This window comes from Hemitrygon akajei, chromosome 13 (genome assembly GCF_048418815.1).
Source record: "Hemitrygon akajei chromosome 13, sHemAka1.3, whole genome shotgun sequence".
Taxonomy (NCBI): domain Eukaryota; kingdom Metazoa; phylum Chordata; class Chondrichthyes; order Myliobatiformes; family Dasyatidae; genus Hemitrygon; species Hemitrygon akajei.
Window position 1 is genome coordinate 90,711,892 of NC_133136.1, and position 72,089 is coordinate 90,783,980.

At 44.5% G+C, this 72,089-nt stretch overlaps 1 protein-coding gene across 3 annotated transcripts; it reads right to left on the reverse strand.

The window, feature by feature from the left end:
* Positions 1-4,539: 4,539 nt before the first annotated feature.
* LOC140738059 (uncharacterized) lies at positions 4,540-27,655 on the reverse strand. 3 transcript variants are annotated; one of them, XM_073065079.1, is made up of 3 exons: positions 27,603-27,655; positions 20,597-20,765; positions 4,540-8,581 (listed from the first exon to the last, which is right to left on the reverse strand). In XM_073065079.1, the coding sequence occupies exon 3, from the start codon at positions 8,183-8,185 to the stop codon at positions 6,812-6,814; it is 1,374 nt and encodes a 457-aa protein (XP_072921180.1). In that variant the 5' UTR covers positions 8,186-8,581; positions 20,597-20,765; positions 27,603-27,655; the 3' UTR covers positions 4,540-6,811. The 3 variants fall into 3 exon arrangements, with proteins under 3 accessions (XP_072921180.1, XP_072921178.1, XP_072921179.1); XM_073065077.1 differs by lacking the exon at positions 27,603-27,655 and adding an exon at positions 26,029-26,142; XM_073065078.1 differs by lacking the exon at positions 27,603-27,655 and adding an exon at positions 25,445-25,559.
* Between the last annotated feature and the right edge of the window lie 44,434 nt (positions 27,656-72,089).

Consider the following 72,089-nt stretch of genomic DNA (forward strand, 5'->3'; position numbering starts at 1 on the left):
TGACCTAATTAATTAGAACATAGAACATAGAATAGTACAGCACATCAGAGGCCCTTCGGCCCACAATGTTGTGCTAACCATCAAACCCTGACTCCCATATAACACCCCACCTTAAATTCCTCCATATACCTATCCAGTAGTCTCTTAAACTTCACTAATGTATCTGCCTCCACCACTGACTCAGGCAGTGCATTCCACGCACCAACCACTCTCTGAGTGAAAAACCTTCCTCTAATATCCCCTTTGAACTTTCCTCCCCTTACCTTAAAGCCATGTTCTCTTGTACTGAGCAGTAGTGCCCTGGGGAAGAGGCACTGGCTTTCCACTCTGTCTATTCCTCTTAATATCTTGTATACCTCTATCATGTCCCCTCTCATCCTCCTTCTCTCCAAACAGTAAAGCCCTAGCTCCCTTAATCTCTGATCATAATCCATACTCTCTAAATCAGGCAGCATCCTGGTAAATCTCCTCTGTACCCTTTCCAATGCTTCCATGTCCTTCCTATAGTGAGGCGACCAGAACTGGACACAGTATTCCAAGTGTGACCTAACCAGAGATTTATAAAGCTGCATCATTACATCGCGTCTCTTAAACTCTATCCATCGACATATGAAAGCTAACACTCCATAAGCTTTCTTAACTACCCTATCTACCTGTGAGGCAACTTTCAGGGATCTGTGGACATGTACCCCAAGATCCCTCTGCTCCTCCACACTATCAAGTATCCTGCCAAAAACTTTATACTCTGCCTTGGAGTTTGTCCTTCCAAAATGTACCACCTCACGCTTCTCCGGGTTGAACTCCATCTGCCACTTCTCAGCCCACTTCTGCATCCTATCAATGTCTCTCTGCAATCGTCGACAATCCTCTACACTATCTACAACACCACCAACCTTTGTGTCGCCTGCAAACTTGCCAACCCACCCTTCTACCCCCACAAACAGGTCGTTAATAAAAATCACTAAAAGTAGAGGTCCCAGAACGGACATTTGTGGGACACCATAGTCACAACCCTTCAATCTGAATGTACTCTCTCCACCACGACCCTCTGCCTTCTGCAGGCAAGCCAATTCTGAATCCACCTGGCCAAACTTTCCTGGATCACATGCCTTCTGACTTTCTGAATAAGCCTACCATGTGGAACCTTGACAAATTCCTTACTAAAATCCAGGTAGATGACATCCACTGCACTACCCTCATCTATATGCCTGATCACCTCCTCAAGGCAGAGTATAAAGTTTTTGGCAGGATACTTGATAATGTGGAGGAGCAGAGAGATCTGGGGCTACATGTCCACAGATCCCTGAAAGTTGCCTGACAGGTAGATAGGGTAGTTAAGAAAGCTTATGGGGTGTTGCTCTTAAGGCATTCGTTTCGTTTATTATTTTTTCGCTTTAATAATTCGTTTGTAATCGTTTTCTAGTTAAAGTTAAGGTTGTTGAAAGTAAATTCGTTGTCTGTGATATATCGCGGCATGCGATGATGTCACACTCGGTTTCGCTGCATCCTGTGGGAAAATATCGGTTTGGAGAAATGGGAAGGAGGGGGCTTGTGTGTGCAGGATCAGCGCGAGAAAAGTTTTCTTTCTACGCACTAGAAACATCATAGAATTGTTATGAGTGATGGTCAGACCTGATGGAAATGGGGTGCAGAGTTAACCATTCCCAACCCCCCCCCCCCCCCCCGAGAACTACGAACTATTGCTGTTGCTATGCTGCTACTGAGAGAGAGAGATAAAGCCCAGGCAAGAACATCTGCTACAGTTAAGAGGGAGAGAGAGATTGTTGATTTACTGTATTTTGACTCTTTCCTGGATTATTAACCTTTCACTACAAGGACTTTACTTTGCTCGTTAACATTCCTCAAGAGATAACAGGAGTGGCCTGATTTGATGGACACAGTCATTCAGAGTTGATGGATAGCTGAGACCCCGTTCATAGGGATAAGACAGGTCTGGAGAGACACCCTTCAGACACACCAGTGGACACTGACTGAGTGTTGGGAACCCACAGAAAGGTGGGGGCTTCGGAGACCAAACCAGGAGATCAGTCAGTAAAGCTCACAGTGTTACAGCAGGGCCGGTGGGGACTTGTGTGTGTGTCCACTCATGCCAGAGTGACGAGTCCACCACAGAAGAACGGTCTAGCTGTAGAACAGAGGGGTCATAACGATACGACGGAATCAGAAATAGGTTTGCCCGCTGCAACTGTTACATCTCACTCACTCTCTCCAACGATTTCAATACAACAACCATAACGACCTCAGCACGTATGAACTGAACTGAACTGAACTTTATACTTTTCTATGATAATTCATTTACCCCTAGACATTGATAAAGCTTGTTTATTATTGCTTATTATTATTCCTACACTTTTAGGTTTATTACTGCTAACTTGTGTTATATGTATATTTGCATTATTGGTATTGCTTTGCTTGTTTTACTAATAAACACCTTTAGTTTTGGTACCACCAGACTCCAATGGATTCTTCTTTCTCTGCTGATCAGACACCCAGTTACGGGGTACGTAACAGAAGCAATGCCGTAAGTACATAAGATAATCGATATGTTGAAGTAAAAATGTTAACGCTTATTCTGTTAAAAGTAATGACAGTTGATAAAGTTTATGTTCTTTGTTATTTAAAGAGTTGCGGATAGTTTGTATTGAAGTGTATTTAAAGCAGTTGATGGCATAGGTAGATTCTGACTGTATGTTGTACTTTAATGTAATATAGTTTGTTGTCGTTTTATTTTTGCAAGTATTTATGATGTAAATGTGATGCCAAGAAGGAAACAAATACTGTATATATTTTGTATTGTTTTATCAACAGTTTTCACCATACGTTAATGTGGAAGAGTGAACAGCAAACGGTTAATCTTACTGGGATCGCGCCTCATTGACTCCAGTTTATACTTTGTGTTTAGTTCAGAGTTTTTACACCTGTGCGAGAACACTACAAACTCTATCAGGCTTGTTAGACACGATCTGCCCTTCACAAAGCCATGCTGACTGTCCCTGATCAGACCATGATTCTCTAAATGCCCATAGATCCTATCTCTAAAAATCTTTTTCAACAGCTTTCCCACCACAGACGTAAGGCTCACTGGTCTATAATTACCCGGACTATCCCTACTACCTTTCTTGAACAACATTCACCTCTCTCCAATACCATTCCCGTGGACAATGAGGACATAAAGATCCTAGCCAGAGGCTCAGCAATCTCTTCCCTCGCCTCGTGGAGCAGCCTAGAGAATATTCCATCAGGCCCCGGGAACTTATCCATCCTAATGTATTTTAACAACTCCAACACCTCCTCTCCCTTAATATCAACATGCTCCAGAACATCAACCTCACTCATATTGTCCTCACCGTCATCAAGTTCCCTCTCAGTGGTGAATACCAAAGAGAAGTATTCATTGAGGACCTCGCTCACTTCCACAGCCTCCAGGCACATCTTCTCACTTTTATCTCTAATCGGTCCTACCTTCACTCCTGTCATCCTTTTGTTCTTCACATAAATGAAGAATGCCTTGGGGTTTTCCTTTACCCTCCTCACCAAGGCCTTCTCATGCCCCCTTCTTGCTCTTCTCAGCCCCTTATTAAGCTCCTTTCTTGTTACCCTGTATTTTGGTTCTTATAATTCTGGTTCATTACAACACCCAATCCAGAATAGCTGATCCTTAAGTGGGCTCAACTACGAGCTGCTCTAAAAAAGTATCTTGTAGGCATTCCAGGAATTCCTCTTCTTGAGAACACCATCCTAAATTTCCTAATCACCTGCATGGCAATCCCCCAGGGCTATTGTAACATTACCCTTTTGGCACGCATTTTCTATCTCTCATTGTAATTTGCGGATGACATACTTACTACTGTTTGGAGGTCTCTATACAATTCCCATCAAGGATTATTTTTACATTTGTCGTTCTACCCACAGATTCCACACCTTCCAATCCTATGCCACCTCTTTCTAATGATTTTATTTAATATTTTACCACCAGAGCCACACAACCCCACCACCAGCTTGTTCTTGGCTTGTTCTTTCAAGAAACTTGTAAGTATCTGGGAAACAAGAAGACCTGCAGATGCTAGAAATCTAGAGAACTACACACAAAGTGCTGGAGGAGCTCAGCATGTCAGGCAGCATCTATGGATGGAAATCAAAACTTCAGGCAAAGACCCTTCATCGGGACTCTTGATAACCACCTATCTGAAATATCAACAAGCAAAGAAAATAGAAAGTAGTGCGAAATAGGGAAAACCTTTGACAAAATTTAGTTCAAGGCTTAAAAATTCCTGCCAAACAGAGCTCAATAGTTACCAAATACAACAAAGGCAATAAACACTTTCATCAATACTGACAATGGCTTTTTTTTAAATGAGAATGTCTTGGTCCCATTTCAATCAGTAAAATTTACAAAGATAAATAGGAACTGAAATGACTACTTTAGAACAGTCAGACTCACTTAGATTAACACTACCTTGGACAGAAGGGGGAAGAGGAATAACACACGTGAAAAAAAAATCACACAGCAGTCAAGTAAAAGTTCTCAGTATATATTTTCATCAAAGATAAACAGGATTCAATGCTCCATGTGTGTATATGCATCATGAAAAGAAATACAAACCAAAAGACTTAAATGAGAGGCTAACTCAGAAAAATGAGTCATCACTATGGAAGAAAACATTAACCAGTGGAATGAGTATGACCCTCCATGGGAGACTCTCAATGATCTGAGCAGGCTTGATGTTGACAAAGAAACATCGAGCTCCTGACTGAGAGATGGAGACATCTTCCCAGAAACAGAGGGGTTCCTTGCAGAAATACAGGACAAGGTGGTTAACAAAAAGAAAGAAAAAGAAACAAAAATACATACAATACAAACAAACAAGGCAATAAATTCAGAATATGCCAAGAGAAACCAGACACAATTCAACACATTCCAGGATCCTGCAGCAATTTAACTCAATCTGATTACTTATGCAGGTACAATCAAGTGGCAAATATCATTCACCAAAATTTTGCTTTAAAATACAAACTCATGAATAACCACCATAACTTCATTAAGGTGCCAGAAGATAGATAGATAGATAGATAGATAGATACTTTATTCATCCCCATGGAGAAATTCAACTTTTTTTTTTCAAGCCTGATCCAGTTAGGGACAGAAACGCACATTTTATATGACAATCAATACATTATTACAGATAGGATAATCCACAAATAACCATCCAGATATAATACAGGATAAACAAGCTGGAACAACTTCCTCAGTAGATATAACCATTCCCAACACACACATGTTCCTCGACCAGTGGAGCACCTCACCACAGGCATTGTTTGTGTCATCAGTCAGACAAATTATTTTCTCTGTCAGCTTCCAAATGTTACTACTCTGTCATTCATTGCCACACCCCACTGCTGATTCCCTTCTCCTCATCATACGTTCTTACCCTATCGTCCAGAGCCCCAAACTCTTCCCTGTGCAGACCTGCCTTTGGTTTCTGACCCTGCTCCGTTAAACATCCAACTGATGGTTTCCCATTCTGCTTTCAGTCTTTAGAGGACAGTGGTGTTTTCTAACAACCCTTTAGAAGCAGGGAAAAATGACCAGTAATGTGGAAATGAGCCCTGAATAAGGAGGTTAATTCCCAATGTCTTTCTTCCTCAGCCCAGAGATTAGAGGGATGAAGAACATCGCAGACAGAACTGCAGTCAGATGGACTTCTTCAGTCTGCAGAGAATTCAAGGGAATCCTCTTCACCCACAGAGTGGTGACTGTTTGAAACCCATCCCACAGGGAGAGAGAGAGGTGAGCAACAGGTGAGGAGTTAAAAGGACTGTCGTGGAACAGCAGGCCTGCGTTCAATCTCTATTGTACACTCGTTGTGTTATAAATTCACTATAAGTACCAAAGACAGAATTTAAAATAGAACTGATTTATTTGTCACAGATGCAGAATATTAAACTCCAGTCCCATTAAAGGTGAATGTGCAGCAGAAGAAATTCCTCCTTCCATTCCCAGTGACCAGGGTGCAGAACTAGGTGTGGTGAGCAGCAGCAATGATTGCAGAGTTCAGCACCGACAGTCACTCTCAAAATTGCATTCAGCAACAGTGATGGATACATATCCACCATGAAGTTTATTGAAACTTTCTCCCCTGTGTGAACCTGGTAGTGTGTCACAAGTGTAACATATTGTAAGGTTTCATTGCTAATGTCATGACCTCTCTGTAATATTTCACTGTTGAACTAAAGGTTTCTCCGTAGCAGCAATATTTAGGTTATGACTAGAGACGACAGGGTTTTGGAATATGGGGCTATCCAATGAGAGAAATGTTGTTCTTTTTTGTGAGTCTGGAAGAGAGATTTTTGCAGTCTTTTGGCAGGGAGATGAGAAGACACAAATGGAGAGAGAGCGTCCTTTCTCTTTTTTTGTTTTCTTTACTAACCCTATAGTCAAAGTAAGAGTTATAAAGCTCAGTTGATAAATCATGTATTACATACCGCTTGTTATTCCAGGGCACTGATTTATAACAGTAGACGCATCATGCACCATCCACCCAAACAAGATTTCTTAAGTTTGGCTGAGCTGTGGGGGGGGGAGGGGAGGGGGGTGGGTAGGCAGGCGCTGTCATCCACAATATTAAGCTGCCAGATGAAGCGAGAGTTACATAAGGTTAGATGACTGAGTGAACCACTTCCCACATTCACAGCAGGTGAACAACCTCTCCCCAGTGTGAACTCAATGATGCACATTTGGTTGATTTGGCTGAGAGAATCGCTTCCCAAAGTCTGAGCAGGAGATCGGCCTCTATGCAGTGTGAACACACTGGTGTCTCTTTAGTTGAGATGACCGTGTGAATCCCTTTGCACAAACTGAGCAGGTCAGCGGCCTCTCCCCAGTGTGAACTCGCTGGTGTCTCTGTAGTTGAGATGACCAAGTGAATCCCTTCCCACAGTCTGAGCAGGTGAACGGCCTCTCCCCAGTATGAACTCGCTGATGTACTTCCAGTTGAGATGACCGAGTGAATCCCTTCCCACAATCTGAGCAGGTGAACGGCCACTCCCCAGTGTGAACTGACCGGTGTGTCAGTAGGTGGGATGACTGAGTGAATCCCTTCCCACAGACTGAGCAGGTGAATGGCCTCTCCCCAGTGTGAACTCGCTGATGTACCTTCAGTTCAGATGAGCAAGTGAATCCCTTCCCACAGTCTGAGCAGGTGAACGGCCACTCCCCAGTGTGAACTGACTGGTGAACCTTCAGTTGGGATGACCGAGTGAATCCCTTCCCACAGTCGGAGCAGATGAACGGCTTCTCCCCGGTGTGAACTCGTAGGTGACTCTGTAGGTAGGATGACTGAGTGAATGTCTTTCCACAGTCTGAGCAGGTGAACGGCCTCTCCCCAGTGTGAAGTGAGTGGTGTACCTTCAGTTGGGATGACCGAGTGAATCCCTTCCCACAGACTGAGCAGGTGAATGGCCTCTCCCCAGTGTGAACTGACAGGTGTGCCAGTAGGTCGGATGACCGAGTGAAGCCCTTCCCACAGTCTGAGCAGCTGAATGGCCACTCCCCGGTGTGAACTGACTGGTGTGCTTGTAGGCTAGCTAACCGTGTGAATCCCTTCCTGCAGTCTGAACAAGTGAACGGCCACTTCCCAGTGTGAACTGACCGGTGTGCTTGTAGGGTAGCTAAATGTCTGAATCCTTTCCCACAGTCTGAGCAGGTGAACGGCCTCTCTCCAGTGTGGACTCGCTGGTGTACCAGTAGGTTGGATGACCGGGTGAATCCCTTCCCACAATCTGAGCAGGTGAATGGCTGCTCCCCAGTGTGAATTGACTGGTGTACCAGCAGGTGGGATGACAGAGTGAATCCCTTCCCACAGTCAAAGCAGGTGAATGGCCTCTCCCCAGTGTGAACTCGCTGATGTACCTTCAGTTGGGATGAGCAAGTGAATCCCTTCCCACAGTCTGAGCAGGTAAATGGCCTCTCCCCTGTGTGAACACGCTGATGTACCTTTAGTTGGGATGACTGACTGAATCCCTTCCCACAGTCTGAGCAGGTGAACGGCCTCTCCCCAGTGTGAACTGACTTGTGTACCAGTAGGTCAGATGACCGAGTGAATTCCTTCCCACAGTCCGAGCAGGTGAATGGCCTCTCCCCAGTGTGAACTCGCTGGTGAGCCATTAGGTCAGATGGTTGAGTGAATCCTTCCCCACAAATTCAGCAGATGACCAGACTCTGCCCAGTGACTGGTGTGTCCACAGGTGGGTAAACCAACTGGATGCCTCCACACACAGAACAGGTGAATGGTCTTGCCCAGTCTGAACTAGCTGATGTACCTTCAGTTGAAATGACGGAGTGAATCCATTCCCACTCTCTGAGCAGATGAATGCCCTTTCCCCTGTGTAAAATGACGGGCGTGCCACTTGGTCAGATGAACGATTGAATACCTCCCCACAGTCTGAGCAGGAAGGATGATCAAGTGAATCCGTTGCAACTTTTTAAATATCTGGACAGAGACAGCAAAACTGGCGTGTTGTGTTCGAGATTCCCATAGACAAATTCCTTGACATTTTTAACCTGTAAAAAGATATACAAAATACATCAATGGGTGTAGGACAACAATGCAGATGAGATCACTTGAGTTGTGAAGGTGTGATCTAACATCACACTGTTACAGTGAAGTTCAACCCAAGTTGGAGAGAAATTATCCTACAATTGGGCACAGTGCTGGTATCTGGAATGACCATCAAATTTTCTGATAATCTTCCTGTCTCTATAAGAATGGGGCATCTCTGCCATCTCCAATCTGTGACATGGCTGTTTGACTCTCTCCATTGGTATCATTCCCTGTTCCCACTGACCTGCATGGGTTCCTGGCTCCACAGTAACTGCAACACTCTCACACAAATAGCCGGCAGTGCATTCCACGCACCCACCATCTCTGTGTAAAAAACTGAGCCCTGACATCCCCTCGGTATCTATTTCTAAGCACCTTAAAACTATGCCCCTTGTATTGGCCACTTCAGCCTTGGGAAAAAACCTCTGGCTATCCACATGATCAATGCCCCTCATCATTTTATACAACTAAAAATGGCTCCAAACATAAACAAGGAAATTATACATTGCTTTCAGGATTTGTTAGAAGTATACAAAATTATGAGAGTATAGATAGGGTAAATGCAAGCAGTTTTTTCCACTGAGGTTGGGTGGGATGACAACCAGAGGTCATGGGTAAATGGGGAAGATGAAAATTTAACGGGAATGTTTGGAAAAGCTCTTTACTGAAATGGTTATGAGAGTGTGCAATGAAATGCCAGCAGAAGTGGTGAATTTTCACCATTTAAAAGTTTGGATGGGAGCCTGGATGGTAGGGGTATGGGGGGTGATGATCCCGGTGCAGGTAGTTGCCTTAGACAGCTTAAATGTTTTTTCGGTATTGACTCGAAGGGCCAAATAACCTGTTTCCCTATTGAACTTCTCCATGTTTCTATGACAGAGAAGCCTTCCACTTACCAAGTATTCCTTTGCCAGAAAACAGCACTGTCCCAAACCACCAAAATTGAACTTTCTCCAATTTAGAATCTCAACTCGTGGTCCAGACCTCTCTTTTTCCATATTTACTTTGAATCTCATAGCATTATGATCACTAATTTTTGTCACCAGCCCTGCATCATTTCCTTACAGCTTATTGCACATTTCTACGTCAGGATTTCTACATACTGATTAAGGGCACATTTGACAAACTCTACCCATCTAGTCCTTCGGGTGTGAACCAAGTTCCATGAATGTCTACAATACCATAATTCCCTGTCCTGAGCTCATCTGGTTTTCCTATGATGTTTTCTGCATTGTGATATACACAGCTCAGCACATTCATCGCACCATGCTCAACCATTTGATTGCTGACTCTATCTGAGGTCTGAACAATGTCTGACTGGTGTCAAGAAAACCATCTCTCCCTCATTATCACAAAAATAAAGGAGCTGATTGTGGATGACAGGAGGAATGGACCCCTATTGGCATCAACGGATCTGGGGTTGAGAGGGTGAACAGCTTTAACTTCCTTGGCATAAACATCACCGAGGATCTCACATGGTCTCACATATCAGCTGTGATATGAGCAGCAGCATCTCTTTTACTTCAGATGGATGAAGAAATTTGGGATGGGGCCCCAGATCCTCAGAACTTCCTACAGGGATACAACTGAGAGCTTCCTGACTGGCTGCATCACTGCCCAGTATGGGAACTGTACTTCCCTGTTGTTGTGGGGATGGCAACAAGAGTATTCTGCGATGGCTATTTAAACTCATTCCCTATCCTGACTCTCACCCAATTTCCTGTGTCCTGCATCTTGGGTATAACTCACCTCTCTTCATGTCAGATCTATCACCAACTCCTGGATGATCTAGAATTCATCCATGTCAAGTTCCAACTCCTTAAAGTGCGGGGTTACAAGATGCAGCTGGATGCACATCATGTAGGTGAAAGCATTAGGGACACTGGAGGTCTACCCACCTTCCCAATGACCCTTTAATTTGTAATGATCAGTGTGCACATAAATCTTATACTCTGTATTTTTTTAACCCAGTGACAACATATGCACAGTGAATTTTATATAGAGAGGTATTCATTTTAACAGCTAGTAAATCACTGTTGATAAGAACTTTGATCTCCTCTGGGTTTGATCGAGTTCATCTGCACTCTCACACAACCTACGTAGTAGGCCTATAACGGGTAATGAAGGATATTCTCACCAGAGCTTTTGCACGTTGTCCATATGTGGTTTGCTTGTTAAATTAAGTTTTAAAAAGTCAGATTTCCAAATATCACTCTTCTTCCCACTTGTAAATTCTCCAGCAACTTTTGCATCACCACAATACACACAGGTAACATTAGTTTCTATATTGAACATAAACCTTTCCCCTGAACTCTCCTGAGGAATTGAGGATATATAAAAAATATCATTTTGAACCTATGTAACCTCTGACCTGAAAGAATAATTGGGACTGAATAGGAATATTTGAACTGATGTAAACTGTCTTCCGCAGTTAGCTAAGGCAGGCTCACTACCAGTTCTCTGCAGCTTGCAGAGACACACTGAGAGCTGATAACATTATACATTGTACCTTTGTTAGTTGATAACATTGTACCCCCATTAGTAAATGGAGGAGGACTCGCCGATAAGGACAGGAATGAACATCTGTCTGTAATTAAGTCAGGGCCTTGTAAAGGGAATAACTGATAAGGACTTGTCAGTACATGCATCTGCAATTAAAACCTTGATTCAGTGAACTCCCTTATCTAAGTAACTAAGTTTTGTACCAACAGACTTGGTGGGCATACCAGTTCAAGTAACAACTTGCAATAGTAATGTATGGGGCTTACTATGTATAAATATACCGCTGTAACCTAAGTCAGTCCACTTGTCAGCTGGTGGCAGTGCTTACGTGCCTTCCCTTTGACAACTGGGTCTCAAACTTCTGCAGCAGAACTGTGGTGATGATAAGAAGCTGCTCTCCCAAGTTTTATTCAGATTCAACTTTAACATTTGGCATCACAAACAGGATCCCAATATAGGGAGTGCCAAGCAGACTGTAGTGGGATATTACCTCATGAGAACAACCAGTAAATTTGATATGGAAAAGAACTGTGGAAGGGTAGGAACATCAGTCTAAAGTTCAAACTGAAAGGGAAACAAGGGATCCCGAACCCACGTCTGGCATACCAACTCTGTTTGAGGACAGTGATCGTGATGAGGAGTGGGTACCCACCGTACCCCCCTCCACCAGGGGCCAAGTGCACCCAGTGGTTCCGATCCCCAATCCTCGCAGTACTCAGATACAGTGGCCGCTCGGGTAAAACAGTGGCGGCACAGGGAAGGGGAGGTCCCTATACCCTGAGGTCCATAAAGGGAATACCGAGGATTATTCCGAGATTGGGGGGGAACAATCCAATAAAACCCCAGAGATAATGGCTCCACAAAGACAATTGCCCACCCGAATGCTGCCCAATCCATGAGTAGCAGGACGGACAGCCCTCAATGATTCCTGAGTATGCACCCTGGAAGACTCAACAAATGATAATGATCATGAATCAGGCCCCAGATAGAAAAGAAAAACCAGCACAGTTTGCTCAGTATGTCCGCAGTACTATACAAATGTTTAATGCAACCCCGCAAGATTTATTTGGTTTCCACTGCATGATTCTCTCAGCTGATGAGAAATGGAAATTGAAGGTAGAATTGGGATACCAAACCTATCAGGAGTTACAGGCAGGAAACCATAATGAGAACGTACAGACATACCAGATAATTCAAGCTTTGAAGAGGGCTCTCCAGCAACCTGTGAATATCACTAAAGTACTTAAATGAAAATCTAAGCATGGGGAATCGGGATCAGACAATTTGGAGCAATTTGTGGTCTGCTATGGCACTTTCGCAGGAGACCAAGCCTTTCATGCCTTTCTGCTCCAATGCTTACCAACTAAGTTAGCCAACATGATTAAAACAAATAATATGGATTGGCCAGACAATGACCGAAATTGAATGCAACAAGCTTTTACACAATATTCGGACCCGACTTTCAAATCCTGATCAACCCCGAAGGGCACTAATATTAAAGGTGAATATGCCCAGCGGGAAGAAGGATGCCAGTGGGCTATATCTTGGGATCAGAAATGGGAACAAAAATCTACCAACAGACAGGTGGGGACAACAGCAAGTTTAGAAATTGACAAGCAAAGATGCTTCCTACCATGAGTACCACCCCTCAAGAAGAGCCCAATGTAATATTGCAAGTTGCTGCAATTCCAATTCCGTTTATGATTGATATGGGGGCAACCACAACCACTCTTGATCAAGAAATAGTATCAGAAAAGGGATTCCAGCTATCAGACACTACAATCACTGTCTGGGTTAGAAGGCACAGAAGGTACGTATTCACGTACCCAGCCACTGCAGGTGTAATTCCAGGGGAACCAGTGTGAGGTTTCATTTACAGTCACCACCAGTCAGGGGTGTAATCTAGCAGGGAGAGACTTGCTCTGCCTGTTGGAAGTCGAGATTCTACACACAGACAAGGGTATCACCCTGGGACTAATGAAGAATCGACAGCTTCCCAAGTTTCCAGCCCCCACTGGTGGGCACTTAATCTGGATTCCACTGTGTTTCAACCCCTTCTGCCAGCTGCGGACCCTCATGTGACCTACTGCTATGAACCTATGGGGTGCTCAACTGAGGAATGCCAGTATTATGCACCCCTCAAGGGACAAAAGTTCCCAGTCACAGTGATTGGAGAGGTTGCAGAGGAAGAGAGGGCAGTGCATTACTGGCCGAAGTTCTGGATTTCCTTTGGCGACAGACAGGACTGGTGGTTCCTGTTATGACCCCAGCCCCCTCCTTTGTGAGATTCGCAAGAGCCCTAGTCAAGGGGGGGGGGGGTCAAATGACCCAAGAGAGAGAGGGAGACGTGCTGAAGACCACGTTCCCCCGGGAAGCAGAATAAAGCGACTCTTTGACTATTGTCTCATGAAGACCACGTGTAAAGCCCTCGGGCAAAGTGGGCTGGTTGAGAGAGAGATTGACACCGGCGACCCCGTGAGGAAGTATAAAGGAGGGTCTGGGGGGGGAGGACCCCTTCAGACGCACCATAAGACACGCGAGAAATCCTGTGACAGCGTTTTGATAGCGACAGCCGGTGGTGGGGTTCGTGTGCGTCTTTTCCTTGCCTGGGATTGGCAACCCCACAACGGAAGAATGGCTTAGCTACAGGGGAGGCCACAGATGAGCGTTCATTCCCCCAACGAGGCTCCGACAAACCGAACTCTTCCAGGTTGGAAAACCGGTCGGGTAACTGTTTCATCCCCATCTCTCTCTCTCTTTCTAACAAAAGTGCACCAACGCGACACCACAACGACGGCAGCTGGTGGAACTGCAGTGACCGCAAAAGACTTTTAGATATCCAGTAAACAATATATATCTACATTACCCCTAGACAACGATAGAGCTCATTTCTGATTGATTATTACTATATCTGTGCTTTAGATTGAGTTGTGACGACGTATATGATCTGAATGTTTTGTATTAACCATACGTTTGTGCCCCTTTATAAATAAAAACGTTTGAAAATAGTAGCATCAGGCTTCAGCGGACCTATCTATCTTTGCTGATAAGTCACCCGGTTACTGGGGAACGTAACAAGTGGGTTGCTCGTCCCGGATTTGAAACCAAAGGGGAGGGTCAGTGAATCGGGCTGTAAGTCCAAACTTAAATCTGGTTACGCAGGTAGCCAGACAGGAAACCAGCAAAGATGGATGTGGGTGAATTTATGAGAAACCCGACTGTAGAGGCGCTAGGCAAGGCTACCAAATCAGACTTGGTAAATCTGGCAAAGGGGTTGGACCTCGCAGAGGTGAGGTCATCAATGAAAAAGCAGGAAGTGCGAAGGGTCATAAATCAGTATTACATTGAAAAGGAGGTGTTTGCAGCTGAGGATTTGGAAAATATCCCCGAAAAGAGATTAGCGAGTGGGACAGATCAGGTAGAGTTGGAGAAAGTAAGGTTGGACCATGATCTTAAAGTAAAGCAGCTAGAAGCAAAGGAAAAGGCTGAGGAACGGGCTGCAAAGGAAAAGGAAAAGGAAAGGGAGCAGGTGTTCAAACTAAAGGAATTAGAGATGAAACGGGGTCATGAGCTCCAGCTAAAGCAGCTAGAAGCAGAAGCAGAAGAGAAAGAGAAACAAAGGAGCCATGAATTGGAGCTGGACAGGCGAAAGCAAGAGCGAAGAGCTCAAGGGCAAGAGAGAGAGGATGGGTTTGATGTTAGTCGGGCATTGAGGTTGGTCCCCCCCTCGAGGAGACGGATGTTGATAGTTATTTCTTGCTTTTTGAGAAGGTGGCAGTGAATCAGAAGTGGCCCAGAGAGCAGTGGGTGGCGTTGTTACAAAGTGTGTTACGAGGGAAAGCACAGCGGGTATGTGCCGCGCTGCCCCCAGAAGTGGAAGGGAATTATGACCAAGTAAAGGAGGCCATTCTCCGAGGTTATGAGTTAGTACCTGAAGCGTATAGACAAAGGTTCTGAAATTTAAGAAAAGGGTGGAATCAAACGTATACCGAGCTAGCCCATGAGAAGGGTGTGCTCTTGGACCGTTGGTGCACCGCGGAAAAGGTGGCCGAGAATTATGGGCGTCTCAGGGAGTTATTTTTGATTGAGGAATTTAAAGGTTGTGTTCCGGAAGAGATCCGGATGTATTTGAATGAGAGGACAAATCAGTCCATCTCAGAAATTGCTAGGTTCGCAGATGAATATGCCCTAACCCACAAGACAAAGTTTTCCCTGCAAAAAAGTTACCAGAGAGACCGTGGGAACGGTAGAGAAAGCCCGCCGGCTGAGGCGGAGATCCCGCTGGGAGCTAGTGGTAAAATTGAGGAGGAGAGGCAAGACGGCAGGAGAGGTCCTGGCTTGACCTGTTTTAATTGTGGAAAGGTGGGTCATATTGCATCTAAATGCTTTGCTCCGAGAAAGGAGCCAGAGAGAGGGAAAGCAGCGATCCCTATCGGGTGTGCAGTGGTAATCAGAAAATCGGCAAGAGGGTCCCAGGGGAGCAGAGAGCGCGAGGGGTCGGAGATTTATCTGTCACACGGAACCGTGTCTGTGAGGAAGGGGGACCCGCCAATTCCCGTACGGATTTGGAGAGACACGGGGGCGGAGCTATCATTAATTAGCCGTAACGTATTACAATTCGGCCCTCCGACGGGCGAGGTAGCCCTGAGAGGAATAGGAAAAGGGACAGAAAGGGTGTCTTTGCGTAGGGTCATTTTGGATTGTGAGCTGGTGTATGGATCAGTTGAAATGGGGGTGCCATCAGAATTCCCGAGAACTGACGTGGATGTCCTCTTTGGGAACGATTTAGCAGGAGGAAAAGTTTGGTCGGCCATGACTATGACCCGCCGACCGGTGCGTGTTGAGGCCCCGCCCATAGAGTCCCCGAGCTATCCCGCATGCGCGGACACTCGCAGCCTGTCGAGGGCGGCAGCTGAGAACGGGAGCAGTTTAAAATTGGCCAGTTTTGATTTGGCCCAGACGTCTTTACCGACCCTGTGCGACGAGGGTTGTAAAACGAGGAATAGTAACGTAAAAGGGGATAAAGGAGAGAAGGTAGATCTTCCCTTAGTGAAGAAAAAGGTCCTAGAGGTAGGAAATAAAGATGAGAAACAGATAAAGCTGTTAAAAGGTCCAGGGTTGGACATGGATGATCTGTCTGGTTTGGCAGGACTGTTTGAAGAAGTTGAAAATTCTAAAGGTGTTCCCGATAATGAAATGAGGGCAGTCCTAGATGAAAAGGATGCCATTACCTTGAAGAAGTCTGCTGGGTTGGCAGATGGGGTTGTTTCAGCCCGCGGGGTTGAGGTTACTCCGGAAGTGAGTTGCCCAGAGAGTAACTGGGAGGATCAGGGGAATTTAGAATTTGAAAAGGGTACGGGTATTGAAAGCCTGGAAGAGGCCAATGCCCCGTTTGAGTGTGTCCAAGATGGGGTTGCATGTGGTCCTGAACCTAGTCACGGAGCTCAGAAAAAGTCTGAGGCATTTGACTCTGCTGGACGAGATGGCCATCCTTTTGGAGCAGATAGACTTGGTTCGGAAAAAAAGGGGTTAACCTTGGGAAGTGTGAGTTCCCAGATGGTTGTGCTGAAGGGGGTGTTCAGAGTTAATGTGGAGTTTACGAATGGGGAGATAACTGTTGTTGTGGAGGAGAACGGTAAATCTGTAGTTCCCAAATCGAATGAAAAAAAGTTAAAGTCTAGATTGATGCCTGCGCATCGATTACAGGTTGATTTGGAATGTAAGGGTGCCTCACACGCTATTGTTATTCAAGAAAGCGCTGTGAGGAAGCCGAAATTTAAATGCGGCCGGAGAAAAAGGTTCGAACTGAAACACATCAGCCTGCATGGTCTTGACAAAAGGGTTAACTACCTGTGTAGCATTAAAGAATTGGGTGGAAATTCCCATGATGGACTAGGTTGGGGACACGGAGTTAAGAGAATAACCCTCGTGGAGAGGAAAGGCGGGAGAGTACCTCGCCAAATTACTCAAGTTCCCCACGGGGGGACTCTCCGGAAAAGAGGCGATGGTTAATAGAAAATGCCATTTTTAAACAGCAACGCCAGTTGTACGGGTTTGCGCCAAAGCCTGTAAATAATAAAGACAACCCCTTTGGGGACCTGCCGGTGTAATAACACGACCGAAATGATTAGTATTTGTATAAACTTTTGTAGATGCACCTAACCTAAGATCACACCTCCTTAGTTTTGTTGCTGAAGAAAATAAATAAATAGGTGGTTATTGAGCTGAAGTTTGATGCTACCAGACTTTAGTACAGTACGCGATGTTAAGATATTAAAGAAAGGGACACTGTAATTGTTACCTGTTTAGATACTGACTTGAATGTTTAACGGTAGTACTCTGTGAAGAGAGGAGCTTGTGTATAGTGTTAGAAAAAAAAATCCTATAAGACTCTGTACCAACTTGTTTTTAACCGCTGGTAAAAAACTTTTAAGAGGGGAGGTTATGACCCCAGCCCCCTCCTTTGTGAGATTCGCAAGAGCCCTAGTCAAGGGGGGGGGGGGATCAAATGTCCCAAGAGAGAGAGGGAGACGTGCTGAAGAACACGTTCCCCCGGGAAGCAGAATAAAGCGACTCTTTGACTATTGTCTCATGAAGACCACGTGTAAAGCCCTCGGGCAAAGTGGGCTGGTTGAGAGAGAGATTGACACCGGCGATCCCGTGAGGAAGTATAAAGGAGGGTCTGGGGGGGGAGGACCCCTTCAGACGCACCATAAGACACGCAAGAAATCCTGTGACAGCGTTTTGATAGCGACAGCCGGTGGTGGGGTTCGTGTGCGTCTTTTCCTTGCCTGGGATTGGCGACCCCACAACGGAAGAATGGCTTAGCTACAGGGGAGGCCACAGATGAGCGTTCATTCCCCCAACGAGGCTCCGACAAACCGAACTCTTCCAGGTTGGAAAACCGGTCAGGTAACTGTTTCATCCCCATCTCTCTCTCTCTTTCTAACAAAAGTGCACCAACGCGACACCACAATGACGGCAGCTGGTGGAACTGCAGTGACCGCAAAAGACTTTTAGATATCCAGTAAACAATATATATCTACATTACCCCTAGACAACGATAGAGCTCATTTCTGATTGATTATTACTATACCTGTGCTTTAGATTGAGTTGTGACGACGTATATGATCTGAATGTTTTGTATTAACCATACGTTTGTGCCCTTTATAAAGTTTCCAGCCCCCACTGGTGGGCACTTAATCTGGATTCCACTGTGTTTCAACCCCTTCTGCCAGCTGCTGACCCTCATGTGACCTACTGCTATGAACCTACGGGGTGCTCAACTGAGGAATGCCAGTATTATGCACCCCTCAAGGGACAGAAGTTCCCAGTCACAGTGATTGGAGAGGTTGCAGAGGAAGAGAGGGCAGTGCATTACTGGCCGAAGTTCTGGATTTCCTTTGGCGACAGACAGCACTGGTGGTTCCCCATACCACCATTAGGGTTTGCCCTGGGTTGAAGCCAAAGAGCCTAGAGTTCCTTGCCCACACCCTGACGAAACAAGCCTCCATCACCGAGGGACACTGGCAAGATTTGCCCGCTGGCCAACTCCGATACTGGAAGGACTCTGAGGTGAAGACGGGACATCTGGTAAGGCATTCTTTTAAAACTGACTGAATCCAAGACATTGTACCCCATTTCTGAGCAATTCCAGGCCATGAAGTTGGCCGCACCAACTGCTGCCCTGTCCAGATCACTGTGAAAGAATTACAGATTCTCCCATCCATTCCGCAATACCCCCTCAATCCCGAGGCAACGTTTTATGAGGATGGAAGCTCTTTTGTGGATCCAGCAGGGAAACGATATTCTGGCTATATGATAGTGACAGACAGTGAAATAGTCGAGCAGGCCTCTTTTGAAGCAGCTGTCTCCAGCCAGAAGGCTGAGCTGTTTGCTCTGACTCCTGCCTGTATCCTAGCCACAGAAAAAAGTGCGAACATTTACAAAAACTCCCGTTTGTTGTTGCACATGAGTATGGGGCTCTCTGGGAACATGGGGATTCCTGACTTCCTCTGGCCACCCGATTAGTAATGCCACCTTTGTAAACAACTTACTCACTGCTCTACAGCTACCTCAAGTTCTGGCTATTTTAAAATGTGAGGCCCACAACTGCATGTCTGACTGGGTCTCTAAAAGCAATGCTTTAGCAGATGTGACAGCGAAAAGTGCGGCACAAACTATGGCAGTTGTAGTCCCCTCGGGTTCCCGTCAAGCAACCTTCCGTGACTTAAGCAGAACGGGTTTGCCAGACATGCGGGAGATACATACTTTTCAGGGGGGCTCCTCTGAGGAGGAGCGCAAACTGTGGTCCAGGATGGGGTGCCAGAAAGACCCTGACCTAGGTTTTTGGACCACCCCAGCTCAATGGTTTGGGAGTTACATTTACACATATGTATAACCATAACTGTTAAGTATTGATTATTTTGCTTAAGTTGTTATATTATAAGCAGATACTAATAAGATAGTGGTTTTAACATCAAAACCAGACTCCAGGTGTGGTCTATTGCTGCTAGTTCATTTGAACCGTTAAAGTTATGTAACAGTGGTGTTCGTGTTTATGTCTTTGAGAGGGCTCACCCCAGCATCCAGGGGCTCCAAATGTTAACACCTTTCTGTCTCTCTGTCACACCTATGCTAAACAGGTAGAACTAGGGGCCTGCTGGGTTTGTGCCGAAATTCTGGAGAATGTTAAAACTATGATTCCAATGTCAGTAATCCCACTCAACCAGAGTGAGGAACTCTCAGGCTGGACTTTCTCAAATAACACCCGGGGAAGAGAGATGAGGAACTGTGGTCCAGTCAGAACGAGTGTGGCTGTCAGTGTTTTGAGGGATGGTGTCTCAGGCCCCCACCAAACTGAACTTCCTATGCTGGGAAACTTGCATCCTGGCCATACTTGCAGGTGCCCAGCAGCGGAGAGGAATAACTGAGATTGAGCGATTTTGGATGATCACTTTTCTCTCCTATGGAGTAGGTAGGAATTCACAAGAGATAGTCAATTTGGCTACAGCACCTGAGGAGCTGGCCACAATAATGGAGCACTGACAGAAACACAGGCCCAAGTAACAGAAATATCCACTGAAATGATTGCAATCCGGCAAACAGTCCTACAGAATCATATGTCTTTAGATTTTATCATAGCTGAGAAAGGGGGAACCTGTGCTATTACTGACACAGAATACTGCACCTATATCTCTGATAAGTATACTAACATTACATCCCTCTCCGAGCACACTGCCAAGGAGATCGACAGCACAAGGAAGTAAGGCAGGATTTACACGTGTTCACTGAAGGGTCGAAATGGTGGTCTTCGAAGGCCTGTTCGGTAATATGTGGGGCATGATATTGCATTATGGCCTAGTAGTTGTACATATCATTGTTATAATTACTTTTTTACACTGTATTTACCCACTGCTGGTACAGGTATGGATAATGTCTAAAGGACCAGTGTTTGAGTAAATGAGACTTACCAAATTTTCTCCTGACTGAATCACTGGATTCCTCGAGTCAGATGGGTGATCTCGAGTTGATGCTCTCAATCCTCAGGCTGGTTCACTTATTGCTTTTCCCTCATCTTCAGTCGTGATTTGCTTCCAGTTGGGGTTTTTCTTCCAATAAATCTCTCACCGCAGGTCTAACCTTAACATGAAAGATAATGAAGCACGTTAACAACAAAAAGGAGAACCAAACATTTCTGCTTCATGTCATTAAGAACAAAACTCGTTGAAATTTAAATGCTGAAGGGAAATATAATGATCTCAATGAACAATCTTTTATTGTCCCTCACACATCACAAAACAATATGTGATAAGAAGGAGCCATCATTCAGTAATAGACACATAAGACACAGGAACAGAATTAGGTGATTCAATCCATCTGGTCTGCCACACCACCCAGCCATGGCTGATATTTATTCCAAAACCGTATTCCTTCCTTCCTTCCTCCTGTAACTCTGAAGCTACTTAGCAATCATGAATATATTAATCTCTGTCATAAGCATACCCAAATGGCAGCCTCAACCTACCTCTACGGCAACAAATTCCACAGATCAGACAACTTTTCACTAAATTTTTTTTTTCAGTTTTAAAGGAAAGGATCTTTATTCTGAAACTGTGTTGTCAGATCGCAGACTCTCCATCTAATGGAAACATCCTCTCCTTGTCCACTGTATCCAGGCTTTTCAGCATTCAGTAGGTTTACTTAACTATACATTCCCCCCTCAACCCCACCGTCCCTCTGAATTCCATTGAGCACAGGTCCAGAACGACAAAATGCTCCTCATACATAAAGCCAATTATTCCTGAATTTATTCTTGTAAACCTTGTTAGCAACAACTGTAATGAACACATTTAACAGAATAAAAGACAAATTGGTACCAGGATAATTTACAGGGAAAAGTTGTGGTTTCTTTACTGTTCTACTATCACAGAACGAGCCATTTCCATTTCAAAACAGGTCCATTTCAGGAAATATAAACAATTCCAGGGTGAATGTAATAAGAAGAAACTGGAATTACCAGAAACTCTCAGCAGGTAAGGAACAGCTGTGGGGAGAGGAACAAACTTTACAATTCAGGTTAATAACATTTCATCAGAATTACTTCAACATTTTCAGTTTTTAGTGCAGATCTCCAGCAACGAGATTCTGCTTGATTTCCACCGAGTGACAGACATGTGACAGTGAGGAGGGGGGTGGATTTCCAAACACAGTTTGAACAGCAAACTCACGGGTCTATTTCTACTGTTGTAAACATAGAACAGCACCTTTACTCATAGCCTCTCCCTGTGAGGATGGAATGGGAACTCATCCTCTCCTCAGATTAGCAGACATTGCTTCCTAAGGAACTCCAGAGACAAGCATCTGGTCCCAGAACAGAAATACTCACTCAACACCTCATAAACCCAAGCAGCTCAATCCCCAGGTCCATTTTACCTGAATCAAAAACTGTGATATCCCAGGACCCAACTTCACAGAGTCACACAGCTGAATTTGCCACTCACTGACCCTGAGAGTCTCACACATCGTCCCCGCATCTCACACTAGGTAGTGCAAACCGGGATTTCCCCACAACCAATGTCCAGCTGCTCAAAATTTGTGTTTCATTGCAGAAGGACGGCCATCCAGCTCCATCTGTAGAAGCACTAACCAAAGTCAAAGGCAAAACACTGACATTTCTATTTGCATGGAATGCCGATCACAGGATTATAGTTCAAGCACCAACTCTCCCAGTACTCTTTGATGTCAGCCAGTCACTGTTCAAAAACTAGCACCTCCACACCAATACACAACGGAACTGGTACCTGATGACTCACTGGCATTCCAGCTAACAAAAACTGATTCTGGAAATAATTCAGCAAGGCCAAAGGTGCAAAAGAACACTTCACAATGAAGACAAAGGTCAGAAGAAAGATTGCTGATATATAACATTGAGGTGGCGGGATACAGGCTGGACCAAGGTTGACCCAGATGCTTGATATACATCACTGAAGCTAGGGGGTGGGGAGGGGAGAGACTGGACAAAGGTTGAACAAGATGGGCAGGGATGAGCAGATGGAACCAGTTCGGAGAAGGGATCAAGAACAATCACTGATGGTTCTCCAGCAATACACAGATACTGAATGAATAGTACATACTACTGTATAAAAGATTCTAAAATGACAAAGTTAGAAAAAACAATATGATCTTTGGCATATATACATTGACCCTCAACAAATTTTTATCAATGCACCAGAGAAAGTTTCCCATCCGGACTCTTCACGCTTTGCATGGTAACTACTCTACCCGTAACTGTGAGGAACTGAAGAAACCTTTGGATACAGATCAACATATTACAAAAACCATTCTCCCCTACCACACACAAAATGCTGGTGGAATGCAGCAGGCCAGGCAACATCTTTCTAGACTTCCCAGTCCTTTGGTAAAACAGGCAGTGAAATCGAACATAGAAACATAGAAAACTTAAAGCACAATCCAGGCCCTTCGGCCCACCAAGTTGTGCCAAACATGTCCCTATCTCATAAATTACTAGGCTTACCCATAACCCTCTATTTTTCTAAGCTCCATGTACCTATCGAGAAGTTTCTTAAAAGGCCCTATCGCATCCGCCTCCATCACTACTACCGGCAGCCCATTCCACGCACTCACCACTCTATAAATAAATAAAACTTACCCTGACATCTCCTCTGTGCCTACTCCCCAGCATCTTAAACCTGTGTCCTCTTGTGGCAACCATTTCAGCCTTGGGAAAAAGCCTGTGACTATCCACACGATCCCCACAACCTGGAACGTTCTCTTTTCTCACCCACCCCAATTGGGGAGAAGACACAACAGCCATAAAGCTCAAGGACAAATGTGAGGAGCCTCAGGAAACGAAGCGAGTTGGGGGAAGTTAACGGGACTCAGTGACCAACATCAGATTTCCCAAACACATGGAGGCAGCATCACCACCCATCCAGGGACTGTGAGCACAAACCACGTGATCTTGCATCACAATGCGGAGGGCGGGGCAGATCTGCGGTAAACTGCCTCACGTGACCTGTTGGCAGAAGTTCCATTTCAATTCTGCGGAAATAGGCAGCCTGGGCTCCTAGTTTGGATCATTCAATGCAGATTGTGAAGTCTGCAAATTTTCGGTGAGCCCAGATAACCGGAAAATAAATGAGTAATTGGCCCTCGATTCGGGGCTCATGGCCAACATCGGATCTGCCTGCTTGGGATCGGTCTCAATACTGACTGATTGGAAAATGATATCTTCGGCCCACAGACAGCGATCCCGACCCTTGTCTCCCCGAATCAGGAGGTGAGAATCCTATTCTGACCCTGTAGACGATCCACTTTAGCACTGAGTAGAAAGGAAAACACTGCCCACCTGGAGACAGTGAGCATGCGTGAAGTGATAGTTGCATCATCTGGAGGGCAGGGCCCCAGAAACAGACGCACAGATGCTGCCGATCTGCAGTTAAATGGGAGGGGAGAATAGGATCACATGACTGGTGGGGACTCCCACCCCAGACACAGCACCCCAGCTACCCACCACTCTAGACATCCCTCCTCTGCCGGTATTTCCAGGAGTCTCCCACATATTGATAATGGCTCCGTGACATCCGCAAATTATATACAATATCCTGATTTTTTTGAGAGCAAGCGAGAGGGACAGAGAGAGACAGATAGACAGAGCGAGTGACAGACGTAGCAAAAGAGTGAGAGAGAGAGCATCCTGATTGGTCTCTCTTTGTGCTAAATAGACCTATCAGGTTTCTCTGTGGGCGGGCTTTACAGTTGACCTCTCTCTCTCTTTTATTGTCCATCAGTTCAGTTTAGTGTCTCCACTAACCTTGAAGGACTGGTGCCAAACTACAAAAGTTTGCCAGTGATGAGTTCTGGGGGAAGCTGTACAAATTAAAATCTGTGAGCATAGGGCAGTTGAGATTCAAAGAGCTCTGCCAGTTGATGAAGCTGCTTGTGGTGCTGCCAAATTGTAATTGTGATGTAGAAAGGGCATTCAGCATGGCGAGTCACATTAAGACAGAATTCAGAAGTCAGCTTTCTCACAAAACACATGAATATATGTATGTGTGTATGTGTCTGTGTGTGTAAATAGTTTCAATATGAGAACAAATAAATTGTTGTGTTCTTGTAATCAAATGTCCTGTATACATACACCCTTGGAGGTCGACTGGGGGGGGGGGGGATATGGGGTTGCGGGGGGGGGGGATGGTGGTGTTACCTCCCTGAGATTAGTTTTTGCATGGTGGGATGTCTGCCACAAACTTGCCCCTCACATCTCCTCTCACCTTAAATGTATTAGACAATTCAACCCCCAGGTAAAAGGTATCATCTATCCACTCTTATCTATTCCTCTCCTATTTTTGTAAAAGCCCATCCAGTCTCACCCCAGCCTGCACGGCTCTGCAGAACACAAGTTTGGGCAAGCTCTCGTTGTAGCTCATGCCCTCTAATCCAAGCAATATCCTGGTAAATCTGTTCTGCACCCTCTACAAAGCCCCGACATCCTTCCTAGAATGGGGGCGACCAGAACTGTATGAAACACTCCAGATGTTTTCTAACTAGTTTTATAAAGCTGCAACACAACTTCCCGACTTTTGAACTCAATGCTTTAACTAATAAAGACAAACATGCCATTAGCCTTCTTAACCACCCGATCAATCTGTGCAGTCTCTTTAAGGGAGCGATGAGCTTGGAGTCTGAAGATCCCTCTGATCATCGACACTGTTCAAGGTTTTGTATTTTAAAGTGTCCTGTCCCTTGACATTCCACCCACCGAGCTGCCAAGATGACCATCACTAATCAAATCTCACCGAGTTTTCTCAGGTCCTGTCGAATTTGTTGCCAGGTGAGCAACGACGGGAAGGTACAGGTACAGAGTAACACTGACTTGTAGCAGTATCACAGGCAAGTACATTCAGATAACACACGGAACATGAATAGTACAATTCTCCGTCAGTAACAATATAGAAATAAGTTTTACGTCATCCTGCTAATAGGACCAGAACAACAGGGGCTAAGCGGCGGCTCATCTCAGAAGATCCAGTGTGAAGGTCTCACAACCCGGAACGACCCTGGCAGATTCTGTGAAGGAAGCGAAGCGAGGCGAGGCCGCCAGTTCGGGAAAGTTCATCCCCTCCCTCTTCAGGATTCACCGATGATCTTGTGTTTCTCTCTCCCTTCCCCACCCCCAGCAGTTATTCTCCAGTCCTGCCGGTAACGTCGACTGTACTCCTTTCCTGGACGCTGCCCGGCCTGCTGAGTTCCTCCGTCATTTTCTGCGTGTTGCTCGCATTTCCAGCATCTGCAGACTTTCTCTTGTTTGAGTTCGGGAAAGTTAAGGGGACTCTCTGCCCAACATCAGAACTCCCCGTTCGGGACCGGCTTCAATACTCACCGAAGGGAAATTGTTGATGTCGCCCGACAGAGAATAATCCGTCCCCGGATAACCACCCCGGGGGGTGAAGACCTCTCCCGATGCTGATTCCACCGCCGTACCGCTTCCACAAAAAACGATAAATACCACTGACCATCCAGGACCGAGCATGCGCGATGTGGGCGGAGCCTCGCAAACAAACAACTGCGGTTAAAACGGGATCACGTGACGGGTGGAGGGTTTCCAACGTGACCCGGCCACTCTGCTCCTCGCCCATCACACGCTACCCGACCCACCGCCGCATTTCCCCACATTAATTCATTATTTCCCACATTATTTCCATATTTCCACCAGATACATATTTAGTGTTTCCTTCCATATCTTCCCTGTCTCTTTCCCTCCAGCTCCAGGTCACAGTCATGGGCTGGATTACCATCCCGGTCCAACACACAATTCAGACACAAACCAGAATTATTCAGGTTTCATTTAAATCAGTCTATGATTATAAACACTCATTTCTGTTCACATTCCACCAGGGCCTCACTGGACAGGAACACTGAAACATCAAGTGAGAAACAACAGGAAGTGGCCATTCAGCCCCTCTAACCATCAACAAGATGGTGGCTGCTTTCCCATCTCAGCCACATGTTTCTGCCCGATCCTCATTTCCTCGATCCCTTCCATCTGCACACATCTGCCGGCCTCTGTTCAATGTGAGGATGATCACTGAGTCTTCACCACCAGCTGTGGTGGGGATTTACAGACATTCACCACTCTGGGAGTGGAGACATTTCCCCTCATCTCATTCCCGGACAGTCCACCTCCTTTTTCAGAGACTGGGATCCCTGATTCAACTGGTAATGATGTTGTGCATTTCAATGTGTTCACCTTTTGGTCCTCGATTCTCTAAATGAAAGGGTGATTGCATTTGATCTTTCTTCATATGATGACCCCACCACTCCAGGGATCAGTCTGGTGAATCTTCGTTACACTCTCTAACCTCTTTGTTAATCCTCTATGGAATTAATTTGCAGCTTCTGCAGCCCCGTGTTGCTCCAACCACTCACCTCCCACCCTGTCACTATTTTCACCTTCCCACCTTCCCACTCACCTGGATCCACCGCTCACTCACAAGTTCTTCTCCATCCCCACCCCTCACCTCTTTTCTCTGACTATTTCCCATCCACTCTCAGTCCAGAGGGAGGGTCTCAGCCTGAAATGTTGACGGTCCATTTCCCTCCACAGATGCTGCCCGACCCACTGAGTTCCTCTGGTAGTTTGTTCTTTGGTCTGTATAACCCGTGTTAGTGTGGGGAGCGGGATTTTACAACATATTCCAGTTACAATATCAACAAAGCCCAAATAATTGTCACTTTGCCGGACCATTGGCCCTGTTTTCAGGTCAACAGTCTGCCGGTGTTTGCCCCCCCAATGTGGTGAATCCCTCTGCTTGACACAAGCGTGGGCTCAGACATTTCCACAGATGAGCCCCTCCTGTCCCCACCTCACACCATCTTCATCCTTCGAATGAAATCCCCCCCTTCCCACCCCAGGGAACCAGCACCAAACCGACAGGCCGAGTGGTCTCCTCCTACCTCTCAGCGATACATCAGACTCCGGCCACAGGAAACGCTTCACAATCGCCCCCAACTTCCCTCTGATGGAAATGGAAATAAATCAAAAAAGGGGACATTTACTTCGAGATTTGTCTGGCTCTGATGGAGAGTTCGTAGCCAGAGTGGGAGATGGCCCTGCGTGGGTAACGCTCTGTTGGCTGATCTGCTTCCGCAACTGGTTGTAAGCATTGATTGACATCGCTGCGCACCAATGGGAATAGCGCAGCTCCTGAATCCTCTCTTGGCAGTAGTCGGGGGGGGGGGGGGGGGGGGGGGGGGGGGCTGGTCACTTGATTAGTAAGCCCGGCCGTTAAACCAATAAAGCTCGAGCTCTCCAGTGCATGAGTGATGTAAGACACCACACACATGAGGGCAGATCCCGGTGTGGGGAGTCCATGTGTGACGTCAAGCGCGGGGGGTGCTGTGTGGCGTCAACTGTGGGAGAGTGCTTGCATTAAAAGCACCTTAATGGACGTTTCTTATGATTTGAGTGGGACAACAACATTAATCACGGGTTTCATCACTGAATCCAGTGTTGTGAGATGTAAAGTCCCCTATTAGGTGTCCGGGTGTGCCGTGTTGTTGGTGGAGTGGGCAGCGTGGTGTTTATCTCGATTCAGGTCACAACATCATAATTGCCAGCGGGGGTCCACACACAGTGTATTAGTCAACAGGAAACCTCTCGTTCCTGCGATCTTTGTCTCCTGGTAAACTCAATACCCTGACAATGTAGACCACAGGTATCTCTTCCTCACCCGCCCCATTTTTATTCCGGCAGTTCTCAAATTCCATCTCAGTCCTGAAGGAGTGTTCAACTGGAAACGTTGACTGTTGACTCTTTTCGATACACTCTGCCCAGCCTGCTGAGCTCCGCCAGCATTTTGTTTGTGTTGCTCTGAATTTCCAGCATCTGCAGACTTCATCACGTTTGTTATTTACCTCTCCATTGTCCCTCCCGCCTCCAGTCATTGGTAACTCTATAGGGGCATCCGGAGGTGATGTGCAGACCCCCAGCCAGCAGTGGCGCTCTATGGATCTCCAGCCACCGTTGGCGCTCTATGGACCTCCGACTACTGGTGGCGCTGCCGCTAAATGGAGGTCCAGTGCCGACTGTAGAAGGCGGTTTTCCTGTTCAGGCGGCAGGTGAGTTGAGGTTGATCCCGGGATTGTGTAAATCGGGGACCTGCTGCAGTGGGAAAGAGCCGGGACCGAGCTCTGCCGGATGGCCGGAGGCTACGGGCTCTCCAATCCTGCAGCCCTGGTTCAGCTTTGCGCCCAAGACTGGGCTGTGAGATCAGTTAGTTGTGGTTCCCAAGCTGGTTGGGGGTTTGTGGTGAAGAGGATCTGTCTGTGTGTGTGGGTGGACTGCGGGTGTGGGGTGAGTGGAGGGATGGGTGTGGGATCGTAGTCGGGGGGGAGTGAGGGTGGGGTTGCTGCTGTGAGAAAGTGGGATGATCGGACGTTCCGTGACCCGGGTCAAATAAAGTTATAAACAGGAGAGGATCTGCTCTGTTGTATCAGACGCTCGGGTATCCTTTCAGTGAGCAACAATTCCCTCTTCATGTGAATTACTGATTAATCTTGCTGCAGTTAACATTGTAAACATGAGGAAATCTGCAGATGCTGGAAATTCAAACAACACACACAAAATACTGGTGGAACACAGCAGGCCAGGCAGCATCTATAGGAGAAGCACTGTCGATGTTTCGGGCCGAGACCCTTCATCAGGACAAACTGAAAGGAAAGATACTAAGAGATTTGAAAGTAGTGGGGGGGAGGGGGAAATGCGAAATGATAGGAGAAGACCGGAGGGGGTGGGATGAAGCTGAGAGCTGGAAAGGTGATTGGCGAAAGTGATACAGAGCTGGAGAAGGAAAGGATCATGGGACGGGATGCCTCGGGAGAAAGCAAGGGGGAGGGGGAGCACCAGAGGGAGATGGAGAACAGGCAGAGAGAGAGAAAAAAACAACTAAATATTGTCAGGGATGGGGTAAGGGGAGGAGGGGCATTAACACAAGTTAGAGAAGTTAATGTTCAAGCCATCAGGTTGGAGGCTACCCAGCCGGTATATAAGATGTTGTTCCTCCAACCTGAGTGTGGCTTCATCTTGACAGTAGAGGAGGCCATGGATAGACATATCTGAATGGGAATGGGACGTGGAATTAAAATGAGTGGCCACTGGGAGATCCTGCGTTCTCTGGCAGACCGAGCGTAGGTGTTCAGCGAAATGATCTCCCAGTCTGCGTCGGGTCTCACCAATATATAAAAGGCCACACTGGGAGCTCCGGACGCAGTATACCACACCAGCCGACTCACAGGTGAAGTGTCGCCTCACCTGCAAGGACTGTCTGGGGCCCTGAATGGTGCTGAGGGAGGAAGTGTAAGGACAGGTGTAGCACTTGTTCTGCTTACAAGGATAAGTACCAGGAAGGAGATCGGTGGGAAGGGATGGGGCGGGACGAGTGGACAAGGGACTCGCGTAAGGAGCGATCCCTGCGGAAAGCAGAAAGAAGGGGGGAGGGAAAGATGTGCTTGGTAGTGGGATCCCGTTGGAGGAGGCGGAAGTTACGGAGAATTATACGTTGGACCTGGAGGCTGGTGGGGTGGTAGGTGAGAACAAGGGGAACCCTATCCCAAGTGGGGTGGCGGGCGGATGGGGTGAGGGCAGATGTGCGGGAAAGGGGAGAGATGCGTTTGAGAGCAGAGTTGATGGTGGAAGAAGGGAAGCCCCTTTGTTAAAAAAGGAAGCCATCTCCTTTGTCCTGGAATGAAAAGTCTCATCATGAGAGCAGATGCGGAAGAGACGGAGGAATTGTGAGAAAGGGGTAGCATTTTTGCAAGAGACAGGGTGGGAAGAGGAATAGTCCAGGTAGCTGTGAGAGTCTGGAGTCTTATAATAGATATCAGTAGATAAGCTGTCTCCAGAGGTGGAGACAGAAAGATCAAGAAAGGGGAAGGAGGTTTAAGAAATGGACCAGGTAAATTTGAGGGCAGGGTGAAAGTTGGAGGCAAAGTGTATGAAGTCAACGAGCTTAGCATGCGTGCAGGAGGCAGTGCCAATGCAGTCGTTGATGTAGCGAAGGAAAAGAGGGGGACGGATACCCGTATAGACTTGGAACATGGACTGTTCCACAAAGCCAACAAAAAGCAGGCATAACTGGGACCCATGTGGGTGCACATGCAACGTATAACTCTCCGTAACTTCCGCCACCTCCAACGGGATCCCACTACCAAGCACATCTTTCGCCTTCCGCAGGGATTGCTCCGTACGCATCTCCCTTGTCCACTCGTCCCACCCATCCCTTCCCACCGATCTCCCTCCTGGCACTTATCCTTGTAAGCAGAACAAGTGCTACACTTGCTCTTACACTTCCTCCCTCACCACCATTCAGGGCCCCAGACCATCCTTGCAGGTGAGGCGACACTTCACCTGTGAGTCGGCTGGTGTGGTATACTGCATCCGGTGCTCCCGGTGTGGCCTCTTATATATTGGTGAGACCCGACGCAGACTGGGAGACCATTTCGCTGAACACCTACGCTCGGTCCGCCAGAGAAAGCAGGATCTCCCAGTGGCCACACATTTTAATTCCACGTCTCATTCCCATTCTGATATGTCTACCCATGGCCTCCTCTACTGTCAAGATGAAGCCACACTCAGGTTGGAGCCTCCAATCTGATGGCATGAACATTGACTTCGCTAACTTGCGTTAATGCCCCTCCTCCCCTTCTTACCCCATCCCTGACAATATTTAGTTGTTTTTTTTCTCTCTCTCTCTCTCTGCCTGTTCTCTATCTCCCTCTGGTGCTCCCCCTCCCCCTTTCTTTCTCCCGAGGCCTCCCGTCCCATGATCCTTTCCCTTTTCCAGCTCTGTATCATTTTCGCCAATCACCTTTCTAGCTCTCAGCTTCATCCCACCCCCTCCCGTCTTCTCCTATCATTTCGCATTTCACCCTCCCCCCACTACTTTCAAATCTCTTAGTATCTTTCCTTTCAGTTAGTACTGACAAAGGGTCTCGGCCTGAAACATTGATAGTTCTTCTCCTTTTAGATGCTGCCTGGCCTGCTGTGTTCCACCAGAATTTTGTGTGTGTAGTTAACATTGTGTTTGTTACAAAGCCCCAGAGTCTGGAAAGTATTGTCACCGTCATTAGCTGTGAGTGCAGATTGGGAAGCGGGGTCTGGGGTGTCAGAAACCTCTGTATCAGAGAACGACATGGGTTTGTGCAGCCTCTTGTGAGATATAAATGTCCACACAGTGGATTCGGATCTGATGGCATATCTGGAGTTTGCAAAGGAGAAGGGAATATGGAAGGGGCTGAGGGGAGAGAGTTTTAAGCAGAGAAGCATGGTCCGGGGTGGAGGGGTACAGGAGCTGCCTGATAGATCGTTTTAATTGTATTTTTATATAATCTCACAGATGGTGACCAAGCAAGAAGCTTGTTGAGGGAGGATACCTGGAGGTGAGTAGGTCAGACATGGTATCAGGAGAGTGACAGTGATGTGATTTCCTGTGTCATGGGTATAGACAAGTGAGGAGCTTGTGTGGAGATGCAGCTTCCCTGGAGGTGGAGGAAAGAGGACACATCCAACAGGTGGAACCAGCTGTGGGAAGACATGGTTTGTCAGATCTGACAACGAGCTGAATGTACCAGAACCTTCAGACTGAATCAGAAAACCATTCTGAGGGTATTTGAAATGTCAGAAGCAGGGGAGATGTGATCACATGTGCAGAGGGCAGGGGTTGTGTCTCCATCAGACCCTCAGTGAGATGGTTCAAGTTACAATGTGCAGGGATGAAAGCACAATGTTTGTGGCCGGATTTAATCACTGATTATGACACAGTGAGAGGCTTAGTTTTGCTATAAGGAAGCAACATTAATGGAAGAAGACAGAAGAATTCATCAATTGCCAGTTGCTTAACAGAAGTGACCAATCTGTATGTTACCTTGACTATAACTGATATTCAGTGGTAACAAAGGGGTGCAGTTTGGTTTATTTCAGGTTGGAGAGGGGGTTGGAGTTTTGAAATCATCGTTAATTTAGCATGTCCGAAGTGGTGGATCACACAGCACAGAAACAGGCCTTACCTGTCCTGACCATCCATTCACTGTCTACACTGGTCCCATTTATCAGCACTTGGTTCATAGCCGACTGTATCAATGCCGAGCGTAGCCGAGCAGTTTCAATGCTCATCCATTTTGTAAGTGTTCTGAGGGGATCTGCTTCTTCCACCACCTCGGGCAATGTGTTCCAGATTTCAACTACCTTCAGAGTGAAAAATCTCTTCCTCATATCCCTCTAAACCTCTTTGCCCTCTGATTCAATATTCTAATGTTTGACACTGTTCCAGGATCGGGGCCTATATGGGCATCAGTGAGGCCCTTGATCAGGTTCAGCATGGTAGGTTGCTGTGGAGAGTTAGATCTCATGGGATCCTGGGAGAGTTTGCAAACTGGATGCACAGTTGTCTTGATGGTAGAAAGCAGAGAATGATAGTGGGAGACTGTTTCTCGGACTCCAGGCCTGTGACTAGTGATGTTCCCCACGGTTATGCGAATTGCTACTTGTCATCTATATCAATAACGTGGTTGGAAATGTACAGGGTATGCATAGTAAATTTGCAGCAAGTAAGTTCAAACAATGACCTTTATTCAAAGATAATAAGGGTTCTGACAGACTGTGAGACCCCACACACCACTGGCAGGGTCCTGACACACTGAGACCCCACACTCCCTGACACACTTCACCATGTCCTGATCAGCTGTGAGACCCTACACACACCGACAGGTTCCTGAGACACTGTGAGACCCCACATTCCCCTGGCAGTGTCCTGACACACCGAGAGACCCCACACATCCCACATAGGGGTCACATAGGTGAGACCTCAGATATCCCTGGATGCATCCTGATACACTGTGAGACCACACACACCCTGGGATGGTCCTGACACACTGTGAGACACCACAAACCTCAGGTACTGTCTGAAAAAACTGTGAAACCCCACAAACCTGCTTCAGTATTCACTTTGGAAAAGGACCTTGGTGACTGTAGGGATGACTTACAGCGGACTGAAAAGCTTGAGCATATAGACATTAAGAACAGGATGTGCTGGAGCTTCTGAAAAGCAAGTAGTTGGATAAGTCCCTGGGACCAGACAAGGTACACCCCAGGCTACTGTGGGAAATGAGTGAAGAGATGGGTGAGCCTCTGGCAATGATCTCATCAATAGGGATGGGAGAGGCTCCAGAAGATTGGAGGGTTGCAGATGTGGTTCCTTTATTCAAGAAAGGGAGTTCAGATAGCCCAGGAAATTATAGACCAGTGAGTCTTACTTAAGTGGTTGCTAAGTTGATAGAGAAGATCCTGAGAGACAGGATTTATGAACATTTGGAGAGGCATAATATGATTCAGAATAGTCAGCATGGCTTTGTCAAAGGCAGGTCGTGCTTTACAAGCCTGATTGAATTTTTTGAGGATGTGACTAAACACATTGATGAAGGTACAGACGTAGATGGATTTCAGAAAGGCATTTGATAAGGTATCCCATGCAAGACTTATTGAGAAAGTAAGGAGGCATGGGATCCAAGGGGACCTTGCATTATGGATCCAGAATTGGCTTGTCCACTGAGAGGAAAGAGTTGTTGTAGACAGGTCCTATTCTGAATGGATGTTGGTGACCAGTAGTGTGCCTCAGCGATCTGTTCTGGGACCCCTTCTCTTCATGATTTTTTATAAAAGACCTGGATAAGGAAGTGAAGGGATGAGTTAGTAAATTTGCTGATGACACAAAGGTTGGGAGTGTTGTGGATAGTGTGGAGGGCTGTCAGAGGTTACAACAGTACATCGGTAGCATGCAAAACTGTGCTGAGAAGTGGCAGTTGGAGTTCAATGAAGATATGCGTGAGGTGGTTCATTTTGGTAGGTCAAATATGATGGCAGAATATAATATTAATGGTAAGACTCTTGGCAGTGTGGGGGATCAGAGAGATCTTGGGGCTGAATCCATAGGAGACTCAAAGCTGCTGCACAGATTGACTGTGTGGTTAAGAAGGCATACATTGTATTGGCCTTCATCAACTGTGGGATTGGGTTCAAGAGCCAAGATGTAATGTTACAGCTATATAGGGCCCTGTACAGACCCTACTTGGAGAACTCTGCTCAGCTTTGGTCACCTCAGTACAGGAAGGATGCGGAAACTGTAGAAAGGGTGCAGAGGAGATTTGCAAGAATGTTGCCTGGATTGCGGAACATGCCTTATGAGAATAGGTTGAGTGAACTTGGCCTTTTTCTCCTTGGAGTGACAGAGAATGAGAGGTGACCTGGTAGAGGTGTATAAGATGATGAGAGGCATTGATCATGTGGATAGCCAGAGGCATTTTCCTAGGGCTGAAATGGCTAACACAAGAGGGCACAGTTTTAAGGTTCTTGGAAGTAGGTACGGAGGAGATGTTAGGGGTTAGTTTTTTTACACAGAGAGTGGTGAGTGTTTGGAATGGGCTGCTGGTGACAGTGGTGGAGGCGGATACAATTGGGGTAGATACATGGGGCTGAGAAAAATAGAGGGCTATGGGTTATCTGAGGCAATTTGTAAAGTAAGTAATGTTTTGCACAGCATTGTGGAATGAAGTGCCTGTATTGTGCTGTAGGTTTTCCATGTTTCTGTAAACACTCCCCATTTCCCCCTCCCAATTGATCTCCCCATACCACCACAGCTTTCTCCTTCCTCTCACGCCTTCCTCATCCTCACCCACCTTCCCTCTCCATGCAGCTTTTTCCTGATCCCCCAGAGGTCATTGGTTAAGGGTGAGAGGTGAAATATTTTAGGGGAACCTGAAGGAAGAGTTCCTTCACTCAGAAGTTGGTGAGAGCATGCAATGCACTACCATTGGAAGTGGTAGATGCAGATTTGATTTCAACATATCCATACAGAATATGAGGTGCAGAGGGCTATGATGCATGCAGTTGGGTCTATGCATAAAAATCATTTGCCTTGGACTAGATGAACCGAAGGGCCTATTTCTCTGTTTTGTTCTCTGTGACTCCAATAATATTCTGATCTGTAATTTCCACAGTCAGTGCTTTGCTGTTAATGACTGAACCCAGAAATTTACAGAATGGGTGAAGAGGCTGCCCAGTGGCTGTTCCTGTGCTCAAGTCACTGGGACGTCCCATCACTGAGCAAGTATTGTCTTCTCCATTCTCTTTCACTCAGTCTGTCACTCAACAAGTTCATTGTCTACAGTAGATCACAGAACTCACAGAGAAGGGAACCCCGACAGAGGATTCCCTGCTCTTCCTCAGCCTGGTGATTGGGCAAGGTTCCCAGTCCCAGGGAGTGTTGTGGGAATCCTTTGTGGAAATGAGGAATGGGTTGGCAAAGTTGAACAAAATGCTGAAAGAAGTTCTGGAGCTCCGTAAGTTAAAATAATACACTGAACTGAAAATCACATTGAAACATTGTAGGCGTAACTATATTACAGAATATAGACATAGAACATAGATCAGTACAGCACAGGAACAGACCTTTCAACTCTCAATGTTCTTAGCTCCCTGAAAGTGGCCAAGTGAATTAATCATCAAACAGCTATCTAAACTAATCCAATATTCAGATGCAATATCCATATCCCTCATTTTTCCTCACATTCATGTGCCTGTCTAAGAGTCTGTCAAAGGTCCCTACTGGGTCTGCCTCTACCAAACCCCAGGTGCTGATTCCAGGCACCAACAAATCTGAGTAAAAGAACTTGCCTTTCATACAGAGGTTGCCTTTCTCCTTTGAACTTGCTTCCTCTCACATTGAATGCATGCCCTCTGGTATTGGGCATTTCAACCCCTGAAAAGAGATACTGTCTGCCAACTCTATCTGTATCTCTCCTAATCTTATAAATCTCTCAGATTTCCTCTCAGTCTCCATCACTCCAGAGAAAACAGCCCAGGTTTGTCCAAAAACATGCCCTCTAACCTAGGCAACATAATTGTAAACCTCATTTGCACCTTCTTCAAATCTTCTACATCCTTCCTAGAAAAGGGCAACCAGGACTGTATGAAATGCTCCACATGCTGTCTAACTAGAGTTTTATAAGTTGCAACATAACTTCCTGACTTTTGAACTCAGTGCCTCAGCTAATAATGTCAAGTATGCCATTTGCTTTCTTAACCCCCTGTCAATCTGTGCAGCCACTTTCAGGGAGTGATGAATTTGGACTTCAAAATCCCCCTGCTGATCAACACTGTTGCATTTAATAGTGTACTGTCTGTTTACATTTGTCCTACCAAGGAGCACAACTTCACATTTGGCCTGTTTAAAACTCCTTCTGCTATTTCTCTGTCAATATCTGCAACTGATGGACAGGATATCCCACTGTATTCTTTGACTGTTATCTATTCTATCCACACTCATGGACAGTTTCATCTGGGTTGTTTACATACATCACAGACAGCAGAGGTCCCAGTTGAGATCCCTGCAGAACACCACTAACCCAGACCTCCAGTTAGAATAGTTCCCTTCAACCACCACTCTTTGTCTTCCATGGCTAACCCAGTTCTGAATCCAATTCACCATGGATCCCGTACATGTACATCATAATCTTTTGGATGTCTCCCATGTGGGACATTGTCAAAGGCCTCACAAAACTGTGTGAAAACAACTTCCTGAGCTCAACCTTCATCAATCATCTTCATCACCACATGAATAAAATCAATCAAGTTAGTAAGACACAATTTGCTCCAAGCAAAGTCATGTTGGTCCCATAATAAAACTATGGTTTTACAAGTACTCATAAATCCTGTCCCTACCACTGACAGTCCATAACTTCCAGGATTATCCCTGGTTCCTTTCTTGAATAATAGATCAACACTGGCCGCTCACCAGTCTCCAGGACCTCACCAGTGGCTAGGGAGGTCACAACGATATTGGCCAAAGCCTGAGCAATCTCTTCACTTGCCTCTGTCAATAATTTGTGGTGTATCCCATCAGGCCCTGGAGTTTATCCACCTTAATGCTATTTAAAAGCCCAAAGCTACCTCCTCAATTACTTCAAAATACTCGAGCATATTAATACTCATTGCCTTGATCTCCACATGCTCCACATCATTGTCTTTGGTAAATATCGATGTAAAGTACTCGTTATAAACCTCAGCCACATCCTTTGTATCCAACCAAATGTTCCCCTCCCACTTTGTCCTTGAGTGGTCCCACCCTCCCCCTTCTTATCCTTTTGCTCCTGATGTATGTTTAGAATGCTTTGACATTCTCTTTAATCATACTTGCCCAGGAGTTTTTATGGGCCGTCATGGCTTTCCTAATTCTCCTCAAGTTTCTCTTTCTATTTTTGGAGTTCTTTTCTGGCTTCATATTAATCCTCCAAATCTCTGTTTGATTCTAGCTTCCTAAGCTTTACCTACTTTCCGTTTTATTCTGACTACATTCATGACATCTGTCAACATCCCTGGTTCTGTACCTTGCCATCCTTGTTCTTCCTTCTGACTGGAACATACCTGTCCTGTACTCTGTGTAGTTAGACTTCGGACACCTTCCACATTTTGGTTATGGACTTGGCCAAAAACAGCTGTTCCCTGTTAACTCTCCCTCCTTCCTGCCTAATCTCTCGTAATTTGCCCTGCTCCAGTTTAATACTCACCAACAAGGTCTATGCCTATTCCACTCTGTATTGTTCATTCTCCCCATACTTTCCTCCATTCACCATAAAATGTTTCTACCCTGGAGAAAAATGTCTATCTGTCCTCTCAATCTACTGTATGCCTCTGATCATTTTGTACACCTCTATCAAGTCAGCTCTCCTTCACCTTTGCTCCAAAAAGAAACACACTGGCTCACTCAAAGTATCATCAGAGCACATGCTCTCTAATCCAGGCAACATCCTGGTAAACCTCCTCTGCACCCTCTCTATCGTTTCCACATCCTTCCTATAATGAGGTGGTCGGAAGTGAACACAGTATTCCCAAGTGTGGTTTAACCAGAATCTTTAGAGTTACAGCATGACCTTGTGGCTCCTGAACTCAATCCCCTGACGAATATGGCTGACACCCAATTTGTCCTCTTAAGCTGCTTATTAACATGGGAAGAAACATTGCGGGATCTGTGGATATGGACCCTAACGTCCCTCTGTTACATAACACTGCTAACAATCCTGCTGTCAACCCTGTACTGTGCCTTCAAATTCGTCCTTCCAAAGTGAATCACTTCGCACTTTTCACTGTTGTACTTCATCTGGCACTTCTCATCCCTATTCTGCATCCTGTTGTAACCTGCGACAATTTTCTACACTAACCACAACTCTAGCAATACCCTATCATCTGCAAACTTACGAATTCCACCCTTCCACTTCCTCAAATCATTTATTAAACAAACACTAAAAACAGGGGATCATAGAACAGATCCATGCACGTCACCACTGGTTACCATCCTCCAAGGAGAAAACACTAACTGCATAAATATCTTCTGCCTTCTCTGGATAAAAATTAATTTTGAATACGCCAGACAACTTTCCCTGGATACCGAAATAGCCTATCATGGTGAAACCTATCAAATGCCTTATTAAAATCCATTTTTACCAAATCAACGTCTCTACCTTTATCAATGTGCTTTGTCATATCTTCACAAAATGCAACACGGCTTCTGAGACATGAACTGCCCCTCTGAAAGCCATAACTATTTCAAATCAGGTCTCCAAATTCTCAGAAATAATGGCTCTAAGAATCTTTTCCAATAATTTGCACACAGAGGTAAGACTCACTAGACAATAATTTTCAGAGTTATCTCTACTTTTTCTTTTTAAAACAGAACAGGAATAATATTTTCCACATTGCAAAGCTCTGACACTACTTCTCTGGCCAATGATAAAGCCAAGGGTGCAGCAATCTCTAAGCCACACTTCCAGCAGTGACCTGGGGTATATCATGACTGCACCAGAGAACTTATCTATCCTGATGATTTTCAAAAGTTCCAGCACATCCTCTCTCTTAACCTTGACATGTTGTCTCACATCAGCCCGTTTAACGCTGTCCTCACAAACGTCATGATCCCACTCACTGGAAAATACTGAAGTAAAGTCTTCATTCAAGACCTACCCTACCTTCCCCGACACCAGCACATGCTTCATTTTCTATCCCAGACCAGTTCTTATCTTCAAACTAGTCATCCTTTTCTTCTTCGCATAAAGTAACAACGTCTTGGGCATTTCCTTAATCTTAGTTGCTAAGTCCTTTCTTGCTCTCCTAATTCCATTCTACTGTTCGTCCTTGACTACTGTGTAACTCTCTCCAGCACTGTCTGAGCATTGCTTCTGAAACCTTAAATCAGCCACTTGACCAGATGTTCCACATCTCTTGGCAACCATGACTCCTTTCCCTGCCTCAATGGGACAAACCTATCCAGGACCTCATGCAAGTGCTGCCTACAATGTTTCCATATTTCCATTGTGCATTTTCCCGTTTCTCCAATCAAAAATCTCAACCCTGGGTCCAGTCCTATCCTTCTCCATAATTATATTGAAACTAATGGCATTGTGATCACTGGACCAGAACTGCTCCCCAACACATACCTCCATCACCTGACCTAATTCATTCCCTAACAGAAGATCCAACACTGCCCCTTCTCTAGTTGGTACCTCTATGTATTGCTGCAAAAAACTATCCTGCACACATTTTACAAACTCCAAACCATCTATGCTCTAAGCTTTTCCACCTTTCTTACAATTCCCCAAGCATTAAAATAAATGCATTTAAGAAATTCTCCACCTCTTCCTCTCTGTTTATCTCTGACAGTACAAAGAACTTTACTGTCTTCTTTTTCTTCCGTCTCCCATACATCTGTTCCTACACTCTGGTTCCCCTCCCCCAATTATATCTAGTTTAAATCCGCTGGAGCCTCTCTAGCAAACCTACCTGCAAGAATAAAAACACAAAATGCTGGTAGAACTCAGCAGGCTAGACAGCATCTATGGGAGGAGGTAGTGACGACGTTTTGGGCCGAAACCCTTCATCAGGAGTGAAGTACCTGTAAGAATAGTTGTCCCCCTTCAGTTCAGATGTAAACTGTCCCACCGGAACAGGTCCCACCTTCCCTGGAAAACTGCCCAATTATCTATAAATTTGAAGCCCTCCCTCCTGCACCATGTCTTCAGCCACGTGTTGATCTGCACTATCTTACCATTTCTAAACCCACCTGCACGTGGCACTGGTAGCAGTCCTGAGATTGCTATCCTGGAGGTCCTGTCCTTTAACTTGGCACCTAGCTCCCTAAACTCACCTTTCAGGACCTCCTCACTCTTCCTACCCACGTCATTGGTCCCTACATGGACCACGACATCTGGCTGCTCACCCTCCCTCTTGACAATACTGAGACCTCGATCCGAGATATCGCGGACCCTGGCACCAGGGAGGCAACAAACCATCCGAGATTCTCAATCTCTTCCTCATAACCTCCCATCTGTCCCCTAACTATTGAATCCCCTATCACTACTGCTGTCCTCTTTTCCCTCCTTCCCTTCTGAGCTGAGGGTCCAGTCTCGGTGCCAGAGACACAACCACTGCAACTTGTCCCTGTTAGGTCGTCCCCACCAACAGTATCCAAAACGGTATACTTATTGTTGATGGGAACGGCCACAGGGGTGCTCTGCTCTTCCTGTCTATTCCCCTTCCCTCTCCTGACAGACACCCAGCTACCTGTCTCCTGACTCCTAGGAGTGACTATCTCCCTGAAAGTCCTGTCTATTTCTGCCTCTGCCTCCCAAATGATCCGAAGTTCATCCAGCTCCAGTTCCAGTTCCCTAACACAGTTTGTCAGGATCTGCAGCTGGATGCACCTTTTGCAGATGTAGTCATCAGGGACAGTCGTGCTCACCCTGACTTCCCACATACTGCAAACGGAGCACTCAACTGTTCTAACTGCTGCCCCCATTACCTAATCCTAATCTAAATGGATTAATTAAAGGATCTTACCCGGCTTTACCTCACCTGGAATGAAGCTCGTACTCAGCCTCTGCTCGCTATTTAAATTTGCCCGCTGCCTCACAGGCCAACTTACACGCGCTTGCGCAGTTGTGCCCCGTTCAAACCTCGCCTCTGCCTGTTCTCGCCGAAGGCTGATTGAGCCAAAGACGTCCCACTCCGCCTCAGCCCACTCCGTCGATGGCCGCTGTATATGGCGGTCTTTCTTTTTAAACCTTTGGCGTGCTACGTCACACGCCTGCGCAGTCTAGCTTCTTTGCTGAGATCAGTTAAAAAAAAGCTTCTCTCCAAGCTTCTTTTACCTCTTCCCTCTCCGCCTCTTGCTGGGATTTTTAATGTTATGCCGACCCATAAACCCTGCTTACCATATAATGCTGTCAACTGTTAACTCTATTCCTCTTAATATCTTGTATACCTCTATCATATCTCTTCTCATCCTCCTTCTCTCCAAAGAGTAAAGCCCAGCTCCCTTAGTCTCGGATCATAATGCATACTCTTTAAACCAGGCAGCATCCTGGTAAATCTCTTCTGTACCCTTTCCAGTGCTTCCACATCCTTCCTATAATGAGGCAACCAGAACTGGACACAGTACTCCGTGTGGCCTAACCAGAGTTTTACAGGGCTGCATCATTACCTTGCAACTCTTAAACTCTATCCCTCGACTTAAGAAAGCTAACTACCCTATCTACATGTGAGGCAACTTTCAGGGATCTGTGGACATGTACCCCCAGATCCCTCTGCTCCTCCAGTATCCTGCCATTTACTTTGTACTCTGCCTTGTAGTTTGTCCTTCCAAGGTGTACCACCTCACACTTCTCCGGGTCGAACTCCATCTGCCATTTCTCAGCACACTTCTGCATCCTATCAATGTCTCTCTGCAATCTTCGACAATCCTCTACACTATCCACACCACCACCAAACTTTGTGTCGTCTGCAACCTTGCCAAACCACCCTTCTACCCCCACATCCAGGTAGTTAATAAAAATCACAAGTAGGGGTCCCAGAATCTATCCTTGTGAGACACCACTAGTCACAACCCTCCAATCCGAATGTACTCCCTCCACCACGACCATCTGCTTTGAGCAGGCAAGCCAATTCTGAATCTACTTGGCCAAACTTCCCTGGATCCCATGCCTTCTGACTTTCTGAATAAGCCTACTATGTGGAACCTTATCAAATGCCTTACTAAAATCCATGTAGATGACATCCACTGCACTACCCTCATCTATATGCCTGGTCACCTCCTCAAAGTACTCTATCAGACTTGTTAGACACGATCTGCCCTTCACAAAGCCATGCTGACTGTCCCTGATCAGACCATGATTCTCTAAATGCCCATAGATCCTATTTCTAAGAATCTTTTCCAACAGCTTTCCCACCACAGTGGTCGAAATTACCTGTACTATCCCTACTAACTTTTTTGAACAAGGGGACAACATCTGCCTCCCTCCAATCCTCCGGTACCATTGCCATGGACAACAAAGACATAAAGATCCTAGCTAGAGGCTCAGCAATCTCTTCCCTTGCCTCATGGAGCAGCCTGGGGAATATTCCCTCAAGTACCAGGGTCTGATCCATCCCAATGTATTTAAACAACTCCAACCCCTCCTCTTCCTTAATATCAACATGCTCCAGAACATCAACCTCACTCATATTGTCCTCACCATCATCAAGTTCAATACACAAAATGTTGCAGGAAGTCAGGAGGTCAGGTAGCTTCTACAGAGGGGGATAAAGCAAAACAGAGATTTCCTGCCGAGACCCTTCATCGTGACTGGAAATGGGGAGAAGCTGGAATAAGATGGTGCAGGTAGATGGTCCATCTACCTAGATGGAAGAGTCCAAGCTGGTAGATGATCGGTGAAGCCAGATAAGAGTGAAGGTGAGTGTGTGGGGGAGGTGGGAGATGAAGTGAGTCACTGAGAGGTGTAGGTGGAAAATGCAAAGGACTGAAAACAAGGATTCTGATAGGATAGGAAGCGGACCATGTGGAAAAAAGGAAGCAAAAGAGGAACCCGAGGGAGATGATCCGCAGTGGAGAAGAGAGAAGTGGGGAGACAGAATGGAGGTGACGGGCATGTGGGTTGATGAAAAGAAAAGGTGGATGTATAAGTTAAAGATATCGATGTTCATGCCATCGGGTTGTAACCTATCCTATGTAATATGAGGTATTGCTCCTCCAACCTGCGAGTGCACTTATCGTGTTAGTTAAACAATGAACCAGAAGGGAGAGTGGATTATTAATTTTCCTCTGGAATCCCTATTAAATAAATCCAGTGCTGTCTGGTTGATTCCACAAAAGAGGGGAAAAGGACAGCGCACATTCCCCATCTCTGTACACTCATAGTTCGGAATACATGCATAAGGTCAGCCTCAATCTCCTGCACTTCAAGATATGAAGCCCCAACCTGCCCAACCTCTCTCCAGAATTCAGTCCCTCAATTAACGACACCACTGTCGTAAATCTGCCCGCACTCATTCCAGCTTGACGTCTTCTTTCGCATAGCAGACTGACCAAAACTGAATGAAATAATCGAGGCACGGACACCCTAACCCTAATGCAACCTCACTAGCCTCTTCTTCAGACCATGAGGCATGAGATATCAAACAGAGTCTGCTCAGCCAATTGAGTCTACTCCGTCATTCCTTCATGTACAATTGATTATCTCTCTCAACCCCATTCTCCATCTTTCTCCCCATAATCTTTCACCATCCATTTAAATACACTCAATTACTTGGCCTCTATTCTGCCCATGGCAATAAATTCCAAAGATTTAGCACTCCCTGACTACAGACATTCTTCCATATCTCTGCTGTCAGTGGGTGTCCTAAAAAATTGAGGCCGTGGCTCTCTGTCGAGGCCTTTCAATATTTAATAGGTTTCAATGAGATCCCCTCTCTTTCTTCTGGACCAGTGAGTAGACGGTCAAAGCCGTTTTACACTCCCCATATATTAAACCTTTCATCCCTGTAATCATTCTCGTGAACCTTCTCCGGACCCGCTCCTATACGAGCACATCTTTTTCTCAGACAGGAAGTTGGAAACTGCTCACAATACACCAACAGCGATCCAACCAATGAGTTATAAAGCAACAGCATCACATCCTTACTCTTGTATGCTAGGAAAAAAAAGGGAGACAATTCAAAAATCGGAGCTGCGTAGGTACTTGGGAGTCCTTGAGCAGGAGTCCTTGAAGGTTTGCTTGCAGATCAAGTTGATTAAGGATGACAACTGTAATTCCATAACATCCCTACTTGTTTCCCTTACCTTCTCCTTCTCCTTAGTGAATACCGAAGAAAAGAAATTGTTCAAAATCTCCCCCATCTCTTTTGGCTCCACACATAGCTGTCCACTCTGATTCTCTAAGGGACCAATTTTAACCCTCACTATCCTTTTGCTATTAATATAACTGTAGAAACCCCTCGGATTTATTTTCACCTTACTTGCCAAAGCAACCTCGTATCTTCTTTTAGCTTTTCTAATTTTCTTAAGATTTTTTTTTACATTCTTTATATTCCTCAAGCACCTCATTTACTCCATGCTGCCTATATTTATTGTAAATATCTCTCTTTTTCCTAACCAAGTTTCCAATATCCCTTGAAAACCATGGTGCTCTCATTCTTTTAACCTTTCCTTTCAACCTAACAGGAACATAAAGATTCTGTACCCTCAAAATTCCACCTTTAAATGACCGCCATTTCTCTATTACATCCTTCTCATAAAACAAATTGTCCCAATCCACTCCTTCTAAATCCTTTTGCATCTCCTCAAATTTAGCCTTTCTCCAATCAAAAATCTCAACCCTGGGTCCAGTCCTATCCTTCTCCATAATTTTATTGAAACTAATGGTATTACGATCACTGGACCTGAAGTGCTCCCCAACACATATGTCCATCAGCAGACCTATCTCATTCCCTAACAGGAGATCCACACTGCCCCCTTCTTTAGTTGGTACCTCTATGTATTGCTGCAAAAAACTATCTTGCACACATTTTACAAACTCCAAACCATCCAGCCCTTTTACAGAATGGGCTTCCCAGTCTATGTGTGGAAAATTAATCTCTCCCACAATCACAACCTTGTGCTGACTACAAATATCTGCTATCTCTTTACAAATTTGCTCCTCCAATTCTCGCTCCCCATTTGTTGGTCTATAATACACCCCTATAAGTGTTACTACACCTTTCCCATTCCTCAATTCCACCCAAAGAATCTCCCTAGAGGAGCCCTCTGATCTATCCTGCCAAAGCACCGCTGTAATGTTTTCTCGGACAAGCAATGCAACACCTCCTTCTCTTGCCCCTCTGTTTTTATCACACCTGAAGCAATGAAATCCAGGAATATATAGTTGCCAATCACACTCCTCTTGCAACCATGTTTCACTAATAGCTACAACATCATATTTCCAGGTATCAATCCATGCTCTAAACTCATCCACCTTTCTTACAATGCTCCTAGCATTAAAGTAGATGCATTTAAGAAACTCTCCACCTCTTCCTCTCTGTTTATCCTTAACGATGTGATCAACTTTATTATCTTTTTCTTCCTTCTTCCCTACATCTTTGGTCTGAGCGCTCCCCTTCTCTATCACCTGCCTATCCTCCCTCACACAATTTGGGTAAGTGGGGAAGTGAAAATTTAATGGGAGCATTTGGAAAAGCTCTTCACTGAAATGGTCATGAGAGTGTGGGAATGAGCTCGGTTTCACCATTTAAAGGAAATTGGATGGGAGCCTGGATGGTAGGGGTATGGAGGGTGATGGTTCCTGTGCAGGTAGTTGCATTAGACAGCTTAAATGTTTTTCACCATTGACAAGATGGGCCAGGTAGCCTGTTCCTGTATTGAAATTCTCCATGTTTGGATACAGTTGGTGAGGACAACCTACCAGGGACAAGTTGTAGTGGTCGCACCTCTGCCACCGAGACTGGATCCTCAGCTCAGAACGGAATGAGTGAAGAGAGGAGAGCAGTAGTGATAGGGGATTTGATAGTTAGGGGGACAGATAAGAGGTTCTGTGGGAAAGATCGAGAATCCCAGATGGTCTGTTGCCTCCCTGGTGCCAGAGTCTGCAATATCTCTGATCAAGTTCTCAGTATTCTCAGCAGCCAGATGTCATTGTTCACGTGGGGACCAATAGCATATACAGGAGTAGGGATGAGGTCCTGGAGACATAATAAAGGGAGTTAGGAAAAAAGTTAAAAAGCAGGACCTCAAGGGTGATAATCTTGGGATTGCTGCCTGTGCCACGAGACAGAGAGGGTAGGAACAGGAAGTCATGGCAGATGAATGTGTGGCTGAAGAGTTGGTGCAGGGGGCAGAGGTTGTTCAGATTTCTGGATTATTGGGTTCTCTTCTGGGGAAGGTCTGATCTGGACAAAAAGGATGGGCTGCACCTGAACTGGAAAGGGGCCAATATCCTGGTGGGCTGGTTTGATAGAGCTGTTGGGGAGGGTTTAAACTAGTTTGGCAGGGGGGTGGGAAATCAGAATATGAGTGCAGAGATTAGGGTAGAAGGACAAGGGTATGATGCTATGTGTTCTCAGTTGGTGCGGAAGGACAGGCAGGGGCAAAACATAAATGTATCCAGTTAGAGGGGTTAAAATATGTCTATTTCAACACTAGGAGTACTAGGGATAAAGGGGGTGAACTTAGAGCATGGATCAGTACGTGGAACTACGATGTTGTGGCCATTACTGAAACTTGGATGGAGGAAGGGCAGGATTGGCTGATGCAGGTACCGGGGTTTAGGTGTTTTAAAAGGAATAGGATGGGAGGTAGAAAAGGGGGGGGGGGGGGGGGAGTAGCATTACTGGTCAGGGACAGTATCATGGCTATAGAAAGGGAGGACGCTACAGAGGGAGTGTCCACTGAGTCGGTGCAGGTGGAAGTCAGAAATAGGAAGGGATCAATCACTGTGCTGAGAGTAGTATATAGGCCCCCAAATAGCCCTCAGGACACCGAGGAGCAGATAAGCAGGCAGATTTTAGAATGGTGCAGGAAATGCAGAGTTGTAGTTATGGGTGATTTCAACTTCCCTCATATTGACTGGCACCTCCTGACTGCAAGGGGAATAGATGGGGCTGAATTTGTCAGGTGTGTTCAAGAAGGATTCCTGACGTAGTATGTCGACCGGCCGACAAGAGGAGAGGCCATACTGGATCTAGTTCTGGGTAATGAACCTGGTCAGGTGGCAGACCTCTTGGTGGGGGAGCATTTGGTGAGAGTGACCACAACTCCCTTAGCTTCAGCATAGCTATGGAAAAGGATAAAAACAGACAAAATGAGAAAGTGCTTAACTGGGGAAGGGCTGACTATGAAGGGATGAGGCAGGAACTAGCAAGAGTAAATTGGAAACAGATGTTCCAGGGTGAAAGTACAAAGTAATGTGGAGGAAGTTTAGGGACTACTTGTGCTGGGTTCAGGATAGGTTTGTCCCACTGAGACAAGGGAAAAAATGGTAGGAAAAGTGAACTGTGGCTGACAAACCACATGAGGCAAGTCTTCAAGAGGAAGAAGAAATCATATGTTAGATAGTAAGAAGCAGGAAGCAGGAGGGTCTCATGAAAAATATAGGGTAGTCAGAAAGGAGCTTAAGAAAGGACTTAGGAGAGCTCAAAGGGGGCATGAGAAGGCCTTGGCATGTAGGATTAAGGAGAACCCCAAGGCGCTCTATGCGTATGTGAAGAACAGGGTGACAAGAATGAAGGTGCCTAAAGGATAAAGAAAGCAACATGTGCCTGGTGGCGGAGGTGGTTGGGGAGGACCTAAATGAACATTTTGCTTCAGTGTTCACAAGTGAAAAGGATCTTGATCAGGGTGTGTTGCACGGAGCAACTGAGGAGAACCCAAGTGCAGGACACAGGCACGGAGATTGAGTTGGGAACACTGGTGTAGATGTGAATGTTGAACAGCAAACAGGAGGAATCTTGACACGGAGCTCAGATGTGGAGTCTTGACACGGAGACAGGGTTTTCATGGAATATCTTGAAACTGGAGCTGAACTTAGAACAAACGGTTCTAAGCAGTCGAGAAACAAAGTTATCACATGGGAATAGACCGACAAACTGGCAATCTCTGACAGTGACTCCATCATACTTACTTCACAGTCTCTGATGAAAACCAGGTGTACTGTAATTAAGTAAACTAGCAGCAATTGGAGATCTAATGACTGAAATTAGGGCATAATCAGGGAGAAAGGGGCGTTAAAGGGGAACAGCCAACCGGAACCATGACAGTGTGAGTTCGAAATAGAATAGGCCTGTGTGCTGGACAATGTGGAGATTAAGGAAAAAGTAGTATTGGATCTTCTTAAAAACATTAAGATTGATAAATCCCCAGGGCCAGACAGCCAGGTTGCTGTGGGAAGTGAGAGAGGAGATCGCTGGAGCAGTAGCTATGACCATTGAATCCTCTTTGGCTGCAGGGGAGGTGCCGGAGAATTGGGGAATGCCAGATGTTTAAAAAAGGTAATAGGGAGAAACCCAGGAACTATAGACCGGTGAGTTTTACATCAGTGGTCTGCAAACTATTGGAAAGGATTGTTAAGGATAGGAACTATGAGCATTTGGAGAAGTACAGTCTACTCAAGGAGAGTTAACATGGCTTTGTGAAGGGAAGATCGTGCCTCACGAGCCTAATGGAGTTTTTTGAAGAGGTAACAAAAGAAATTGATGAGGGTAGGGCAGTTGATGTGGTCTACATGGATCTTAGCAATGCATTTGACAAGGTCCCTCATGGGAGACTCATCCAGAAAGTAATAAGGCATGGGAGTAGTGGAACCTTGGATGTTTGGATAAAAATATTGGCTTACAGGAAGAAAGCAGAGGGTAGTAGTGGGAGGAAAGTATTCTGCCTGGAGATTGGTGACTAGTGGAGTGCCGCAAGGATCTGTCCTGGGACCCCTGCTATTTGTGATTTTTTATAAATGACCTGGATGAAGAGGCGGAAGGATGGATGAGTAAGTTTGCGGATGACACAAAGATTGGAGGAGCTGTGGATGGAGCTATAGGTTGTCGAAGGTTACAAGAGGATATAGACAGGATGCAGAGTTGGGCAGAGAAGTGGCCGATGGAGTTCAATCTGGATAAGTGTGAGGTGATGCATTTAGGAAGGACTGACTACAGGGTTAATGGTCGGATACGGTGTGGATGAACAGAGGGACCTTGGGGTTCAAATCCATACATCTCTCAAGGTCACTGCACAGATTGAAAGGGTAGTTAAGAAGGCCTATGGGATGCTAGGCTTCATTAATAGGGAGATTGAGTTTAAGAGTAGAGAGATCATGTTGCAACCCTACAAATGTCTGGTGAGACCACACTTAGAGTGTTGTGTTCAATTCTGGTCACCTCATTATAGGAAGGATGTGGAAGATATAGAGAGGGTGCAGAGGAGAATTGCCAGGATGTTGCCTGGGTTGGAAAACAAGTCTTATGAGGCAAGGTTAGCAGAGCTGGGACTTTTCTCTATGGAGCATAGAAGAATGAGAGGGGACCTCATAGAGGTCTACAAGAGTATGAGGCATAGATAGGGTGGATAACCAGTACCTGTTTCCCAGGGCATGAATAGCAAACACCAGAAGGCATATGTATAAATTTAAGGGAGGGAAGTTTAGGGGAGACATGAGGGTAATTTTTTTTATTAAAACGCAGGGGGTAGTAGGTGCCTGGAATGACTTGCCAGGGATGGTGGTGGAGGCCAAAACATTAGGGGTATTTACGAGCCTGTTGGACAGGTACACAGCTGAAAGGAAAATAGAGGGGTACGGGATAGTGGGGGGTTTAGTACTTTTTTTTTAAGGAATATATGGGTTGGCACAACATCGAGGGCCGAAGGGCCTGTACTGTGCTGTCGTGTTCTTATGTTCTGGTGTCTAGAGGAGAGCAAGTGTGGAGAAAGAAACAGAGAGGGTGTGTATACTTACTATCTTTCAAAAAAAAAGTAATGGCTTAAACTTATTTGCAGCAAAGTTACGAGTGTACCCTGTACACTCACAAATTAATGTTATTGATAGTAACCACATTATTGATACAGATGACAAGTAGCAATGGCCGTAACCCTGGGGAACATCACTAGGCATGGGCCTCAAGTCCAAGAAGCAGCCTCCCACAATCACTCTTTGCTTCCTGTCATGAAGTCAACTGAGCACCAAGTTAGCCAGCTTTCCCTGGATCCTAGGTGAACTAACCTTCCATAGAAAATTACTATGTTGGACATCATCAAAGGCCTCACTGTAGTCCATGCCGGACACAATCCTGGGACAGAGGTGTCAAAGATCGGAGGGCATATTTTTAAGCACAGAACTAAGAGGTTTAGAGGGATCTGCGGAAGAGATCTTTCACTCAGAGGGTAGGTGAAATCTGGAACACAATGCCTGAGGTGGTGGTGGAGGCAGGTCCCTTCACAACATCTACAAACTGGATGAGCATTGAAACTGCCAAAGTACGGTTGGCTATGAACCAAGTGCTGATAAATAGGACCAGTGTAGACTGTGAGTGGATGGTCAGAACAGGTATGGCCAGCCAATGGCCTGTTTCCGTGCTGTGTGATCCACCACTCCGGACATGCTAAATTAACGACGGTTGATTTCAAAACTCCACACCCCTCTCCAACCTGAAATAAACCAGACTGCACCTCTTGTCACCACGTGAATATCTGTTTCTGTCAAGGTAACATACAGATTAGTCACTTCTGCTAAACAATTGGCAATTGATGAAGCTCCTGTTTCTTCTTTCATGAATGTTGTTCCCTTACTGGAAAACTAACGCTCTCACTGTGTCAGAATCAGTGATTAAATCCAGCCCCAAACACTGTGCTTTCATCCCTGTGCATTGTAACTGGAACCATCTCACTGAGGGTCTGATGGAGATCCTACTCCTGTCCTCTGCAAATGTGGTCATATCTCCCTGCTTCCGACATTTCAAATAAACTCAGAATTGTTTTCTGATTCAGACTGAAGGTGAAGGTACATTCAGCTCATTATCAGACCTGACAAACCATGCATTCGCATAGCTGGTTCCACCTGTTGCTGAGTCCTCTCTCCTCCACCTCCAGGGATGCTGCATCTTCACACAAACTCCTTACTGGAGGAGACTGCTCATCATCCTGAGACAGGGAGCCACATCATTGTCGCTCTCCTGATATCAGGTCTGACTTGCTCACTTCCAGATATCTTCCAGGCCCAGTCTCCACCTCATTCACTGATCTATTAGACAGCTCCTGTACCCCTTCACCCCTGACCATGCTTCCCCAGTTAAATCTCTCTCTCTTTCCGCAGCCCTTTCTGAAGATGTGAGAGACATGTTCCTTTACACAGAGATTGGTTGGAGCCTGGAATGAGCACTTGGGTGGTGGCTGAGGCAGATAGATTCTGGACTCTTCAGAGACCCTTAGACTGACACATGAATGTGAAGAGACTGGAGGAAGTTGGTCATTATGTTGACAGAGATTAGTTCAGTTGGCTACTTGGTTCCCAATTTAATTAGTACAGCACAATATTGTGGGCCGAAAGGCCTGTTCCTGTACTGTTCAATAATATTGTTCAGTCTACAATGTCTCAATGTGATTTACAGTGCACTGTGCTGTTTTACTGTACCATAGAACATTACAGCACTGAAACAGGCCTTTTGCCTAGTCCCACTGACCTGCACCTGGACCATCCACCTCTCTCATCCATGTACCTGTCCAAGTTTTTCTTAAATGTTAAAAGTGAGCCCGCATTCACCACTTCAACTGGCAGCTCATTCCACACTTCCACCACTCTCTGTGTGAAGCCCCCCCCCCAAATGTTCCCTTCAAACTTTTCCCCCTTCACCCTTAACCCATGTCCTTTGTTTTTTTTTCTCCTCAGCCTCAGTGGAAAAAGCGTGCTTGCATTCACTCTATCTATACCCAACATAATTTTATATACCTCAATCAAATCTCTCCTCATTCTTCTACGCTCCAGGGAATAAAGTCCTAACCTATTCAAACTTTCTCTGCAACTCAGTTTCTCAAGTCCTGGCAACATTGTTGTAAACCTTCCCTGCACTCTTTCAACCTTATTAATATCTTTCCTGTAATTAGGTGACCAAAACTACACACAATACTCCAAATTCTGCCTCACCAATGTCTTACACAACCTCACCATACATTCCAACTCTTATACTCAATACTTTGATTTATAAAGGCCAATGTACCAAAAGCTCTCTTTACCACCCTATCTACCTGTGACGCCACTTTTAGGGAATTATGTATCTGTATTCCCAGATCCCTCTGTTCTACTGCACTCCTCAGTGCCCTACCATTGACCTTGTATGTTCTACCTTGGTTTGTCCTTCCAAAGTGCAATACTGAGGGTTTAGTCATTATCAGCAAAACTCTGCCCCTTTCAAACCCACACCCACCACTTCTGATGGCAGCTCGTTCCACATTTTCAGCAGTTGCTCCCAAGGTTCCTGTAAAATATTTCACCTTTAAGCTATGACCACTGGTGCATGAGGCAGAAGATGGGGTGGAGAGTGAAGGTGGGTGGGAAGAGGGGAAGGTGCGAGAGGATAGAGACGGCAGTGTGGGGAGAGAAAAACAGAGGGGATAGATTATATTTACTATGTTTCAAAGAAAGTAACTGTTTGAACTTGCTGGAAACTTACTAACAATACCCTGTACATTCTCAACCAAATTACTGACATATATGACAAGTAGGAATGGGTGTAACCCTGGGGAACATCGCTGGACATGGGCCTCAAGTACAATAAACAGCATCCCACCATCACTCTCTGCTTCCTACCATCAGGACAATTGGAAACCTGTTACCGTGTCTGACCTGCTCACCTCTGGGTATTCTCCTGGCTCACTTTCCTCCGTCACCATCTGTGAGATCACAAAAAAAAACAACTAAAATGATCTATTAGACAGCTGCTGTACTCCTCCACCACCTGACCATGCTTCTCCAGTAAAAACTCCCTCTCCTGAGCCCCTTCCCTATTCCCTTTGCCAACTCCAGAAATGCAAGCAGATCTGAATCCACTGTAAGGACATTTATATCTCACAAGACTCTGTACAAACCCATGTCCTTCTCTGATGCAGAGGTCACTGACTCCCCCCCCCACCATCCCCAATCTGCACGCAGCCCACGATGGTGACGGTTGCTCCCAGACTCAAGGGTTCTGTTGTACCAAACACAATGATAACAGCAAGATCAGACAGTAATTAATATAAAGAAAGAATTGTTGCTTCCTGAAAGGACATGCATGCCATCTGATCCAATGGACCAGATCCTCCCGAGGTACAACTTAATTTGACCTGGGACCCATCCACCCTGGGTCATGCAGTGATTTCCCCCCCCCCCCCCACTACCCCTGCACCCCTCCCACACTCACGTCCATCCATAACTTATTTCTGCTCACAGACAGATCCCCTTCACCCCAAACCTGTTCCCAGCTTGGGAACCCTCATCTACCTGATCCCACAAACAAGAAAAAACCTGCAGATGCTGGAAATCTGAGCAACACACACACAAAATGCTGGAGGATCTCAGCAGGCCAGGCAATATCTATGAAAAATAGTACACTCAACATTTACAGACCAACTTCCACCTGGCCCTTAAATTTACCTGGTGCATTTCCAACACCTCACTCCCATTTCTCAATCTCACTGTCTCTACCTCCGGAGACAGCTATGCACCGATGTCTTTTACAAACCCACGGACTCTCACAGCTATGTAGACTATACCTCTTCCCACCCTGTTTCTTGAAAAAATGCCATCCATTTCTCTCAATTCCTCCGTGTCTGCCGCATCTGCTGTCAGGATGAGGCTTGGCATTCTGGAATGAAGAAGCTGTCCGGTTTCAGAGAAAGGGGCTTCACTTCCATTTCACACATCTTACCCATCCTCCCACCACCATAACAGGGATAGGGTTCTACATCTTTTGCACCATGCCCCATATTCCACAGGCATTTCTCCCTACTCGACTCCCTTGTCCATTCTTCCCTCCCTACTGATCTCCCTCTGGGCACTTATCCTTGCAAGTTGAACAAGTGCTACACGTGCCCCTATGCTTACTCTCTCACTACCATTCAAGGCCCTAAACTGTCCTTCCGGGTGAGGCGACCCTTCACCCTTGAGTCTATTGGGGTCATCCACTGTGTCTGGTGCTTCTGGTGCGGATTCCTGTATATCATATAACCATATAACAAGTACAGGATGGAAACAGGCCATCTTGGCCCTTCTAGTCCATGCTGAAGCCTTACTCTCACCTAGTCCCACCAACCTGCACTCAGCCTATAACCCTCCATTCTTTTCCTGTCCATATACCTATCCAATTTTACTTTAAATGACAATAATGAACCTGCCTGTACGACTTCTACTGGAAGCACGTTCCACACAGCTACCACTCTCTGAGTAAAGAAGTTTGCCCTCATGTTACGCCTAAACTTTTGCCCCCTAACTCTCAACTCATGTCCACTTGTTTGAATCTCCCCTACTCTCAACGGAAAAAACCTATCCACGTCAACTCTATCTATCCCCCTCATAATTTGACATACCTCTATCAAGTCCCCCCTCAACCTTGTTCGCTGCAAAGAGTAAATACCTAACTTGTTCAACCTTGCTCTATAACTTAGGTGCTGAAACCCAGGTAACATTCTAGTAAATCTTCTCTGTACTCTCTCTATTTTGTTGACATCTTTCCTATAATTTGGTGACCAGAACTGTACACAATACAGGCAGTCCCCGGGTTACGTATGAGTTCCGTTCCTGAGTCCGTCTTTGAAGTCGGATTTGTACTTAAGTCGGAACAGGTACATCTTGTATTATTTAGCATCAGTTAGTCAAACGTCTTAGTATATAGTATATATTTTACCTTTCTATGTCTATAAGACACTTAAGAAATGTATGTATTCCAATAATTAAACCACTGTATTGCTTAGTAATAATCGTAGCTTTCATCAGGGCAGGGCCTTTCACATGCTCCATTATTCTCACTTCATCCTTTAAAATTGTTCTGATCGTTGACCGACTGTAGCCTAACGATTTTCCAATGACCAATGGCATTTCACCTCTTTCCAAACTTTATTATTTCCACTTTATTTTCAATCCCTATTGCTTCCCGTCAATGGAACAGAAAAACTATGGGCAGCGGGTCCCGAGCTGCACTGGGTCCTAAGGACCACTGCACTGATTTCCCCGGATCCTAAACTCCACCGCACTGAGACAGGCTAAATGGGATAAGTGGGGGCTGTGCTGCATTTGGTACTTGATCCTCCACAATATTCCACGTGGGAATTTAAACTGAAGGTGGCAGTGCATTTTTTACGAGGTCGAATTGTGAGCTCGACATCAACCCGGCACGGATGATACGGGAGTGACTGGATCGACATTAACCCAGCACAGGAGCGTCTATCACTAAATCGAACTCGGGAACCTCTGTCCCGAGCCCGGCGCTGATCTTACAGCGCTACCAGCCGACCAGAATGGGCAGGGAGCGGGGTCAGGGTGAATCCAAATACAAAGTTAAACACTCAACATACTGTCAATGGCAACAACTTAAAATGGTGGACGGCATTTTCCTTCCTCGGTTCGTAAGTACGAGTTGTCCATAAGTCAGAGGTTCATAACTCGGGGACTACCTGTACTCCAAATTTGGCCTTACCAATGCCTTATACAATTTTATCATTACATCCAACTCCTATACTCAATGCTCTGATTTATAAAGGCCAGCATACCAAAAGCTTTCTTCACCACCCTATCCACCTTCAGGGAACTTTGCACCATTATTCTCAGATCACTCTGTTCTACTGCATTCTTCAAAGCCCTACCATTTACCATGTATGTCCTATTTTGATTATTCCTACGAAAATGTAACACCTCAAGCTTATCAGCATTAACTCCATCTGCCATCTTTCAGCCCGCTCTTCTAACTGGCCTAAATCTCTCTGCAAGCTTTGAAAACCTACTTAATTATCCACAAAGCCACCTATCTTAGTATCATCTGCATACTTACTAATCCAATTTATCACTCCCATCATCCAGATCATTAATGTATATGACCAACAACATTGGACCCAGTACAGATCCCCGCGGCACACCACTGGTCACCGGCCTCCAACCTGACAAACAGTTATCCACCACTACTCTCTGGCATCTCCCATCCAGCCACTGTTGAATCCATTTTACTACTTCAATATTAATACCTAACAACTGAACCTTCCTAACCAACCTTCCGTGTGGAACCTTGTCAAAGGCTTTATTGAAATCCATATAGACAACATCCACTGCTTTACCATTATCAACTTTCCTAGTAACCTCTTCAAAAAATTCAATAAGATTTGTCAAACACGACCTTCCACGCACAAATCCATGTTGGCTGTTCCTAATCAGACCCTGTCTATCCAGATAATTATATACACCATCTCTAATAATACTTTCCATTAATTTACCCACCTGCTAGGTTTACTCTTAGAATCCTTTTTAAACAATGGAACAACATGAGCAATACGCCAATCCTCCGGCACCATCCCCGTTTCTAATGACATTTGAAATATTTCTGTCAGAGCCCCTGCTATTTCTACACTAACTTCCCTCAAGGTCCTAGGGAATATACTGTCAGAAGCCAAAGATTTATTCAGATTCAGTTTATTGTCATTTAGAAACCACAAATGCAATGCAGTTAAAAAATGAGACAATGTTCCCCCAGAATGACATCACAAAAGCATATGACAAAACAGACTACACCAGAAAATCCACGTAACTTTTGGCAATCCCCAATCCAGAGTCCGGAGCGGCTGCTGCGTATTGATATCGCGCTACCGTCTAGCGCGTTCCCCGGAAAGGAGCTCCAAATCCAAATCCACCAGACAAACAAGAACAAAAACTAAAGCTACAAGACCTGCACAAAACCACATAATTACAACATATAGTTACAACAGTGCAAACAATAGCATAATTGATTTAAAAAAAAAAACAGACTATGGGCACAGTAAAAATAGTCCAGGATGTTAAAGGACTGTAAGTTCAAAAGAAATCACCACAGTTTCCACAAGTCCCCAGGGTCCCGACAGACTCGCCATCCCACGCCGGCGGCAGAAGGGAGTACTCGCGCTATGGACTTCCAAAGCACCGCCCAACTCAGCCTCGCAGACGCAACACACACCGAAAGCGACCTGTGTCCGTCGAAACTCTGAGCCAAAGACCATCCCCTGCGGCACAGCTTCTCCGAGCACCATCCTCTGCCGAGCGTATTAAGACGACCCCGCCATCGGCAACGCGACCCCGAGGACTGGAGGCCTGTTCTTCCCAGCAGAGTCCGAGACCTCACAGCAGCAGCAACGAAGAAGGTCTTGCTGGAGATATCCCGATGTTCCTCCGTGCTCCCACATCCGTTTTCAATCGATTATGATTGCGCACGGCACCCCACTTCACAAATAACAGATAATCAGTTCCGGAGTGGCCGCTGCAAGCTGCGTCACACCGCCATCTTATACCCTTTATTTTCCTTAAAGCGCCAGTACTTCCTCCTCTTTAATCATCATAGTTTCCATAACTTCCCTACTTGTTTCCCTTACCTTACACAATTCAATATCCTTCTCCTTAGTGAATCCCGAAGTAAAGAAATTGTTCAAAATCTCCCCCATCTCTTTTGGCTCCACACATTGCTTTCCACTCTGATTCTCTAATGGACCAATTTTATCCCTTACTATCCTTTTGCTATTAATATAACTGTAGAAACCCTTTGGATTTATTTTCACCTTACTTGCCAAGGAAATCTCATATCTTCTTTTAGCTTTTCTAATTTCTTTCTTAACATTCTTTTGACATTATTTTCCTTGAGCACCTCATTTACTCCATGCTGCCTATCATTGAGACCCAACGTGGATTGAAAGATCGCTTTGCTGAGCAGCTATGCCCCATCTGCCAGAATAAGTGGGATTTCCCAGTGGCCACCAATTTTAGTTCCACTTCCCATTCCCATATGTCCAGTTTTGGCCTCATCCACTGTTGTGATGACACCACACTTCGGTTGGAGGAACAGCAACTCATATTCCACTTGGGTAGCCTTCAAAGTTATGGCAGGAACATTGACTTCTCTAACGTCCAGCAATGCCTCCCACACCCTCCTCTCCTTCACAATTTCCCATCCCATCTGTTGACCCCGAGTCAATTTTGGTTAGTATTATTAAAACTGTAGTTTATCAAGCTACAAAGCATCAAGAAAATGCACTGACAGAATCCAGCCCAAATCAGCTCTCTTCTGGAGAGTCGTCCCCAAAATCATTTGTGCTTCTATCACCCCACTCGAAATAAATACCACACTGCCCATTCTACCAAAAACCAGCACAGCCAGGCACATAGCAAGGTCTCTACATCACACAACATACGATTCAGTGATGAAATCTGTGGGTTTTTTTCTGTTTGTTCCACTGAAGTCATAAGAAACGTCCTTTGAGGGGTTTCAAACACAAGAGATCCCACACATGTGACGTCACACTGGCGCCCCCACGCAACTGACGTCAAACATGGGTTCCCCACACGCTCACCCGGTTTCCCCACATTCTTGTTTGTATTCATTTACCCCCCCTGGCACTCCCCGCCATTCTCTTATCCTTTCTTCATTTCCCCACCCCCAACCGGTGCCTTCCCTTTGCAACCCTGATGAGGTTCTGGACCCGAACGTTGACTATTTATTTCTTTCCGTAGATGCATCCTGATCTACTGAATTCCACTAACATTTTTCGTGTGAATCTGGATCCCAGAACCTGGAAAAGCTCTTATGTTTTGTATTTGATACTCTTTTTCTCATTTAACAACTCCAGTCTAGAATCCACTTGAGAACCAAATTGTGGTGCCTGTTGGTGAGCCTTGTCACCCTTGGCATAATGTCTTCCTATTGGCCTGAACAACAGGTAGAGGGGTGGTGGCATAAAGTCAGACATGGCAGTTAAAGATCATTCAGCCTATTATGTCTATGTCAGTCACAAGTTATCTCTCTCTACTAATCTCATTTCCGGCTTTCTGAAGCTGGGTGCTTCAATAAGTGCTTCAATATTGGAAGATCATCTCACCGTAACCACATTCTCAGCTACTGCATACACCTCAAAACATCATGCAAACCTAAACCTGTGTCAGCTGTGGGTACAACTCCCACACGGATAAATGTTTCCCAATAACTGCTTGATATATACACCTCAAATTTGGTGTACTTCTAATAGGCCACTTAACTGAGTGTCCTTCACTTCAAACTAAAGAAACACAACATATGCACCCTCAGCTAATAACCGAACCATAATAATGTTGAATTACTGTACCCAGAATGCCAAATTTGCTATGGCTAGATAGAGAAATATAGCTTCACTCACAGGATTAAAAAAAAATCTCTTCTTGATTTGGCAGCAGGGTGGAAGTTTAACCTATGAACGTGATGCCATTTACGATGGTTTCGAATAATTTATGGGACAATAACAAATAATCAGCTGGTATATTTTTGAGAAATCGAGAATGGACGAGGGCCCAAAGGCCTCTTTTATTTTCCTCATTCTCTTCCTCTTTCTTCCATCTTCATTAAGGATTTTATTGAGTTCAGGTCAGGAGTCATAGACTTGATGTTAATGACTTGCTTCTGTGATTGAAAACATCTCTAATAGGGCGGATGGTTATGTAAACGTTTTGCCAATACAGGGAAAGGTAAGGAAGGATTTAATTTCTCAGGTGTCGTGATTCTTTGGAATTGTTGATTTGGTAATTTTATTCCATAATTCGTGGTGTAGACGGAGATTGACAGGTCATTGCATGATTTGGACAAAAGTCGGGAGATCAGGTGACAAAATGAAGTGAGCATTTCGCCATATCGAGTTATTGGGAAATCACTTCGATTGAAATGATTAGATTCACGGGTATTAGTATGTAAGTTGTTAAAAGCTGTCCCGTGGATAATATACGAAGTGTGATTATATTGACTTGAAGGTGCAACTTATCCCTGCAAACTTCCAGAACATTCCATTCTTCTGTACCGGGAAGTCCTGACGGACTTGTCGAAGTAGTTGAAGTTAATTTATTTTTCATCCTTATTCATTCTGCATCAATTTCCAGCAAATAAATCCTATTCATGTTTTGTATTTATGTACCACACATTTACTAGTGTTGAATAAAATGGGTTATTATCGTGACAAGAATGGTGTGGTGACTGGAAATGAGGAAGAATAAAGCAAATGGCAAGAACTCTCTGTTGTCGGGCATAGGATGCAGAACTGCGCTAAGAAGTGGCAGATGGACGTCAACCCAGGTAAGTGTGAAGTGATTTCGGTAGGTCAAATTTGAAGACGGAATATAATATTAATGGCAAGACTCTTGGCAGTGGACTTCCGGTAAGATGGCGATTGTTTAGTCACTTCAAACTTTCGCTCTGTTACATTTCCTGCCTTTGCACTATGTATCTCCATTTTTAAATTTCAGTTTGTTAATTTTTATCTGTCTATCTCACAATGGCTACAAAGATTCCTAAATCTGGGAAAAAAGAAGTTTCCACATCTCTGTCTGCCGAGATTCTCTCTATCCTGGAACAGAATCGACAAGACATTATAACTGATATCAAGAGTGATTTTAGTCAGTCAGTCAGTCAGCTGGAGTCAAAATTGGATCAGATTAATGCCAGAGTGGACAATCAAGCCGAATAACTATCTCTCATCGACCTAACTTCCGAAGATTTAAAGCGCCGCGTTCAACAGCTGGAAACCCTTTGCTCCAATTTGACGGAGCGACGGAGCAAAACAGCAAACTTACTTCCAAAATGGCGGATCTCAAAAATCGGAGCAGACGTAATAATTTACGAATTCTTGGTTTGCCAGAGGCCACTGAAACGGGTTCTCCTGTTGAATTTTTCTCTTCTTTCCTTTGTGAGATTTTCGGGAAAGAAATTCTTCCGACTCCACCTGAGTTAGAAAGAGCCCATACAGTATTTATTCTTCGAGCTGTTTTGGGTTCTAGAGCATGCCTAATTATCCTGAGTTTTCATCAATATCAGGTGAAAAACCTTCTGATCATGGAGGCACGCCGGAGAGGTACTTTGGATTACCAAGGTAATACCGTTCGTATCATTGAAGACTACGCGCCCCAGGTTTTGAAGATGTGTGCCGAGTTTAAAGGTGTTATGAAAGAGCTCTTTAATCGTGGATTCAAACCTTCTCTCTGTAGTCCTGCCAATCGTCGAATTACTCTTACTACTGGAGACTACAAATGGTTTAAGTCGGTCAAGGAGACGAGAAGTTTATTGAAGGCCTCCCAGACATTTTGACTTCTTTGGACCCGGTTTGACTTTCTAAAATGGCTGATAAGTACTTTATAAAATAAAAGACTTGTTGCGGACTCAGAATTTATTTGAATAATTTAGTCCACTTTTGAATATCTTTAACTACTGAGAACCATAAATGTTTTTAGTCGGTTTCTCTTCGGACTTGGTGTGACTTTCTTAAATGGTCGATAAAAAAGCTTTCCTGTGGACTCAGATTTAATCTGTATAATTTAGTTTATTTTTGAATAACTTTATCTACTGAGAACCATAATTGGTCACAGTTTATTTGGGAGGCTTAGAGTTTTTATTGAAGGTCTCCCTGCCAATTTATTGTATCTGACTTGCTTTTTTTTTCCAAATGGCTGATATGTACTTTCTTCATATATAAAATTTCCCTTCTCTTTTTTTCCCTTTGTTTTTTTTTCTTAAATTTACCTTTTGTTCATTTTTTTATAGTTTCTCGTGGGTAGATTATTTCTCCATTATTATATTAAGTTTTATATTTTTTATGATGATATTTGTAGTGCATAAGATAGCTAGTTTTTGCTATATTTAAACGGAGCATATGTCAATGTTACGGAACTGGAAGTTGGCTTTTGAGGTGTCCTTTTTCTTGTAGAGCTAGCTGCTTTTTTGGGTGGCCATCTAGTTTTGGGTTGCTAGGCTGGGGTGGGTTCTCTAGTACCAACACTATCTAATGTCTTTATCGCTTTTCCTTGTTATTCAGGATTTGTCTGTGTTTTGATTTTATTGATTTATGTTTATATTTTTGCTCCCAAACTGTTATTTCAATGTTTGACCTTATATATGCCTACTACCTTTTATGTTTCAATAATTGATAATGGTTAGACAATTGAAATTTGTAAGCTGGAATGTAAAGGGATTGAATCATCCTGTTAAAAGAAGGAAGGTCTTCTCCCATAATAAGCAACTTAAAGCTGACATTGCCTTCCTCCAAGTAACTTATATTCATAGTTTTGATAACTCTCGTCTTATGTCAAGGTGGGTGAGTCAGCATTTTCATTCATCCTTCCCGGCCAAAGCTGGGGGGGGGGGGGGGTTCAATTCTTATTAATTCAAGTGTTTCTTTTGAACTCCGCAGTAAGATATCTGATACAAATAGCCATTTTATTATTGTTTCTGGCAAATTAAATAACACTAAGGTAGTACTAGCTAATTTGTATGCTCCCAATTCCGACGATGTTAACTTCTTTGAATGTTTTTTCTCTTCATTACCAGATCTGAATTTATATTCTCTTATACTGGGTGGTGACTTTACTTGCTGGTTAGATCCAGCTTTGGATCGATCGTCCTCTGTTCCTAGATTACCTACTAAATCTGCTTTAGCTATTCACTTTTTGCTTTCTAACTATGGTATCTCTGATATATGTCATTTCCTTCATCCTACTGAGAGAGATTATTCTTTTTTTTCACATGTTCATCATACTTTTACTAGAATTGATTATTTTTAATTGATAACCAACTTATTTCATTTGTTTACTCTTGTGATTATCAGAGTATACTGATTTCCTGTCATGCTCCAGTCACTTTGTCTTTAAATCTTCCCGGTCTCCCTCAGAGGAATAAACATTGGCGTTTTAACCCGACATTGTTATCGAAGCAAAAGGCAGAGAGGGAGGAGGGAAAAGAAGCTCGGACAGAAGCTGTTTTTTTAACAGATCGCGGCAAACAGGCTAGACTGCACAGGCACGTGAAGTAGCGCCAATGGTTTAAAAAGAAAGGAAGATTTCAATGGCAGTCATTTAAAGGTGAAAATTTGAGGGTACAGAATCTTTATGTTCCTGTTAGGTTGAATGGAAAGGTTAAAACTTTGAGAGAGCCATAGTTTTCAAGGGATATTGGAAACTTGATTAGGAAAAAGAGAGATTTACAATAAATATAGGCATCATAGAGTAAATGAGGTGCTCGAGGAATATAAAGAATGTAAAAAGAATCTTAAGAACAAAATTAGAAAAGCTAAAAGAAGATACTTGCTTTGGCAAGTAAGGTGAAAATAAATCCAAACAACAATACACACAAAATGCTAGAACACAGCAGGCTAGGCAGCATCTATAGGGAGAAGCGATGTCGACGTTTCGGGCCGAGACCCTACAGTTATATTAATAGCAAAAGGATAGTGAGGGATAAAATTGGTCCCTTAAAGAATCAGAGTGGACAGCTATGTGTCGAGCCTAAAGAGATGGAGGAAATTTTGAACAATTTCTTTTCTTTGGGATTCACTAAGGAGAAGGATATTGAATTGTGTAAGGTAAGGGAAACAAGTAGGGAAGTCATGGAAACTATGACGATTAAAGAGGAGGAAGTACTGGCGCTTTTAAGGAATATAAAAGTGGACAAATCTCCGGGTCCTGACAGGATATTCCCTGGGACATTGAGGGAGGTTAGTGTAGAAACAGCAGGGGCTCTGACAGAAATATTTCAAATGTCGTTAGAAATGGGGATGGTGCCGGAGGATTGGCATATTGCTCATGTGGTTCCATTGTTTAAAAAGGGTTTTAAGAGTAAACTTAGCAATTATAGGCCTGTCAGTTTGACATCAGTGGTGGGTAAATTAATGGAAAGTATATATGGTATATATAATTATCTGGATAGACAGGGTCTGATTAGGAACACTCAACATGGATTTGTGCGTGGAAGGTCATGTTTGACAAATCTTATTGAATTTTTTGAAGAGGTTACTAGTAAAGTTGATGTGGGTAAAGAAGTGGATGTTGTCTATGTCGACTTCAGTAAGGCCTTTGACAAGGTTCCGCACGGAAGGTTAGTTAGGAAGGTTCAATGATTAGGTATTAATATTGAAATAGTAAAATGGATTCAACAGTGGCTGGATGGGAGATGCCAGAGAGTAGTGGTGGATAACTGTTTGTCAGGTTGGAGGCCAGTGACCAGTAGTGTGCCTTAGGGATCTGTACTGGGTCCAATGTTGTTTGTCATATACATTAATGATCTGGATGATGAGGTGGTAAATTGGGTTAGTAAGTATGCAGATGATACTAAGGTAGGAGGCGTTGTGGATAATGAAATAGGTTTTCAAAGTTTGCAGAGAGATCTAGGCCAGTTAGGAGAGTGGGCTGAGCGATGGCAGATGGAGTTTAATGCTGATAAGTGTGAGGTGCTACATTTTGGTATGAATAATCCAAATAGGACATACATGGTAAATGGTTGGGCATTGAAGAATGCAATAGAACAGAGTGATCTAGGAATAATGGTGCATAGTTCTCTGAAGGTGGAATCTCATGTGGATAGGGTGGTAAAGAAAGCTTTTGGTATGTTGGCCTTTATAAATCAGAGCACTGAGTATAGGAGTTGGGATATAATGTTAAGATTGCTTTGGTAAGGTCGAATTTGGAGTATTGTGTACAGTTCTGGTCATCGAACTATAGGAAAGATATCAACAGAATAGAGAGAGTACAGAGAAGATTTACTAGAATGTTACCTGGGTTTCAGTACCTAAGTTGCTAAGATTGTACAAGTTAGGTCTTTATTCTTTGGAGAGTGGAGGTTGAGGGGGGACTTGTTAGAGATATTTAAAATTATGAGGGGGATAGATAGAGTTGACATGAATAGCCTTTTTTCCATTGAGAGTAGTGGAGATTCAAACAGGAGGATATGAGTTGAGACTTAGGGGGCAAAAGTTTAAGGGTAACATGAGGGGAATTTCTTTACTCAGACAGCGGTAGCTGTGTGGATTGAGCTTCCAGTAGAAGCGGTAGAGGCTGGTTTGGTACTGTCATTTAAAGCAAAATTGGATAGGTGTATGGACAGGAAAGGAATGGAGGGTTATAGGCTGAGTGCAGGTCAGTGGATTAGGTGAGAGTAAGCATTCAGCATGGACTAGAAGGGCCGAGATGGCCTGTTTCTGTGCTGTAATTGTTATATGGTTATATGGATGATGATTTTGTAAAATTTATTAAGAATCAGATAAGTTTTTCCTAAACCCCAATACATTATCTGAAATTTCATCCCAGATTGTCTGGGATGCTATGAAAGCATATTTGAAGGGTCCAATAATTTCATATGCAGAGAATCTTAATAGGAAGTCCCATTTAGAGCGATTAGATTTGATTAATCAGATTAAAGTATTAGATCAACTATATGCCCAGACTAATAACTCCAAATAGTACAAGAAGCGTGTAGAACTCCAAGCTAAAATTGACCTTCTCTCTACTCAACCAGTTGAACGTCAACTCCTTGAAAGTAAGAGTCACTTTTATATTCATGGTGATAAATCTGGCAAGTTTCTAGTTAATCAGTTAAGACGTTCTAAAGTTAAGCAACATATTACAAAGATTCGGAAGGAGAATGGGGATATTACATCAAATCATTCTGAAATTGATGACCTATTTAAGAATTTTTATTCTCGGCTTTATTCCTCCGAATCCCTAAATGATAATATTTCTGTTGACCTTTTTCAAATAGCTTGAATATCCCTTCGCTTTCATCTGATTTTAAAGCAAAGCTTAATGAGCCTATATCACTAGAAGAAGTATCTTTTGCTAGTTCAGCACTGTCCTCGGGCAAATCTCCTGGACCTGATGGGTTTCCCGTAGAATTTTATAAATCATTTTCCTCACTTCTTTCATCTCAGTTACTCTCAGTATTATCTGATTCATTTAATTATGGCAAATAGCCACCCTCATTTAATGAAGCATGTATTATTCTTCTACCCAAAAAGGGCAAAGACCCAACAGAGTGCCGGTCTCTTTGCTAAATGTTGATGTCAAAATTTTGGCCAAAGTTTTGGCCCATAGATTAGAAAATGTTATATCCTCTATTATTTCTGATGACCAAACCGGTTTTATTTAAAATAGTCTTCACTTTTTTTGATATGCGGCATTTATTCAATATTTTATACTCACCTTCAATAGGTTTTCCCGAATGCGTTATTTCTCTTGATGTGGAGAAGGTGTTTGATCATCTAGAGTGGAATTACCTTTTGGGCTCTAGAAAAATTTGAACTCGGTCAAAGTTTTATCTCTTGGATTAAATTGTTATATTTATGTCCTACTGCCTCTGTTCTAACTAACTCTCAGCAATCCCAGTCATTTAGCCTTAAACGTGGCACCCGTCAAGGATGCTCCTTAAGTCCCTTCCATTTTGATTTGGCTGTAGAGCCACTGGTGATGCATTTCGAAGCTGTCCTGAACTGACGGGGATCTGGAGGGGGGGGGGGGGGGAAGGGAGGCTGTTGAGCATAAAGTTTCTCTTTACGCTGACGATTTATTTCTTTTTCTTTCAAATCGGTCCACATCCTTACTCCCAATGCTGTCACTTCTTGATCAATTTAGCCAGTTTTCTGGCTATAAACTTAACTTACGTAAGAGTGAACCTTTTCCAATTAATAAAGAAGCACAAACATTAGCATTTTGCGACCTCCCCTTTAAAGTAGTCGATAAGCAATTTACTTATCTTGGTATTACAGATAAAAGGAATTTTAAGGATCTTTTTTGTGAAAATTTTGCCAATCTTCTGAACTCTACAAAACAGAGTTTGTCACAATGCTCACCTTTATCTATGTCTTTGGTAGGTTGTGTTAATGTTATTAAAATGTATATCCTCCCTAAATGTTTATATTTATTTCAATCTATCCCAATTTTTATTTCTAAAACCTTTTTTGATTCCTTAGACCCTATTATTTTGTCCTATCTATGGAAGGGTAAGCGTTCTAGACTTAATAAAGCTTACCTTCAAAAATCTAAAAAAGGTTGCATGGCTTTACCTAATTATCATTTATACTTATACTATTGGGCAGCTAATATTCATTGTCTTACCTTCTGGTCCTTTTCCCATAGCCAGTCTGACTGCCCTAAATGGGTGGCAATGGAGTTGAACTCAACTAAGGATCTCTCAATTTCTGCACTTCCTGGATCTGCACTCCCTAGTAGTTTGCCTAGACTAATTGTTAATCCTCTTGTTAGACATACTCTGCAAATATGGGTCCAGTTTAGAAAATTTAATGGTTTCCATGGTTTTCCCTTTGTAGTTCTATTTTACATAATCATCTTTTTTACTTTTTATGCATGATTTAACATTTTATGATCGGTATAGAAAGGGCATGAGGCATTTTGAAGATCTTTTCATTGATAATCATTTCGCATCTTTTCAACAACTCTCTGGTACATTTAATCTACCTAATGCCCATTTTTTTAGGTACTTCCAAATCAGACACTTCATTAACCCTTTATTACCCAACTTTACTGAGATGCCTGAGAGAAATGCTGTGGACTTGTTTCTTTCTATTAATCCATTGGATAAAGGTTTAATATATTTTGTTCGTGATAAATTAGTCCCCTTTGATAAAATTAAAACGGCTTGGGAGCATGACTTAAATATTTCCTTATCTGATGTGGTCTGGGACTCAATTCTCAAGTCAGTTAACTCAACTTCTCTTTGTGCTCGCCACTGTCTTTTACAGTTTAAGATTGTACATAGGGCTCACATGTCCAAGTCTAAATTGTCCCGATTTTACTCTAACAGTAGTCCTCTTTGTGATAAGTGCAAAAGTGGCAAGGCTTCTCTTATTCATATGTATTGGACCTGCCCTAGTCCAGAGAAATTTTGGAGAGATGTTTTCCTAACCTTATTCCATACTCTGAATTGCCACTTAGAACCTAACCCTCTGATTGCTCTTTTTGGTTCCTTAGGTGAGACAGATATACATTTGAGTCCGACTAAACGTCGAACATTATCTTTTGCTTCTCTTCTGGCTAGACGTTTAATTCTTCTTAGGTGGAGGGTTGTTGCCCCACCCACGCATGCTCGATGGCTTAATGATATTATGTCCTGTTTAGACCTTGAAAAAATTCACTACTCACTTCTTAATTCGGACATAAAGTTTCATAAGTTGTGGGGACCTTTTCTTGAATATTTTCATAACTTCTCTTTAGATTAAGTTGTTTTTTTCAGTCCCTTACTTTCAGCTTTTTTTTCTTGGTAGTAGGTATTATTATCTTGTGTTCTTATTTTCATTTACAGTTTTGGGGGTTTGAATGTTCTGATTTACATTTCCTACATATTGCTGTGGTTGGTCTGGAGTTTTTTGCGGGGGGGAGGTGGGTACTAACTTTACACGACTTTATTTTGGGTGCTTTTTTATCATTATTTTGAATCATATTATCATTGTATGTTTATCTCTTGTATTAGTCTCTTATTTTGCTCTTGGTTTTTTCTGTTGTAGTGTTGTAGAAATGCATTAAAAAAATCAATTAAAAAAAAAAACTCTTGGCAGTGTGGAGGATCAGAGAGATCTTGAGGTCCGTGGCTATAGGACACTTACAGCTGCTATGCAAGTTGACAGTGTTGTGAAGAGGGCGTATGGTGTGTTGGTATTCATCAACTTGAGACTGAGTTCAGGAGCCATATGGGAAGGTTAAAGCTGTAGAAGGCCTTACTTGGAGAACTGTGTTCAGTTATGACCACTTCACTACAGGAAGAATGTGGATATTATAGAGAGAGTGCAGAGGAGATGGATGATGATGCTTTCTGGATCGGAGGGCTTGCCTTATCAGAATAGTTTAAGTGAACTTGCCCTTTTCTCCTTGAAGCAACAGAGGATGAGCGGTGACCACATAGAGTTCTATAAGATGATGAGGGGCATTGATCGTGTGGATAGGCAGAGGCCTTTTCCCAGGGCTGAAATGGTTAACACCAGGGGCATTGTTTTAAGGTGCTTGGATATAGATACCGAGGGGATGTCAGGGATAAGATTTTCACACACAGTGCTGGGTGTGTGGAATGCACTGCTGGCAGCGGTGGTAGTAGCAAATACGATAGAATCTTTTAAGAGCCCCTTAATTGGTACATGGAGTTTGGAAAAATAGACAGCTATGCGGAAGGGAAATTCTAGGCAGTTTCTAGAGTAGATATCATGTCGATTCATTATGGGCTGAAAGACCTGTAATGTGCTGCAGATCTCTATGTTCTATGTTTATTTCACAGTTCCACTCATAAGGCCTCATAAACGTGTTCTCCAGATTGTCCAGGCTGAACACTGCCGTGGCATTTTCCCTGGCTAATAGCGCCACCCCTCCTCATTTAATCCCTCCAGCTCTGTCACGTCTCCATCAACTGATCCGCAGAATACTGAGCTGTCAGCAGCTGCACCTCCAGCAACTGTCTCTCCAATGGCTACCATGTCATAATTCCAGATGTTGATGCATGCTTCCAAGATGTCATGCGGTATCAATATGGACTTCCTACCATTTCTCTCACAGTCTGTCATAGGCAGAACTATATACTATGCGTTGTATGCCAAGATTGCCAGAGAGTAGACAATGAATTGGCAAAACAATGTGCTGCTTTCCAAATCAACAACGCAATGATCTGAATTCGGCGGAACCTGCCTAGACCTTGAATAAGCCCAGAAACTCCTGTGATTCAATCCATGAACAACTGAGACGATGCAGTCAGAACTCGGCATGTTAGGCAATATCTGTGGAGGAAGATGGGCAGTTGATCGTTCGGGTGGAGACTCCTTATCTTGACTCTTTATAGAATCCATGACGTACAGATCCTCGTGAGGGGATCACTGTGCATAGTAAACTATTTAACTCTCATGCACATACAAAGTGGTTCGACATTTTGTGCTACAGTGCTTTGTGATATACCTTGAATCCAAGTTCCCTGGCTCTCAGATATTTCAGCAGGTGTAATATCAGGCAATTGAACAGACAAAACCTAAGTTATTGATAGTGGTTTCAGAATGGTGCCTATTTACTCAAAATACGTGACTGCTTTATGGGCTCTCACAGTTACTGGGATCACCAGTACAACACCAACACAATCCTGTTCAGAGAAACAGTTACTGTTATTATAGGGACATATATAACCCATTCAATTGAGCAGGTACTACAATTAATTTCCCCAAACCACTGCTCATATTCGTAAAGAACTTCTAACATGCTGGCCAAACACTCGATTGGGCAAGTCGTTATCTTTCCCCTCTGTTCGAGAATTTTGTCTCTGTCTACCACCTTAAAGCTTTTCTCAGGTGCGTCTGTTGGCAATTTGTATGATCGTGGAACTGTTCGAACTCAGAAAGACACTTTCACTTTCTCGATTATCTTGGGGGGTGCGAACTAACTACTTTGCCCAATTCTCCCACAAATTCCCTGTACCCCTGCAACTTATGCAGACATGACAGTAGTTTCGCCTTCTCCGTCTTGATCGTCGCTAATCTCACTACGGTCAAAGGTCCAATTTTTCAACCTCATTCCCTCCTTGGGTATGATAACGATTTGCTTCTTACACATCTTCTGTGCGTTAATTTTTCGTCACTGTGAATCTGTTCCTCGTGTTATTGATACAGTTGAGAAACCGATTCTTTCCGTTAACATTGAATCCGTCAAGATTTCTTCTATCCCTCTCAGATCTCTCCCCTGCCTTATTTATTCCAAGCAAAGGAGAAATTGCACAACTTCTACGGCCGAAATGGTTTTTTTTATATTCTCATTCCGTCATCGGCATCTTTCCTTGGATCTTAACATTCTTCCTAATGGATGGTACCTCAATTTGCCCAATATTCCTGTTGCAATCTGATGTTTCATGAAATTTCAAGAGCCCATCAACCCACTCCTCCCCGCTTCTGCATATTTCTCTGTCTAAACTCAAACGGCATGTTTCAGCGATGGCTCACTTTATATATCCGGATGCTTTACTGTGCACACACCAGTCCTCATAGAGGGATCAGAAGTGGTTAGAGTGAACAATTCCAAGTTCTTTGGTGTCAGTATCCCTGAAATCCGAACCTGAACCCCACATATTGAGGCCACTAATAGAAGGTAAGTCAGCAGCAATATTTTATTAGGAGTTTGAGGATATTTAGTATGTCATCATAACACTCAGAAATTTCTTCTGATCTACCACGAAGCGCATTCTAATTGACTGCATCATCGTCTCCTAATGGGTGGGGAGGTCGCTACTGCATATGATCGAAGTATTCTGCAGAGAGTTGTAGGCTTAGTCAGATCCATCATGAGCACCAGCCTTCGTAGTATCCAGGACATGCTCAATGAGCGATACCTCGAAAAGGCCGCATCCATCGTTAATGATTCCCAACACCGCGGTCATGCCATGCTGTCATTGCTTCCATCTGGAAGGAGGGACCTGAGTGTAAAGGCACACACTCTACGATTCAGGAACAGCTTCTGCCCCCGCCATAAAATTGCTGAATGGATATTGAACCCATGAAAACTATCTCACTGTTTTTAAATTTC

What these genes read in the sequence shown, in the direction of transcription:
- LOC140738059 (XM_073065079.1), bottom strand. Translation starts at nt 8,185, where the DNA reads ATGGCTCACCAGCGAGTTCACACTGGGGAGAGGCCATTCACCTGCTCG.